This window comes from Cupressus sempervirens, chromosome 8 (assembly GCF_028749045.1).
Source record: "Cupressus sempervirens isolate cs-2001-9-10 chromosome 8, ASM2874904v1, whole genome shotgun sequence".
Lineage (NCBI taxonomy): Eukaryota > Viridiplantae > Streptophyta > Pinopsida > Cupressales > Cupressaceae > Cupressus > Cupressus sempervirens.
In genome coordinates this window covers 124,663,098-124,735,186 of record NC_143125.1, presented here as the reverse complement: position 1 = coordinate 124,735,186, position 72,089 = coordinate 124,663,098, and positions in this window count along the sequence as shown.

Sequence of the window (72,089 nt, the reverse complement as noted above, 5' to 3'; positions counted from 1 at the left end):
ATGTGAGGACTTAGCACCAACACATGGGAAGAAGCCATAGGGCAGTTTGGAGTTTAGGGGGCAGCATTGATGCCACAGTCTACAAGGGCATTGTAAAAAAAATGCAGGAGGTGTTATCCCACATCGATTGGGATTTGATCTTTATAACATTTTAAATGCCCAAACACACAAACATAAATTGTCTTCAAAAGGCACAAATTTTATAAGTCCCAGGCATAAATGGTGGGGTCCAGTGGTTGACCTGAAGTGGATACTAGCTAGGAGATGATGTCATAAATTTTAAACCAAAATGTGAACATGATGAGGTGGCACCTAAACAGATCAAACGCTTGGATAATAACACGTGGATTGATTAGAGGGTTGGTGCATGCTCGCAAGTTGAAGATGTGGGGAAGATAAATAATGCGAGAATGCCCTTGATTGATACATGGTGATGGGTCCCTATCAGAGGAAATAAAGAACAGTTTGATAGGATGCACCAGATTGTGACACGTGTCACGATCCAACAGTGGGGGCATGCCCACAAAACAAAGATGCAAGGAAGTTAGAAAATGTAGGTATGCAGAAATTTGACAAGTGGCAGCAAGCTCAGATCAGGAGATGACATGGTGACGATGAAATGAGTGCGCTGAGGTGGCAAGTTCAAACCAAGTGCTTAAGATGTTGCCACATGGCGAGATCATGTGGTACGGGCATGCCCGCAATAACAAGTCGCTCACCAGTTAAATATTGCGGATATGCGGGATGCTGACATGTGTTAGTGGGTCCCACAGATGATGAGATGGCATACCTATGTGTAGGGGATGATGGAGCAACCATGTCTCCAATCAGGGGCTACCACATGGTGCTTGGTCAAAGGATAGTTGACCTTAGATTGGAAGGATAAGCAAAAATTGAAAGTAATAAAAAAAATAAAAAATTATAATTTTCTCAAAAATCATGTCACATGCATATTTTAAATTTGAAAGCCATTCAATATGAAGTTTGAACTTTAATTTATTTAAAAAATTTCAAATTTCAAATTTTTAAAGGTGTAGACCCTTTTTTTCCTAAATTTAGTTTTCCTATTTTTTAGATGGACTTTCAGGGGGTTTCTGAGAGGCAAAATAGGTGATGTTATATATCGCCAAAATTGGGAGAATCTAAATTTCTTGATTTTGAGGTCAATTGTTGCATAGAACACCACTGGTTCATGCTACAAGAGTTTTTTTTTCAAATTCCTATCTTGCAACCGAATTCAAGCATCAAATTTCAAAACTGATTTATAGTAAAATAATGACTTGAATATGGCCAAAAGGCGATGAAAACACAATTTGGATAAAATTCTAATCAGATTCACTTAGTACAACTCAATTTTACTAGCATTTTCATGAAGTTATCAGATATTTTCATAACTCAAGGGATTTCATCATTCAACAGAAGATATTTTGCAAATCAGTTACAGTGTAATGATGAAACAAAATCAGATCAGATGGGTAGACAGAGAAAATGGGTTTTGTAACTAAACAAGATGGGATTCCAAGTGGACACTTGTCGTCTTTAAAATAGATCCGAGAATTCTTTCTTGTTTATGTCTTTCCATTTTTCATCCATTGAGAGGGTTCCAATCTTTGGAGAAAAACTAGTCACTACTGAGATACCAAGTTTTGGATCTACTTTTGATGTTTTCCCATACTATGAAACCACATTCTTTCAGCACTTTCTCTCTTGTATGAACAACAATAGGAAGGTTAATACATATAGTTTAGATCTATTAGATTTCTTTGTGTTTTCATTTCATGCATATGATTGTATAATTTCAAGGAAATAGTAAAAAATAGTAGCAGATGATTGAGTTTCAGTTGAATCTTGTCTACATTCTCAGTGAGTTGTAATGTTTTATGACCTTTGAACAAAGAGCCGAGGTCATAGTTGTAGTCCCTTAAGGCTATATGTTGTTTCATTGTTGCTGATAATTCAGGAATTGTGTAAATGCTTCATAGAAATCAATAGGGTTACAAATTTATTGAAGAGGATATCAAGTAAGAATGAGATTTAAACTGAATATAGATGTCTATTTAAGAGTTGAATAGATCGATTAGATATCTGAATATACATGTGTCTCAGATATTCATATGTATGTTTGTGATTCATGGATTTTCCCAATGGTTGAGGCACTGATCGATTACTGGATCACCAGGTCTTACTACTGCATATCTAAGGCTTTTTTGAATTCAACATTATTAATTAAACATTCTTTTCCTTTCATGTTGAAGGACCTAAATGTTTAACCCTCACTTAGCTTATGAGATTCATAGATCTAAATTTAGCTACTGTAGATTGATGTTATTTCATGAGTTATTAGGAGATATAAGAGTTTTAATCTACTTAATAGATTTAGGGATATGTTTTTTGCACTGGTACAATATCATTTGAATCTTAGCTCTACCCACCTAGGTTTAGCAGAGGCTGAAGTAGAAGAAGGGTCATGCATTATAGTTGGCTTGTTGTCAGAAATGGCATGTTTAAAATCAGAGTTATCTACCCCTAGATATGTCAGTTTCTCAGTGGGATAATTGAAAACACTCCACGATTTTCAAACACCAATAGAAATAATAAAGAATTGTCTTTTGAATAGGAACAAGAACCACTGATAAAAAGAAACAAAGAGGAAGAATTGGAAAGACAAAGAGAATGAATGAGACTATTATGCTCTAGAAGATAATTTAATTTTGAAGCTAAACCATCTTCCAATGTTGGAGTCATATCATCATCTCATGTTGAAGAAAGGCTAATTTGTACATCCGTTGATGTACACACTCCATCATGTCATGTTGAAGGCACAAAATCCACATATTAAGTAGGTGATATTCCATCTTTTGCATCTTATTGCCAAGGCACATCATCTTCAGTTCAAGGTACACAAAACACTTAACCTTATATTGATGTCCAAAATGTTGAGGGAATGGAAGAGATTATAACACCTTCTAGAATTCATTTTAGAAGACCAAAATATTTGATTTATATTGATATTAACATTTTGAAATCAATGTCTGGCAAGATTAGCAAGCATAGTTTTCAAAGAAAAGTTAATCATATGTGGAGATTGTTATTTGAAAAATTAAATATTATAGATCAATGCCAATTATTTCTTAAAATGATGAGGAATTTTAAATTTAGGCCTATCATGAAGATTCTTGGGCTAATAATGATGGACAATTAAAATGAAAAAATTATTGTAAACAACATAATGAGTGCTTATGGTAAAGTGGGTTCTAAATCATGTACCAAAAATAGTAATATTACAAGATGAGTACTAACATCAACAATAGTAAGAAAAATGAAGAAATTTTGACTAGTGAGAAAGACAAGAAAAATATTGAAAATTGGTAGAGGTACTCTAACGAGAGCCATGCTAAGGCGTGAGAGATTATAAGATCCAACAAAAAATAATTTATGGACATTTAGTGGTAGACTACTGCAAAAGGATAAAGAAATTAGTGAAGATTTGAAATCATTGATCAAATATTTTTGGACAAATAACACATGTCTTTCCCCTAACCAAAGAGATGTTGTAAGGAGAATTGGTAGCAAAAATCGTGACCCACATGTGAAACATTTGTTGGACTCACTAAGACACAACTTTTTGCAAAATTTATTGGTATGTATCCTCAAATTCAAATAAGTCAAGGAATTTTTGAGATGGGTAAAACTTTTTATATGAAGATAAATCACACATGCACAACTTGTTGTTGTAGGACTCATATTAAATTATCTAACCATTTTGATGTTTTTAGGCATATATGTGTGTTTTTCTATTCTAAGTTTGTTTTGCAAGATTGTGACATGAATGAGCCACCTAGATCTTAAAGGAAATTCATATCCAAAATTTTATGTTAAATAGAGGATAGCCAACAATTTTACAAGACATCATGCTTGGATGGTACATGCTTATTTTGTGGTTCTTTGCAACTTTTATCAACTTGTGACCATATGGATATTACACATGCAATTGGAAATGAAATAGTAGATTACCAAAAATATAAGATAGTAACATATGCTCTAAAAGATGGGAAACATGGTAAAAGATGTGATTTAGTCATTGAAAATATTCCAATGTATGAGTTCATGAAGATTTTTCATGAAAAGATTATTTACAAGTATGAAAGGCATACACATATATCAATTGTTGGATTTGTAATTCAAGTTGTGCAAGGATACATTTCCATTGGATACCATTGTTTTGGTTTTAGACTTTGTAGAGAACTACACACTAAAACCAAAAAATGAGGTGTAAGAAAAGTATTATACTTCTCAACAAGTTTCCATATTTGTTCACATAAAATTTATACATTCACCTACAAGTACCAGGAAGATTTTGAGGGAGTACCATTTTTACATCAGCGATGATTGATCACATTCTATGGAGTTTGTACATGGTTATTTTCAACTATTTTATGGAGATTTGGCTAACAAGGGCATACCATATCGTTAGCACATTATTTGGTCAAACAATTGCGCACCTCAATTCAAGAATGCATGGATGTTCTATTGGTTGAGCAAGATGCATAGGTTGTCTAGAATTTGATATATGTAGAATTTCATAGAGGCTGGTCATGGAAAGGGAGAGTATTAATGTTCAAGTGCATACATCAAAAGAGTCTTAGATTTTGAATAACTAAAGTACAAAGATGGAGCAATATTGAAAGATACAAAATCCATCATCTAGTGGTGTAATGCTACAATGGGTCCAAGTAAGGAAGGCTAGTCTATGGTTCTTAGATTTTTTTGGTTAATAGATAATACTAACATTGCACCATATGAGGATTGGTGCACACTAATAGGATCAAGTGAGTTACACTCTTTTAGAAGCTCTGATGCAAGTTCATGGAGTATCCACACATGAAAAATGGCATGTTATTGTCCACCGTGTGTAGAAGAAAATTGGGATGAGTGTGAGTTGATTAAATGGGTGGACAAATGGGATATACAAGTTTTGGACCCAATTGACACCTATCATCTCCCACAAGCACTAGAAATGGTAGAGATGGATTTTTCCCTTGACTTTGACTGCTTGTTTGATCTAGCATAGCCTTGTGTGTGTGTGTATATATATATATATATATATATATATATATATATATATATATATATATATATATATATATATATATATATATATATATATATATATATATATATATATATATATATATATATATATATATAATCTCAATATGTAACTTTATAACTTTTACCTAAGTATTTTTAAATTAATGACCACATTTTGTACATTTATCACTGTAGGCCATGTTTTTATTGTTATTGCACCTAAAGACAATGAAGAAGGGATAGATTATTATTTGTGTCATTATGTCCAAGGCAAACAAAAATTGGATCACTCGGTTATAGATGGTGAAGGTTTAGATTACCATAATGGTGCGGTGGTTGTAACTGACACATGACTTAAATGATATTCTATGAAGAACCCTAACTTGTGGTTATTCAAGGATTGGCAAAAGGAGAGGAAGATTCTTCATTATTCAAACCTTTTTGTCACATTAAATGTCCACTTGATAAAATATGGTGTAAAACCACATAATATGACTCTTTGGAAAGTTTTTGAGTCAGACCACAAGGCAATACTTGAGACATTAATATGTATAGAAGATCTAGTTGGTTCATTAGATTGAATAGGGAGAGGGAGAGAGAGAGAGAGAGAGAGAGAGAGAGAGAGAGAGAGAGAGAGGTGTAGGGGTACCTTGAATCATAGGACCCTCACCTTTTCATTTTTTTTGTGTTATGCTCCAGGTGACCCTTGTAAGTTGAATAAGGTTCATTGGACCTAGGTGTGGTAGCTAGGGTATTGGATGTCATTTAATGTCCTTAGAAGAGTTACTATTTTGGCCTAAAAATCAAGAAATACCTTGCCATAGGGAAATGATTAACGTAAGGGATAATTCTTTAGCTTAGGGAAGGGCCCCTAGCATGGAATTGTTAGGGAATAGCCTAAATAACAAGTTAGAAGTGTTAAGAAGAGCAACCAAGAAAATTGCAAAAGTTGCTATATTGCAATTTTGCAATTTTTATAAAATGTCGATTTTGCAAGAAATTGTGGATTTGTCTTTGAAAACTTGAAGGAGGTAAATGCTGCCCATAAGGATGAAGGGGAAAGACCTAGGAGGAGATATAAAGACTTTCCAAACTCTAAAATGAGAGAAGTTAATATCATTGTGTATAGTCAGCATGCTGTAGCATGATATTTAAAGACAAAATTATTGAGTTTCTGACTTTTAAGGCCAGTTTGACATTTTTTTTGTAGACTATACTAGTTTCCATGGTAGATTTGGTTGTTTAGAACAATTTTGTTTTAGGAAGTTTGGTTTGATTGTCTTTCTTTTCATAGTTTTAAAAATCTCTCTCTTTTCACTAGTTTGTTGTCCTATTTTTAGCACCTTGTATTAATAATGGTGTAACTCACTATCCCACTATGGGATTTTTATAGCCTCTTGCAGATAGTGAGTATACACAATGTAATATATTATGGAAAAATAAGGGCCCTTCAAAACATTGGCAAGAAATTTTAACCTCTTTCCCTAGGCGAGCTAGAACATGTCCAACAAGTGCATCCAATAAAGAAAAGGAACATCATTGAAAGATATATGCATATGTGAACATTAACCAATAAAAAATATAAAGAAATATAAATATTGAATATTTTATATGTACAAAAAAGATTTTTCCAGACCAAAGGCAAAAATTCATTCATAATAGTAAGAGAATTAAGAACTAGATATATATGAACCAGATTATTCTTACATATGTATACAGTATTATTGACCCAATTAGAATTAGCAAAATGATATTGAACATAATCTCCATTACAATAGCATGGAAGCTTTGTGGTTTTAATAGTTATATTCTTTAGTCCCAAAAATGGGCATTATAGATATTGCTCACTAATCCTTTACAATAGAAAATGTTTACAAAAAATGGCATGTACTTGTATGAGGACATTATATATTATAGAAATCCCACACCAAAGCAACTGGCTAGCTGCTCAAAAAATAGTAACTTAATGCAAGTTTGATCATAAAGATACCTTAGTAAACTAATATCCCCTTTACTCAAGCAACATCTTGGTCATTGATCCAGCATTAGGTAGCAAAAGTCTTCAAACAACAAGGAATGGTAGAAGTTCTCAAATTCCCTCAACACCAAAGGTGAAGGGTCCTAGTGCCAAATACCTATCATAGGTATGGAGATAGGCTTATAGGAAGGTTATTACAAAAACCCCACAAAATAAGCTAACCTAATCACTAGGTCTACCAAATTTCTAAGCACCAAACTCTCAAAATGCACTAATGAATTCCCTTAGCCAAAGACGCATCAAACCCCAAAAATTGGATACAAAGACCTAGGGTGGCCTATTATCATTGATATGTCCTATTTAGGTCCTAATAAATATGAATAAATGATTAATTTCATCAAAGACAACTTATAGCATCAAGTTGCTTTGAAAATCAATTAATTGGCTTATAGCCCTCCTAGAATGAGAATGAGGCATAAGTTTGAATTCTTCCAAACAACATGTGACTTGACTAGGGATTTGGATACCCTTTTGGGTTTTATAAAACATGCCAAAGCACCCAAGGATGGAGAGGAATAGAGGTTGCTATTGTTGCAACATTAGATCAGATTCCTAGGCCTAATTAGGGCTCCATTTACTCTACAAGTGTGTTTTCTACAAAGGAGAAACTCAATTCAACTATTAGGATATGTTGCAGCATGTAAAAGAAAAAAAAATCCAAGGTTTTAGCCTCTGATGAATCCAAATCAAACTTGAAGGGATTGTTACAAATCTTGTATGGTGTACTCATGGTGATGTACACTTAGGGTATGCCGAAAAAATCAACTCCTTGCATTGTTACACTTTGCATTCCACCAAAAGGCATCAATTTCCAATGGAAAAATGTGTCAAAATGACCCAACCCTAGCGAAGTGTTGATTTCTAGGATGAATCCTAGTTAACGAAAAAGAAAAATTGATAACTTTCAACCTATGAAGAATTAGATAATGAGACTTGATGCAAAATGAAATAGATAAAACTCTCCAACTTCTAAATCCATTGGCACATTCCCTCTCATCTGTACAATTCTGTACAAGGGTCTAGAACACATGTTTTACAAGGAAAAATTTTGATTTGTATTGATTTCAATGCCAAATTACAATTGTGATTCCTATCATCAGCCTATAAGGCTTTATAGGAGTTCTCTAATAGTTACATGGTTAGTTTGAACTACCTAGCCATTGGAGGAAAGGATTTTTGTAATATTCAAATATGGAAAGAATACTTATGAGAGGGGGGGGGGGAGGGGGGGGGGTTTGAATCAAAAGTATTACACTTTAACCAATAAAACTTTTATCTCAAAGTAAATTGCATGCATGTAAATACATCAAGAAAACACGAAACTAAGACATGCATCAACAACACATAACACTAGAGTTTGGTAAACTAGAAATCCTTCAGAAATAAGAAGGAAAAACTGGGGTGGGGATGATACCCACAAAAATCACTGCAGCAATATTATTCAACCACTTCTGATGGTCTGCCCTGTTAAAGGCTTTACACTATGTCAATAGTGACCTAGTTAAAGGATTTACAAACACGTAACATGAAGTGTCACCCTGTTAAAGGATTTAATCACCTTTTGATAAGGATCTACAAATAGCTATTAAGCCAAACTATCTACATAGGATTTCTTTTCTAATACAATGGTAAGAGAGTATTAGGTATTATAAACCTGATAGTTTGTAATCCTTGATTACTAAATGCAGGCACTTGTTCTGGCTCTTTCTCTGATTTTGATCCTCTAAGATCTGATTTTTGTTTGTCTACTTTGCTTTGTTCTGATCAACTGAATATTGAATTGCTATTCTTACTATCTATGTCTCCTTTCACTGAATTCCATTCTATTTTTCCCTTAACACTGGTCCTTCTTCTGTCATCATCTTGTCAGTGAAAAAATTTTGTCTTCCTTAAAAAGATTTTGAAGACTTAGGGTTTGTTATGGATCTACGATCCTTATTGGAATTCAATTTCTCGCTCAATACTTGCCTTTTGCTAATTGGTTGCATGCCTTTCCAATTTTCCAGTTGGCTGAATGCAGATTGCATAGGAAATGTAAAAGATTCATTCTTATCTCTAAATCTTTTGAGATTTACCTTATGTTGGCTACAAAAATGGTTTACATCATAGTTTGTGCAATTACAAACTTTTATGCTGATATCCTGAGTTACTCGGCTCCTGAAGCATTACTGATGCTCGACACATGTTGTTTCCTGGATAGCTTGGCACCTAAACAAAACTATATCACTCGACACCTTATGTTACTCAGCACTTGATATTACTCGGCACTTGATATTAGTCGGCACTTGATATAACTCAGCACTTGATATAACTCGGCTTCTATTCTTTTCTCAGCATGTATAGTGAAAAATGGTTAAGTGTATTAACACTCAGCTATCAAAATTATTCTTTAAACCAACAATCTCCCCCTTTGACATGTGTGGCAAAAACACTTAACTAAGATCCTGTGATCTTTGACATCATTTCATGAATCTTCTTATTTGCTTCAAAAATATTAGGAACAAATAACAATATACCTTATGACTCCCTGTGAGTTGATTATGCCTTTGTACACTTAGTGACTTCTGTCCTGTTTCTACATTCTGACCAATATTTTATATCAAAATTTGTCAAAAATTCTCTATCTCCCCCTTTAATCATACTTACTATTTCATTCTGTATTTAACTCCCCCATACTTAATCTCTACTTAACACTCACTCCATACTTATTCTCCCACTTTTTGACACTTATGTCAAGGGTTCTATAGGGAAATGCCATACTTGGCCAAAAATGTACTATTTACTTCAAGTAGTACCTTCAGAGCTGCATCCAAATTTGCTAGTGCAACATCCAATGACTTATGTTGGATGGCAATCTCTGCTGCTAGGTGTACAAGTCCATTAGATGTAGAAAGATTGGGGTCTTTCTTGCAGACTTTCTCTGCATTCATCTGCTCCTTGTGAAGTATTTCCAAATGAGGAGTAATAGAGGATTGAATTTGCATCAATTTAGCTTTGGTGGTTGCCTCCTCTATTGCTAAGACAACTAACTCTCTTTGTATGTGAAGCGATTGGGTAAAATGCTTCTCACTCTAAGCTAGATTTGTAGGGGATTGCATGCTATTAATCTTCAAATTTTTCTCCAACCTCAGTATCTTCTGGCTAGTGTCCTGTGTGAATGTGGAAAAATCACACAACTTGTTGTACAGGGAAAATATGTTTCCAAGTACAGTTTTGACTGTTTCAATTTTCTTAGCCAGCTCCACTTGTGATAGTGCTATATCATCGGATATTTTCTTATTTACCTTGCCTTGGAATTTTCTTTCTGACCATTCCAGTAATTTGGCATTTGTTTCCTGGTCTTAAATAGTCACCTGGTCAACTATATCAGATAGTTTCTCTATAATTGGCCTTGACTCATCTAGAGACTGTAAGCAAAAAGCTTCTATGAATATGTCTTTGATTTCATTCAAGGTAAGCTTGTGCTTGTGTTCTCTTTTTAGTGCTTCTTGTCTCCTTCTTCTATCCAATGCACTCTAAATTTCATTGATCTTCTCTTCAGTGAGAGTGCTTGATTCATAGTATGGAATCTTTATTTCTTCATCAAGCTCAGGAACTCCATAGTGAAGTTTCCTAACTACCTTTGATGAGCTCAAGCCTGGTGTCCTGATTTGTAATTGTAACCTATCAGTGCTCGGCTACTAAAGAGTTTGTGTTGGAGTGCTAGATTTTGGTAATGCAACCAATATTTGTATTTTAGAATCCTCCTTCCTTCTTGTCTCATCTTTTTCTTTAGCTTGTATATCCTTTTGATGATCACTAGGTGGGGTTGAACTTGCTAGCTATTTAGATATTTCTTTAACTTCCCCTGTTGTTGTACTCGGCATCTGAAGTGTGTCAATGACTACACTTGGTGGAGGTAGTGGAGGAAGGAATAGAATACTAGTAGGTTGTATGGTCAAAGGTGGTTCTTGTGTTTTCACCTTGACTCCCTTTGTTTTTACTACTGGATTCTGCAATTCATCAACACTGACCAATATAGGATTTGAACATAATTTTGCTACAAGTGTTGATTGGTCAAGGATTTCTAAATCCCCTACAGTTAATGGATTGATGTTTGGACTAAAAGTGTCTATAACATCCTTGATTTTGATAATCTCTACAGGTGTGATGGTGGCATGAGGAGGACTAGGAACGGATACCTATGTGTCTTGCACACTTTGATCTTGTTGCTCAGCTGTATCTTTCCCTTCCTCTTTCTCCTCTTTATGTGCCTTTTCATCTTCCTTTTCTTCTTCAACCTTCTTCTCCCCTTGTTCCTTTTCTTTTTCCTTGATTCCTGACACCTTCATCTCCTTTATCTTGGCACTTGCCTTTTCCTTATATTCTTCATTATACACATCTTGTATTTTCTTGTAAAATATCTTCCACAATCCTGTGGATTTTGTAACTACCTCCTTAATTTTGTTCTATAAAATGCTGAAAGCTCTATGTTTGGGAGTAAATCTATTGTTATGCCTCTTGACTGCATTCGTTATTTGATCCTTAGTTAAATCAAGCAACAATCTAGCTAATGTTGATTCCCTTATCTCCCTTTCCATTTGTAAAAAAAAATGCCATTTATCCTCTACAATTTTGTACAATTCTTAAAGCATTGATTCATCTAATTCTAGAGGTGTGTGCTTATACTCAACCATCATAGCATACACTGATTCCTCTAATTTACTTTTTTCTTCTTTGGTGAGCTTAGAAAAATTTAGATTCTTCAAACCTTTCAATTCATCATTCTTAATCTTTGAACATAATTTATCAATAGTAGTATGAGGTTTGTGCCTTACCACTTGAAATTGGTTGTTGTCCTCTGACTCAGTCTTCTCCTCATCTATTTGAGGTTGGGCAACAAATTTTATTTTCTTCTTTGGCTCGATAGTAGTCTTCTTTGAAGTTTTCTTCTTCTCTTTTTCCTCCTCTTGGGATTTTTGTGCTACAGCCCTTGTAGTAGGTCTCTTTGGTGCAAGAGTAGCTACTTTCCTTCCCTTGAGTTGAGGAGCAAGAGGAGTTGTGGCCTTTCTTTTTGTGACCTTGGTTTCAACTTGTGCTTACTTGACTTCTTCTTCTTTAGCACTTTCTTCTTTATCTTCTCCTAACCCTTGAGTCAAACCTTGTGGTTCATCTCCCTCATCTTCAATGTCTTCTTCTTCCTCTTATGTTGTTCCTTCTCCTTCAACACCAAATTTTGGTTTGATTTGCCTTACCAATTTTTTTTTCTTCTTTACTGCAGAGGTAGTCTTCAAATCTGTTATCACCCTTGATTTTACAACATCATAGGTTCCAAAGGCTTTTGCATTCTTATCAACTTCTTCTGCAAGGAGGGTTTTTATTGCTGCAGAGGCTTGATCAATGTTGAGTTCATAGCCTAGTGGCCTAAGCCATCTTACTCTAGGTATGACTGCTTGTATATAGGTATAATCAATATCTACAAGAAAACAAATGTCTTTTTCATATTTATCAATCAATGAGACTAGAATCCTCATTCTTTGTTTCATGGACTATTTGAAGTCCTCAAAGTAACTAGTCATTTGGGCATCAAAATTATCACCCATCTATTCAATATATCCATTGATTTGTTCAACAATTATTTTTTCTGGACTCCATCTCACCTTACCCATAGAAGGGAATTCTTTCATCAGATAGAAAAACATGCACACTAAAACTGATCCAAATTTGCACTGAGCTCCCTTGCTCTTCCTTATAGCTCCTAGATTCTCATTAATCTGTTGAAACATGAGCTCTGCTAGATCATAGGTACGATCCTTTTTAATAATTTTGTATGCAAGATCAATTGCTATACAAGGCACACTGTTTAACCTGCTTGACTGATAAAATTTGTGTAAAATGATTCTTACAACAAAATCTACTAGGGGTTCTGTGATTGTATCAATAGTCATTTCCCTATTATTCCACTTAGCACCCGTGTTTTTCTCTATTACTTCCTTTTTGTCACTACACAGGGTCTTTGGCTGATCTAGGCTTGGAATACCAGTGACCCTATGAACAATTCTGTTGGTGAATTTTATCGGCCCTGATTCTAGCGAAAAGCCTCCATCATGTATTCTACTCAAAAACTATGCATACCCATTCAACTTTGAAAACAATAAGAAATTCTAGGGTTTTGGTTAATCCTTTTCTCTCAACTATTAAGAACTCATCTTTCATTATTTTTTTCTCACATAGCTTGTCATATGCATTGTAAATTTCTAAATTTCCTATGGCTCCAATTTTGCAATTATAGCATCTACGAACATCTTGGACCATAACAACTTTATCAGGAATAACTGATAATGCACTTGCAGGATCGTTCTTATATGCAACTTCTGGAATAGGCTTGAATTTTGGTTGTTTAACTTCATTACTAACCAACTAAATTTCATGACTCTCTTTACCCTTAGTGGTTCTAGACCTAGATTCCATTGTTTTCCAAACTAGGGTTTATAGTTTAAACAAGATTATAAACACTATGTAGTGTTGAGAAACATGTGTCTCAACCTTGCAATCCTTTCTTGGAAAATTCCAAAATTTGTTTGTGGAAGTTTCCCACTTGTTTATACATTGGAAAATGGTTAGTGAGTTGTTAAAATGAGTCTTGTCCATAGTAGAATATAGGTAGGTCATTTTTAGAGCATTAATAACTCATTTTGTGACTTTTATGGGGGTCTAGACTAAGAGACAAAATTGTGGACGGGATTACTAATTTAACCTAGTTGTTTTTCCATATTGGAAATGTAAATGTCAAAAATGGGTAACATGTGGCATGGTAGTTTTTCCCATGGTTTTGTAAAACCATAAGTGGTTTCCAGGTTGTAAAATCACTATAAAAGGAGGGCTTGGAGAGGTGTTTGTGTAATTGAGTTTAGTTTGCAAGACTGGTGCTAGAAGGAGTCTCTCCAAGTTCGAGTTGTGGTGATGTGCTCCTGTAAGAACTTGCATTGCAAGTGTATTGTAATCATCTTGGTTTATTAAATACATTCTGCAAGATTTGGAGGGTGGGGTTTTTCTCCCGAAAGGGTTTCCCCATGGTAATCACTGTGTTGTGTGTTCTTTATTATTTTGATTATGTTATTATGCATTTCTTGAGATCTTTGCAATAGTTACTTTGATTTGCATAATCATCCTCTCAAAGATTAGCATAGGAAGTGATTTTGCACACCTTTTCTTCCTTACAAGTGGTATCAGAGCCTGGCCAGTTTTGGTTCTATTTGTTGAGGATAGTGTTTTTTGAGCTAATCAAGGTTTGAGTGGGAGCTTGTGCAGAGCATTTCATTTCTGTGTTGCTAGATTGAAAAGATGGCAAGTATGTCAGGTAGAATTGATGTTGAAAAGTTTTCTGGCACAAACTTTGAGATGTGGAAGCTAAAGATGGAAGATCTGTTGTCTGATCAGGATCTATGGGATGCAATTGATGAGAACAAGCTGAGGCCCATGGATCTAACATTAGCCCCACAATATGATGTGACTGATAGATAAGCTAAAGGTCTCATCAGATTGTGTCTTGTAGACTCGATTTTGATTAATGTCCATGAAGAACCTACTGCGAAGAACCTTTGGAAAAAGCTTAGTGAGATCTATCAAGCAAAATCACTTGCGAATAGGATTTTCTTAAGGAAGAAGTTGTATTCCTTGAGAATGGAAGAAGGTGGACAAATTTCTGAGCATTTGGAAAGGTTTAATATGTTGGTGACTCAGTTGACCTTAGTAGGGGTGCCAATGGATGAAGAAGAAAGGTGTCAAATCTTGTTATGTTCATTGCCAGACTCATGGGATAGTCTTGTGATGGCTATAGGGAGCACTTCAGTTGTCTTGAAGATGGAGGACATTGTTGATTCTCTACTTTTTGAGGAGATGAGAAGGAAGGTCTCTCTAAATGCCAAAGAGGTTTTGAGTGTTCATGGAAGACCAAAAGAAAGAGGCAAGAACAAAAAGCAGCATGGCCATTCTAAGTCCAAAAATAAGGGGAGATCAAAATACCCTAGTAAGTCCAAGGCAATCTGCTAGAATTGTGGAAAACCTGGACACTTCCAAAAGGAATGCAAAGAGGAGAAGAAAAAGAAGAAGAAGAAGAAGCAAGATTCTGATTCTGAGTCTAAGAAGGAAGATGAAGATGCTTTCATTGCACCCTTGGCCACTCATGCAGGTGAAAATGCATGGTTAATAGATTCAGGTGCATCTTTCCACATGACTCCTAATAGGAACTAGTTTAGTAAGTATGAAAATTTTGATGGTGGTAAGGTGTATTTGGGTGATAATTTAGTAATTGATATTATTGGTCATGGAAGTATTCATGTGAAATTTTTTGATGGTAGTTTCAGAAGATTTGATGGTGTCTTGCATATCCCATGACTAGCAAGGAATTTTTTATCTGTTAGTAAGCTAATAGATGCGAGTGTGCATGTACAATTTTTTGAAGCAGGTGTAAAAATGGTGAGAGGTGCTATGGTAATAGTAAGAGGAAGTAGATTGGGTACATTGTACCAACTTGATGCATGCACAGTTGAGTGCAATAGTACTTCTGATAAGATTGTGAAAAAGACTACTCAGTCGAAGAAGGAGAGAGTTTCTCTCTGAATAGATGGTCATGGTTTTTGGGTACCCAAGGGTGCTCTATCTACCAAATCAAAGTTTCCTATAGAGAAGACTATGTTATGGCACTAGAGACTTGGCCACATAGGTGAGAAGGGCCTATAGACCTTGAAAAATAAGAACCTTGTTGATGGGTAGAATGACTGCAATCTTGAGTTTGATTTTTGTGAGCATTGTATCTATGGTAAACAAAATTGCATTCAGTTTTACTCGAGTTCTCAGAAGTCTTCATTTATTTTGGATCTAATTCATTTGGATGTATTTGGTCTAGTTGATGTTCCTTCTATTGGTAGATCAGTTTATTATTTTTCTTTCATTGATGATTTTAGTAGAAGAACATGGGTTTATTTCCTTAGGAGTAAAGCTGAAGTTTTTAGTCATTTCAAAGAATTTAAAGCAATGGTTGAATTGCAGACTGGAAAGAAAATAAAATGCTTGAGAACTGATAATGGTGGTGAATTTTGATCCAATATTTTTGACACATTTTGTAAAGATTGTGGTATTAAAAGAGAGAAGACAACTCTGTATTCTCCACAGAAAAATGGAGTTGCAGAAAGAATGAACAAGACCTTGATGGAGAAGGCTAGGAGTATGCTGAGTGGTGCTGGACTAGAACAAAAGTTCTGGACTGAAGCTATAGCCACTGCCTACTACTTGATAAATAGGTCCCCTACATCAGCTCTTGTTGATAAGATGCCAATGGAAGCGTGGTCAGGCCACAAGCCTTCACTTAGACATATGAGGGTGTTTGGTTGTGAGGCATATGCTCATGTGCTAAGGAGAAGCGAACAAAATTGGACAACAAAGTTGTCAAATGTATCTTCATTGGATATAGTTATGGTGTGAAAGGATACAAGCTTTGGGATCCTATTGCACAAAAGGTATTTTATTCCAGAAGTGTTATTTTTAGAGAAACTAAGCCTTCTTCTATTACAGTGCAGCCAAAACAAATTAAAGAAAAGAAAGAAGTGATTCAACTTCCTGCTACACCTGAGAAAGTTGAATCAAGGCCCTTAGAAAGAGGAGATGTTGAAGAGAGCTCTACAAGTTTTAAATCATCAGAGGAAGAGGGAGAACCTAATCATGAACCTGAACCTCCCAAACCTGAACCAGATCTTGTTCAAAGATTTACTAGACAAAGGAAACCACCTGAAAGGTATGGGTATTCTCGTGATGATTGGAGGTGCATATTTGCATTGAATGCTAACATTGATGAACCAAGATCTGTAGAAGAGGCTCTTGGTATGAATGATCCAGAGTCCTGGAAAATAGCCATGGATGAAGAAATGGCAGCTTTTAAGAGGAATCAAACGTGGGACCTTGTACCATTTCCTAAAGGATGGAAGCCTATTGGTTGTAAATGGGTGTTTAAAAGGAAGATGGGTTCAGATGGAAGCATTGAGAAGTATAAAGCACGTTTGGTTGCAAAAGGTTACTCTCAAGTTGAGGGAGTAGATTATGGTGAGATTTTTTCTCCAGTAGCCAAAATGACATCCATTAGATTTTTTCTTTCTATTGCAGTAGCTTATGATCTAGAGATCGAGGAAATGGATGTGAAAACTACTTTCCTTCATGGAGATTTGGAGGAAGAAATTTACATGTTACAGCCAGAGCACTATGTAGTGAAACGTAAAAGTCATTTGGTCTGTAAATTGAAGAAATTCTTGTATGGTTTAAAACAGAGTCCTAGGGTGTGGTACCAGAAGTTTGATACATATGTGTTGAGTTTGGGATTTGTGCAATCTAAATCTGATCACTGTAGATATTTCAAATTTGATGGTGATGGTTTCCTGATTATTGCCTTGTTTGTTGATGACATGTTGTTTATTGGCAAAGGAAAAGGTTTGATTATAGAGTTAAAATCTCAACTCTCATTAAAGTTTGAAATGAAAGATCTCAGTGCAGCTAGGCACATTCTGGGAATGGAGATTAGACAAGATAGACAAAATAGAAATCTTTGCTTAGGCCAAAGTAAGTATGTTGGTACTATTTTGAAAAGATTCAATATGCAGGATGCAAGACCATTGAGTGTTCTTGTTACTATGGGAACAAACCTTTCTAGCTCACAGTGTCGTACATCCCCATTGGAGATGGAAGAGATGAGTCGAGTACCATATCAAAGTGTTGTTGGAAGTTTGATGTATGCTATGGTTTGTACAAGACCAGACATTGCCCAAGCAGTGGGAGTACTTTCCTGTTATATTTCTAATCCAAGAAGAGCACATTGGGATGTAGTAAAAAGAGTTTTCAGATACTAGTGAGGTACCTCAGAGTACTCAATATGTTTTCATGGAATAGGAAGTGAGCATTCCTTGGATATTCGAGGCTATGTGGATTCAGACTGGGCTGGTGATGTTGATAGAAGAAGATCCACCAGTGCATATGTGTTTACATTATTTGGTAGTGCAATCAGTTGGATGAGTAAGCGACAGGCTCTAGTCGCTTTGTCAACTACTAAGGCAGAGTATATGGCAGCTACTCATGCCTGCAAAGAAGCCATCTAGCTAAAGAGATTGTGTTCAGATATAGAGTTCAAATAGGGTGCAATGACAATTTATAGTGGTAGCCAGAGTGCAATCTGCCTAGCGAAGAACCCAACTTTTCATGTGAGGACCAAGCACATTGATGTAGAATATCATTTTGTAAGAGATATGATTGAGGACGACAAGGTGAAGCTAGAAAAGGTAGAGACTTTGGTGAATGTTTTTGATGCATTAACTAACCTCATGAGCATAGAAAAATTTAGATGGTGTTCAGAGTCTATGGGCCTCTCAGCCCCCAGCAATTAAGTCCATGATATTTTGGATCCTCTGACTCTTGGAAGGTGTTTGAAAAGTGGGAGAATGTTGAGAAACATGTGTCTCAACCTTGCATTCCTTTCTTGGAAAATTTGAGAATTTGTTTGTGGAATTTTTCCGCTTGTTTATACATTGGAAAATGGTTAGTGAGTTGTTAAAATGAGTCTTTTCCATAGTAGAATATAGGTAGGTCACTTTTACAGCCTCGATGACTCATTTTGTGACTTTTATGGGGGTCTAGACTAAGAGACAAAATTGTAGACGGGATTACTATCTTAACTTGGTTTTTTTTTTATATTGGAAATGTAAATGTCAAAAATGGGTAACATGTGGCATGGTAGTTTTGCCCATGGTTTTGTAAAACCATAAGTGGTTTCCAGGTTGTAAAATCACTATAAAAGGAGGGCTTGGAGAGGTGTTTGTGTAATTGAGTTTAGTTTGCAAGACTGGTGCTAGAAGGAGTCTCGCTTCTTTGTTCAGCACTCTTTGATGATTCTCCAACTTCAATGCTATTGTATCCAAGTCCTGATGTATCATGGGTTGATCTTGGGGATTTCAGTAATTTGTCAAAATACTTGATGGCTTCATTAGGTTTGTTGAAGCTTTCTGAAATTTCCTTTTGTCTTCTTAAGTCATTCTACAATTGTTCATTTTGCATCTTTAGTTTAGAGATCTCAATGTCTTTCACATTAAGTTCATGATGAAGGTTCATCAGTTGGGCAAGTGTATCCATCTACATGTTTGAGATCCTTGTCAATTCAGTACATTTTTCTTCAAGTCTATTTGCAAGATTTATTTTGTCATTTTCCATCATGACTTTATCTTCAACTATTCTTTTCTTTTGTTTAGTGATTTCACCTAACATTATGGCCTGTGATTCATGTTCCATCCTGAGAGATCTTATCTCATCTTCTTGAACTTTGTTTTTCTCCATCAATTTTGCAATTGCTGCATTAAACACTTTAGTATCTCCATTGGAAAATATATTTGTGTTATCAATCTCCTTGTAGTTTATCTCATTTTCGGCTATGGCTAAATCTTTCCTTCTTTTCAATGAGTTTCTCAACTTATCTCTAGATTCCTCCAAGCTATGCAGAGCAAGTTGCACATCTATCACCTGGTTTTCAATGATCTTTCCTAGTTTGCAAACTTCCATCTTTAGATCCTTTCCTCCAAAATGTTAGGCTTTTTCTTGTGAGAACCTAATCCACTCTGATACCAATTGTTGGAATATTCAAATATGGAAAGAATACTTATGAGAGGTGGGGGGGGTGGGGGGGGGGGGGGGGGGGGGGGTTGAATCAAAAGTATTACACTTTAACCAATAAAACTTTTATCTGAAAGTAAATTGCATGCATGTAAATACATCAAGAAAACATGAAACTAAGACATGCATCAACAACACATAACACTAGAATTTGGTAACCCAGAAATCCTCCAAAAATAAGAAGGCAAAATTGGGGTGGGGATGATACCCACAAAAATCACTACAGCAATATTATTCAACCACTTTTGATGGTCTACCCTGTTAAAGGCTTTCCCTGTTAAGGGCTTTACACTGTGTCAATAGTGACCTGGTTAAAGGATTTACAAACACTTAACATGAAGTGTCACCCTGTTAAAGGATTTAATCACCTTTTCATAAGGATCTACAAGTAGTTGTTAAGCCAACCTATCTACATAGGATTTCCTTTCTAATACAATGGTAAGAAAGTATTAGGTATTATAAACCTGATAGTTTGCAATCCTTGATTGCTGAATGTAGGCACTTGTTCTGGCTCTTTCTATAATTTTGATCCTCTGAGATCTGATTTCTATTTGTCTATTTTACTTTGTTCTGATCAACTGAATATTGAATTGCCGTTCTTACTCTCTATGTCTCCTTTCACTGAATTCCATTTTGTTTTTCCCTTAACACTGTTCCTTCTTGTCTCATCATCCTCTTAGTGAAAAAATTTTGTCTTCCTTAAAAAGACTTCGAAGACTTAGGGTTTGTTATTGATCTATAATCCTCATTGAAATTCAATTTCTTGCTCAATACTTGCCTTTTGCTGATTGGTTGCATGCCTTTCCAATTTTCCAATTAGTTGAATGTAGATTGCATAGGAAATGTAAAAGATTCATTCTTATCTCTAAATCTTTCAAGATTTACCTTATGTCAGCTACAAAAATGGTTTACATGATAGTTTGTGCAATTAAAAACTTTTATGCTGATATCTCAAGTTACTCGGCTCCTAAAGCATTACTGATGCTCGGCACATGTTGTTTCCTAGATAGCTCGACACCTAAACAAAATTGTATCACTCAGCACCTTATGTTACTCGACACTTGATATTACTCGGCACTTGATATCACTCAACACTAGATATCACTTGGCACTTGATATCACTTGGCACTTGATATAACTTGGCACTTGATATAACTTGGCTCCTATTCTTTGCTCGGCATGTATAGTGAAAAATGGTTAAGTGTATTGACACTCAGCTATCAAAATTATTCTTTAAACCAACAAGGATTTGAAAGTATTTGACACTTTTTTTGCAAAGTTGATCAGAAGTTACTAACATGGTCTAGACCTAAAGTAGGTGATCCAACATGAATCTAGTTATTAAAAACAATTAAAAACCTAGAATCCTATTCATTTTTTAGGAGTATTGATCATATTTGGTCTTAGTTACCAAGGGGCTCATATTTATGCCTAATCTTGGAACTAGACCTTACAACTGGATCAATGTGCCAACCTAGTGTAGGATCACCCACTCCACCACCATCAAACAATCAAGGAGTTTTCACTAAGGTCACTAGGACCTCTAACCATGCTTACAAATATTAGATTGGTCATTGGATCACATTGTATGACCATAGTTCCAGGATTGGCAATTTATAAGCCCTTGGCTAGCTATTGGTCATAAATGATCCCATATCTTACGAATAGATATTTGCATGGCTATTTCTCATATCTTTCATGTTTAGACCCATTAGAGATCATAAAATAAAGTCTTGGACCAAGTTTGGTCACTAGGGGCATAATAATGCACAAAAATGCAAAGTTGCTCAAAAAGTTGTTAAACTTTCAAAAACTCTTCCCCAAATGACTAGTTGGTTGAAATCAACCTTTTAACCATTGTGGACAACCTATATTATCCCTTATAGGTGGGAAATAGGTATGATCTACTTATTTTTGCAAGAAATATATAAAATAACCTATTTTTCCTCCAAAATTATGTGTTTCAGAGAATTGTATCGACTGGTATAGATGTTGGGACATGTGCCACTGACCCCAAGAGTTAGAGGGGTGAGTTACCTTTCATTTTCACTTGGTTTCATGTTTTGATCCTTTGTACTTTGGAAGTTATTCAAGTTTTGTTGAAGGTGCCTAGAAATCAGCATTAAACCAATGGTTTAACCTAGGGCCTTGTTGTTTTTGCAGTTTCCACCATGGGAATTTGATGCTCCTTGGTGGAATACAAGCCCTATCATTTTAATTCATGATTTTGTAGGTCTTACAGATGGCCAAGAAAGAAATGAATTTTTCCACCATACCCTAGGTGTATGGCTCCATACATGTAGCATTCAAAATTTCACCACAATCATTATAACTTTTGCTCCAGAGTGATCCAAGGTCTGTAACTTTGGATGTGGACCTTTTTCACATGTGCATAGATGTTGCAATAATTGTTTTGAAGATTGGAATGTGTGAAAGGGTACCTATAGTGTAACTATAGCCTAATTAGCCCTATCAACACTTTCCAAATGTTGTTACAGTAGTGGCTTCTAGTCTCTTCTAGTTTGTGAGGTTTACATATGTTTTATAGGTCCTAAATGGGAGTTTGAAGCTTACTTTAAAATATATCTTCATGTGGGGTTTTTCCATATTATGTTCAATTTATAGTTTGAAGGGCTACTAGCCTTTTCAATGGCAAACTTCTGTAACTGTATATTAGTGTTGTTTGGACACAAGAGAATCACTTTATTTTTTGTATACTAACCTTCATAGGTCTAAGGTGTGTTTGTATTCCATTTCATAGTCCTTGTTCTCTTTTCATTCATGTTTAAGGGTATGTTCCCTTATTAGGTCACTATATTGAAAAGTTAGTTCTTGGCTATGCTACTAATGGGAATCATTTCAATCTTATTTTTAGAATTAGTACCTCATTTTTCTTGAAAGAATAATTTTTTTTTTTTCAATCTCTTTGAAATATCTGTAGTTGGTAGCCAATTTCTTATTCATTTCCTTTCAATATTCATGGGAAACTAAGGTATTTGGTTACCTAATAGGTTATAGGAATCTTAACTAGGGTCCCAGAATAGTCCTAGATGGATCCATTTGACCTAAATATGTAAAGAGCAAAAAAAGCTCAAAAGTTGCAATGTTGCTCAAAAAGTTTCTTGAGCAAGTTTTGCAACTTTTGTAAAAAAGTTGCAAATGGAAGTTTGGGAAGTTGTAACTATCCATGCTCAGTATATGAGCATGGGAAACATATTATTTAAGGTTAGAAGTTTTCCAGTCATATTTTCATTTTAAGCAACTTTTACAACTTTTGCAATTTTGCACAAAAAGTGTAACTTTTGCAAAGTTCACTAAATTTCACTTCTACAACTTGGAAAAGTTCCAAACTATTAAAAACAACTAAAAACACCTAATCCTAGGCTATCTTGATAAAAAACTCCAAAGGACCCAATTTTGCCTAATTAGCAACTTTTGCTCATATCTTGCACAAAGTGGCCTAAGCATACATATCTTGCTCATATCTCTCTCACCATTCACTGTGGGATCAAACTATTTATTCTGTTAGCTCTTGGTGGTTGGGTAAACCCTAGCCCTGAGCTAATCTTATCTCGTTGAGTGCTTGAACATTCGCACGCACACCTAATCGAAATGTCCCTAAGAGTCACTAAATGCCATAGGGCAATTATCTTTAATGGGGCATATCTCAGAGCTCATGTGAGGTATAGATGTGATTCTAGGTGCTATAGGGCCATGTTGTTGAGACCTACAATAACCTCTCTCACTTTTTAGAGATCTTATTCCATTTTGATTTTGTGACCCCATCTTGGGTGATGCTAAAACTTGGAATGTTGGCTAGTACAAAGCTGTCAACTACTAAATCTCCCTCACTATTCATCATGGTATTGAACTATCTATTCTATTAGCTCTAGGTGGCTAGGTAAACCCTATTCCTAGTCTCATCCTATCCCATTGAGCACTCAAATTTTCTCGAGCACGCCGAACCTAAATGTCCCTAAGAGTCACTAAATGCCATAAAGCAATGATCTTTAACAAGGCATATCTCAAAGCTCATGCAAGGAATGAATGTGATTCTAGGTGCTATAGGATCATGTTGTAGAGACCTATAATAACTCTCTCTCTCTCTCTCTCTCTCTCTCTCTCTCTCTCTCTCTCTCTCTCTCTCTCTCTCTCTCTCTCTCCAAAGGTCTTAATCCATTTTGATTTTGTGACCCCATCTTGGGTAATGTTGAAACTTGTAGTGTTGGCTAGTACAAAGTTGCCAACTATCAAATCTCCCTCACCATTCATCATGGGATTGAACTATCTATTTTGTTAGCTCTGGGTGGTTGGGTAAACCCTAGCCCCAAGCTCCTCCCATCTTGTTGAGTACTTGAACGTTCTCAAGAACACCAAACTAAAACATCCCTAAGAATCACTAAGTGCCATAGGGCAATAATCTTTGATGGAACATATCTTAGAGCTCATGCAAGGTATGTATGCAATTATAGGTTCTATAGGACTATGTTGTAGAGAGCTACAATAGTCTCTGTCTCTTTTTGAAAATTTAATTTCATTTTGATTTTATGACCCCATCTTAGGTGATATTTAAATTTGTATTGTTGGCCCTTACAAAGTTGCCAACTATCAAATCTCCCTCACCATTTGTCATGGGATTGAACTATCTATTATATTAGCTCTAAGTGGCTAAGTATGTTAGATTATGGTGACTAATCAAGAAAGTATTGTACATACTTCATAATTAGTGGGAAATTTTTTTGGTACTATTCATAGATTTTCCATTCGTAGATTTTCCATTTGTAGATTTTCCATTAAAGTTATGGCTAATTTATGGCCAACATGTTATAACCCTAAAGTAGTTTAATACTTGTATAAAAGGGCTTAGGGTTAGGGATTGTTTTATAGTGTGATGCGAAATTGGTTCTTGTGGCAGTAATGAGTTGTAAGGGATTACTGATTGTAATCAGGTTGTAATCACTAGATTGTAATAAGATTGGACTTACTGTTTGGTGGATGTAGCTCGAGGATTGGGTGAACCATGTTAAATCTTGGTGTCTTCTATTAATTTCTATGTGATCTATTATCTTCTATTATTGGTTATATTTGCATGTATTTTTTATTTCTATCCATGGTTTTATCCTAATAAGCGGTATCAAAGCCTAGTTTTTATTTAGTTATCCTCTGCAGGAAAGTTTTAGAGTTGAGTGGAAGTCTCACGATTGAGTGGAAGCAATGGAAGATGAGGGTAAGCTGAGGGTTGATAGGTTTAATGGGCAGAACTTCCAATTATGGAAGATGCAAATGGAAGACTATCTGTATTAGAAGGATTTATGGAAGCCATTGGAAGGAAAAGCCAAGAATCAAGGATCTATGTCAGATGCTAAATGGGATCTTTTGGATAGAAAGGCATTTGGAAGCATTTAGTTATGCTTGGCACCATCGGTGGCATTTAATATTACAAAAGCAAAGATGATAGAAGAGTTGATGAAAACCCTAGTGACACTGTATGAAAAGCCCTCTACTTCAAACAAGGTATTTCTCATGAAGCATTTATTTAATTTGAAAATGGCAAAAGGTGGATTTGTTGCAGATCATTTAAATGATTTTAATACTATTAATAGTTATTTATCTTTTGTGGGTATAAATGATGAAGAGATTAGGGCTCTCTTGATTTTGTGTTCTTCGCCTAAAAGTTGGAATGGCTTGGTAATGGTGGTGAGTAATTCTATTCCTGGATCTAGTACCCTAAAATATGATGATGTGATCGTTGTTTTTTTTAGTGAGGAAACTTGTAGGAAATCCTCAAGTGAATCTACATCAGGAAGTTCTTTGAATGCACAAAGCAGGGGAAAAACAAATAAGAGAGGAAATAACTCTGGAAATCATGGGAAATCAAGAGGAAAGTCAAAGCGGAAGAGGTCTAATTCAAGAGGACCAAATGATTGTTGGTATTGTGGGAAACCATGTCATAAAAAGAAAGATTGTTGGAATTGCAAGAAAAATGAAGGAGATAAATTAGATGGAGACAAGGAGGCAAATGTAGTAAGTAACAAATCCAAAGAGGATGCTTTGCTGCTATCTTTAGAAAGTGTTGATGATTCATGGGTTTTAGATTCTGGTGCTTCATTTCATGCTACACCTCATAGAGGTTATTTCATTGATTATGTCCAAGGGGATTTTAGGCTTGTTTATTTGGGGGATAATGAACCCTGTCAAATTGTTGGAAAAGGAAAAATTAAGATTAAGTTGGAGAATGAAAATCGTTGGCTACTACATGAGGTAAGACATGTTCCAAGGCTAAGTAGGAATTTAATTTCAGCAGGGAAACTTGGTGATGAGGGTTGTGTAGTTACTTTTAATAATAAAAATTGGAAGTTTTCAAAAGGTTCCCTCATAGTAGCAAAAGGTGTGAAAGTAGGCACCTTATATCTTTGTACAAGTCATATTTTTCTTTCTACTTTGATTGTTTCAGAGAAAAATGAATGATCAGGAACAATTGATGTAGTTGAGCAAAGAGAACAAATAGCTGCTATAGATTTTGATACATCACTATGGCACAATAGACTTGGGCACATGAGTGAGAAAGGTATGAAATTACTTCATTCAAAGAAAGCTTTACCAAGTCTGAAATGTGTTAATATGGATATCTGTGAAAGTTGTGTATGGAAAACAAAAGAGAGTGAGTTTTGTAAATACTGGAAAGGAAAACAAAAAGGAGAAATTAGAGCTTGTGCATACAGATGTATGGGGACCAGCTCAGGTATCTTCCCTTGGTGGCTCTCATTATTATGTTACATTTATTGATGATGCAACTAGAAAAGTATGAGTTGATTTCCTTAGATAGAAATCTAACGTATTTCAAACTTTTAAGAAATGGAAATGCTTGGTTGAAAATGAGACTAGTAAGAAATTAAAAATGTCTTAGATCTGATAATGGTGGTGAGTATTATAGTCACGAATTTGAATATTATTGCTCCACTAATGGTATTCATAGATAGAAATTGTTCCAAGGACTCCACAGGAAAATGGAGTCATTAAACGTATGAACGGGACTATAATGGAGCACTCAAGGAGCATGAGGTTGAATGGTGGGTTGCCATTACATATGTGGGTAGAGGCTATCAATACTATAGTATATTTGATTAATAGATGTCCCTCTACTCCTTTGGGCTATGGTATTCCAGAGGAGGCATGGACTAGTAAGAAGGTGAGTTATTCTTTTCTCAAGAGCTTCGATTGTGAAACTTTTGCTCATATAGACACTAAAAATAGAATCAAGCTAGAAGATAAATCAAAGAAATGTGTCTTTGTTCGATATGACATTAACACATTTGATTATGGGCTTTGGGATTTTGAAAATCATAAAATTGTAAGAAGTCAGGATGTCATATTCAATGAGAAAGTGTTGTATAAAGATCTGTTGTAGCAACATGAGAAGAAAGAAGATGATTATGTAGTGTTGGATGATACTCCAAAAGCTTATGTTCCAACCATTCCTCATGATGTGCAAAATCTGAAACAACAAATACCACACACAACAATGAATGTTAGATGATCAATGAGGCAAATTAGACCTCCACAAATATTTTCTCCCTCTTTGAATTCTATTTTACTTACTGATCCTTGTGAACCTGAAAGTTATGATGAAGCTGTGCAGGTGGATACCAAGATTTAGTGGGAGTCTGTAATGATAGATGAAATGGACTCTTTTCTAAAGAATACGACATGGGATTTGTGCAAGTTGCCTGCAAGTAAAAAGACTTTATAGAATAAGTGGGTTTACAGGTTGAAAGAAGAGGAAGGAGGTAAGAAAAGATTTAAGGCTAGTTTAGTTGTAAAAGGATTTGCATAGAAAAAGGGAATTGATTTTGATGAGATATTTTTTGTTGTTGTTAAAATAACTTCTATTCGTACTGTTTTAAGTTTTTTGGCTATTAAAGATTTGCATTTAGAGCAACTGGATGTTAAAAAAACCTTCATTCATGGTGATTTGGATGAAGAACTATATATGGCTCAGCCACGGGGATTTGAGGTCAAAGGTAAGGAGAACTTAGTATGCTAATTGAAGAAAAGTTTATATGGGTTGAAGCAAGCACCTCGGCAATGGTATCTAAAATTTAACAAGTTTATGCATGAACATGGCTATAATAGGTGTCATTCAGATTATTGTGTTTATTTTAAGAGGTTGGATGATGATAGCTACATTATTTTATGTTTATATGTTGATGATATGCTTGTAGCTGGATCTAACACGAATCATATTAAGGGGCTAAAATGCTAGTTAGTACATGCATTTTCTATGAAGGATTTGGGGGCAGCAAAACATATCCTTGGTATGAAGATTTGCAGAGATAGGAGGAATAGAACATTGATGCTATCTTAGGTTGATTATGTGGAGAAGGTGTTGCAACGTTTCTCCATAGAGAATGCTAAAGGTTTCAGCACACCTTTACTTGGTCATTTGAAATTGACTAAGGAGATGTGTCCTAAGATATAGGAAGAGGAGGATAAGATGTCCAAGGTACCCTATACTTCAGCTGTATAAAGCTTGATGTATGCTATGGTATGCACTATGCTAGATATTGCCCATGCAGTGGGAGTCATTAGCAGGTATATGAGTGATCCAAGATTTGAGCATTGGAATGCTATCAAGTGGATTCTTAGATATTTGAGAGGAACATCCAATAAATGTTTACACTTTAGGGGCTCTACTACTAATTTACAGGGCTATTTTGACTCAGATTTGGTAGGAGATATCAATACTAGGTAGAGTACTACAGGTTATGTCTTTACTGTTGGTGGGGCAGCCATGAGCTGGGTTTGTAGGTTACAGAAGATTAATGTTCTATTCACTATAGAGGTAGAGTATTTTGCTTCTATAAAGGTAGCAAAGGAGATGATATGGCTTTATTTCTTCTTGGAAGAATTGGGACATCCTTAGAAGGATAATTATTTGTTCATAGATAGTCAAAGTGCCATTCATCTTGCAAAGAATTTAGCTCTGCATTCTAAGATCAAACACATACAGTTGTGGTACCATTTCATTCAGTCAATTTTGGAGGATGGACAATTAAAGCTAGAGAAGGTACATACCAATGACAATCCAACAGATATGTTGACAAAGGTTGTAACAAGGGAGAAGCTGAACTCCTCTTCAGCTTCAGTTGGTCTTTTAGATTGAACATGAATAAAAGAATAGCATAGTCTAGGTTGGTTTGATCTAGTGGGAGCCCCATGTGGTAGTGGTATTGCTATAGGATCAATCTCCAAGTGGGAAATATATTTTTGCTTAGTGTGGAGCCTGATCAGTCCCCAAGTGGGAGATTGTTAGGTTATGGTGACTGATCAGGAAAGTACTGTACATACTGCATAATTAGTGGGAAATTTTTTTTGTACTATTTGTAGATTCACCATTTGTAGATTTGTCACTAAAGTTGTGGCTAATTTATGGCCAACATGTTATAAACCTAAAGTAGTTTAATACTTGTATAAAAAGGCTTAGGGTTAGGGATTATTTTACAGCGTGATGTAAAATTGGTTCTTGTGGTAGTATTGAGCTATAAGGGATTACAAATTGTAATCAAGTTGTAACTACTAGATTTTAATAAGATTGGACTTTCTGTTTGGTGGACGTAGCCCAGGGATTGGGTGAACCACGTTAAATCTTGGTGTCTAGTGTTCATTTTTGTGTGATCTATTATTTTTTGTTATTGGTTATATTTGCATGTAGTTTTTATTTCTGTCTGTGGTTTTATCCTAACAAAGTAAACCCTATCCACAGACTTGACTAATCCTATTGAGCACCTGAACATTCTCAGGCATGGCGAACCAAATCATTCCTAAGAATCACTATATGTCATAGGGAAGCAATTTTTGATAGGGCATACCTTGGAGCTTATGTAAGTTATGGATGTGATTCTAGGTGCTATAGGACTATATTGTAGAGACCTATAATAACCTCTCTCACTTTTTAGAAATCTTATTTAATTTTGATTTTGTGACCCAATATTAGGTGATGTTGAAATTTGTAGTGTTGGCTAGTACAAAGTTGCCAACTCCCAAATCTCCCTCACCGTTTATCATGGGATCAAACTATCTATTCTATTAGCTCTGGGTGACTAGGTAAACCCTATCCCCAAGCTCCTTACATCCTATTGAGAACTCAAACATTATCTGGCATGCAAAACTGAAACATCCCTCAGAATCACTAAGTGCCATAGGGCAGTGATCTTTGACAGGGCATTTCTCAAAGCTCATGTGAGGTATGGACATGATTCTAGGTGCTATAGGACTATGTTATGGATACCTAAAATAACCTCTCTCTCTTTTTGGAGATCTTATTATATTTTTATTTTGCAACCCCATCTCGGGTGATGTTGAAACTTGTAGTGTTGGCTAGTACAAAGTTACCAACTGTCAAATCTCCCTTGTCATTTGTCATAGGATCAAACTGTTTATTATGTTACCTCCGGGTGGCAAGGTAAACACTAGCCCCCAGCTCCTACCATCCTATTGAGCACATGAACATTCTTGGGCACAGTAAACTGAAATGTCCCTAAGAGTCACTAAATGCCATAGGGCAACAATTTTTGACATGACATATTTGAAAGCTTGTGTGAGGTATGGATGCAATTCTAGGTGCTATAGGACCTTGTTGTGGAGACCTACAATAACCTATCTCTCTTTTTTGAGATCTTATTCTATTTTGATTTTGTGACCTCATCTTGAGTGATACTAAAACTTGTAGTGTTAACCAGTACAAAGTTTCCAACTACCAAATCTCTCTCACCTTTCATCATGGGATCAAACTATCTATTTGGTTAGCTCTAGGCCACTAGGTAAACACCAGCCCCAAGCTCCTCCCATCTCATTAAGTGCTCAAAAATTCTCAAGCATGCTGAATCGAATCATCCCTAAGAGTCACTAAATGTTATAGGGCAAAGATCTTTGATGTGGCATATCTCAGAGCTCGTATGAGGTATAGATGAGATTCTAGGTGCTATAGGACCATGATGCAAAGAACCATAATAACCTCTCTCTCTCTTTTTGGAGATCTTATTCCATTTTAATTTTGTTACCCCATCTCAGATGATGTTGAAACTTGTAGTGTTGGCCAATACAAAGTTTCCAACTGTTGAATCTCTCTCATCATTCATCATGAGATTGAACTATCTATTCTATTAGCTTTAGGTGACTGGGTAAAACCTAGCCCCAAGCTCCTCCTATCTTGTTGAGTGCTCAAACATTCTTAGGCACACTAAACCAAATCATCCCTAAGAGTCACTAAATGCCATTAGGCAGCAATCTTTGACTATGGCAACTAGATATGTCATCTCATTTAATGATGGAGACTCATGATAGAAGGTAAAGGGATAATCGTACACCTCATTTTGAACATGTTATTTTTTTATGGTAATAAGGTAATCCTTGTTTGTAAGGTCAAGGAAGTTGAGGTCACATATAAACCCAAGTTGCCTTAGTCCTAATGATTTTTCTTTTTGTTATTTTTATTGTCAATAAGTTGACTCAATAAGTGTTTTGAGAGTCATTAGAACTTATATAGATCCTATATGTTACCAAAAACTACTTGGTTAAGTTTTAGGAAGAGTTAATGCAAAAATTACATTTTGCAATCAAAGTTGCTAACAACTTTTTGGCAATTTTAGCAATATTTTGGAAAACTGTGAAATTAACCTTGTAACCTATCAAACCAACTGGTACTTAGTTGGAATGGATGTCAAATTATGAAAATACCCTCTATAAATTTAGAGGAGGCATAAGGCATTGGTGATTATTAAGTTTTTTTTATATGGCAAGGAATCACTATTGATGCTAAACTTGTATATAGGATCATTGAGTTATTATCAAATATTTCTACTTCCTGTTTGGAACAACAAAATTATACTTTGTCAAAATTAAAAACCACTTTAGCTACACATTATCACTAAATGGAGTTAGTGGAAGATGTTAAGGATCTTATTTCTTTTCTTAATATCCATTTCATGGGTTTGAAACATAATTAGTTCCCTTTGTGAAGAGTTGTCCAAAAATCAACAAATTACATGTTGTTGCAAAGAAAATATAGTCACAGGATGTTGAAGAATCTCTTGGAAGGATGGAATATATGACAGACTGAAGTTTTTGAGATAATCATTAGGTGTTCCTTGAAGTGTCAAAGATGTTAGTTTGAAGTAAGAAGTTGATTATCATCCATTTCTCAAATTTTCTCATTTTTCCCTTATTGCTTTCCAAGTCTTGAATAGGGAAAGTGATCAAGTAGTTTTGTGAAGTTGGGTAAAAGTTTATTCAATTTTGTAATCAAGTTGAAAAGAGTCTTTGAAGCCACTTAGGAAGGTGGGAATGGTAGTCTGCGTTAAAAGTGTTATTGTTGGAAATTCACTAGATTTTAGTATGAACACTCTGAATCATTTTGGATGCAATTTACATTATAATGAAATACATGAAATGTCCTTAAAATGTAAACAAGGAAAACAAGACATATATTATGATAACTAATAATTCCATACATGAACAAACATATCATATATTAACCAATAATGTCATAAGTCGAATAATGTCATACATCAAATATATGTCATACATCAAATATAAAATGTCATATATACATCAAATATATATTAAATATGTCCACTGACATAAAATCCAACATATATGTCCACTAATGCCTAAACATGTGTGTCTATCAAATTTATCTTCTCCTTCCCACTAGGGGAAGGAAACAAATCCCTAAAGGTCTTTGATCATCATGTTGAGGGAGATAATGGGGTTGATGAGGTCTTCCTCACATGCTCACCCATCCTCTTGTTTAAGCTCTTCTTTAACTCGTGTTGATATAAACAAACTAGATATGAATCAATAATTATTATACATTGAAATCAAATATATGTAGACACAAAATTAATTATTTTCTTATTTCCATCAAATAGACACTCTATACATCCACCTCAAAGGTTCATGGATGATCGGGTGTAAAAAGACCCTACAACAATTCAATCAATATAATCACTTATAAATAACATTTTAAATTTCGATACTAACTATTATAAACAACAACTAAAATCAAGAAAAATCTTTTGTACCTTAGTCAATGGCTCTGAACTAGCCATCATTGTAGCAATTCCATGATCGATGGATTGGAAAAGATAAGGAGGATTATCAAACATCAATGGTTGTATGTCATATAATACAATTTAAAGGTAACATGAAACAAAAAAACAAATATAATCAATTGAATTAAATTAACATGAAACAAATGCACCTCTATGAAGCTCATATAATGCCTAGGCTCAAAGTCCTTTGTGAATGTTGATAGTCCAATAGAGAGTTGATGCACATGCATAAATTTTTTTTGTCAATCCTTCATATGATTACTTAATAAATATATGTATTAATTTAAATGATTAAATTGATACTTACCTCTCAACTCATTGAAAGGATGAAAAATGGGGTTGGGGAATCTATACGAGGACCAACAACACTCTTACCCTAAATTTTAAACAATGTCAATACATGTTAATTAATTAGTCACCGACTATACATATAAAATGTGATCAATTTTGTTTATTATAATTATAATTTACTTATGTGTCAATGCCAAATGTGTCACTTAGGAACTCATCAGTGACTAGCCCATCATTCATACTATCTTTAGCATGACTGCCAAATGTGCATAAGGATCCACATGATGTGTACATGTGATTGTGATGCATAAAAGGCTCCTCCTCAACTAATGGACTAGTGCAATGAATGGCAGTCTGTGTCAAAGCATTGATAGTTCCTAGAGTGCTAGTCTCTACATGTCCCTTCACACTTGAAGGAATAATCACATGCTCACCATGTGACTTGAAAATAGGTTCTCTAACTACATTAGGGTGATGACATGCCCTTGACCCCTCAAATGATGACCCCCCACCTCTACCCTAACATTCTAATATATCAAAATAATTGAGGATCTCCCCAACGACAAATTCGCAATACAATTTCTTTAAGAAATACTTTGGAACCTCTTGATTATTGTAGGGAAGGGTATCAAAGATCATCCACAATCTATCCCAAAATTTATTTCTAATACCATCATGTATCCACCAATAGAGGGGGACCATTTAGTTGTATGTTTAACAATATCTTGTTCTCTAGGATTTTTAAACAATGGACAAATATTACCTTTTGCTATTTCCATTTTTTTACATCTTGATATGATAATTTGTTTGCATAATATCTTCTTTGTTTATCCCTCTTAACAGGCCAAATATCCAACTGACCACTAACAAAAGCTACATGGTTCATATTAGACTCAAGAGAGGTTGCCAATTATGCTCTCATTAGATTGGTTTATCCAAAAGATTTCAACCTACCAATTAGTGCTTTGAATTCATTTTCCCCTTTTTCCATTTCATTCATTTTGTTTTCTTGGGTGCCAGGAGGAGATCTTCCAATCAGTGGAGGTTGCAGAATTTCTTGCTCTTCTTATCGAGGGTTTTGATTTAGATCTTGTGGAGGGTTTTCATTTTGATTTTGTTGATTTGGCTAGGGATTTGGTGGCTCATTCTTCACATTTTCTTATAAACCACCAATTGCAATCTAAATAAATAAACAAATTTAAAGTAAAACTAAAAAAACTTTCAAACAATGTAAAAACTTACAAAGCAATGGAAAAAAAGAGTAGAAAATATACAACATGATTTCAGTCTTGATCTTTGATGATGAGGAGGCATTTTGAGGTTGCAAGGTGATAAAATTCTTCAACATTTCCAATCTGTGTGCACATTGCTAAGGAGAAGCAATGCAAAACCCAAAAACGATAAAATGGGCTATGGGTTTGTAGCCCATATACAATTTTTTTTAGTTTTCTAAAGCACATATGTGTTATAATGTGCATATGCTTTGGAAAATTTAGAAAAAAAAAATGTTATGTGTCATGTTTTTGGCACCACAACTTGATGCGCATACCCTTATATATGGTCTTCTACTTTTCCATTTGGAAATATCTATTAAATGCATGTTTTATACTAGTTTATATCCAATTATTAAAAAATAAAATTATTTCAGAAAAGTGCCATTTCAATAACTCTTACTAATTTTTAAGATATTTTTTTAACAACATATAAACACCATTTTATAGATCTTAGAGTCAAGAATATTCTAATGTAGAGTTTATAGTGTTTTAATTAGCTATAGTATATTGTAATTTAAAAATTTCACAAGCACTTATTTTAACACTCAAAAAAATGTTGAGTTTGAGAAAGAAAAAATATTAAATCATACCAAAAAATATAAAAAATTATATGATGTTCTCTAGAGGAGAGCGTCCTCTTCTAGAATGTATAATTTTTCTCCAAGTTGGAATAGATTTGTTTTGAAAAATGTGGTGGGAGATGAAAACTATTGATTTTAGTTGAGTTAAACTTTGAATCATTATAAAAGAGAAAATATAGGTCTAAAGATGATTTTTTTTTTTATTGTTCTTGCTATATATGCTATTTATAACATAGTTTGAGATCAAATGGATATAAAATTTATTTCCATATAGTTTCAAGGTGGGAACTAGACCCCTAATTTTCATCATTTTTCAATAGCTAAAAAATGGTCTATAAAAATTAGGAACATATATCAATTCTTATTATAAATAATAATTAAAAATTATAATCCTAAACTTCATCCATTTCTATAGATTTCTTTAGTTTATCTCATTTTGAAATTTAAAATAGTAATACCAATTTTATGTCATTGAAGGTGAATAGTTATATTTTTGTTAGCCTTTTCCTTTACAAAAGGGTGACACAATTTGTCCTTTTACCCAACTATGGCCTTTAGTGGTCATGAAAAACTAGCAAATTAAGGTTATGTTAACGTGACGCATAATTTTAAAGTAGTTATGGGCTTTATATCAAAAAGTTGTTAGAAAAAAAAATGTAGGAAATTGAATGTAATTTATAAACTACTAGGCATTATCTAGAGAAAAGATTATTTGATTTGTCAAAATTCTAGATTTTAATGTAGAACTACAAAAATTTCAAGGCGAACATAAAAAGTAAGCATACGTCTAACCACCTTAATCGCAACCAAATGAAAATATTATTAAATATAATTATAGATAACAAAATGTAGACTCATGCCTAGATGTGATGGATATTTTTGGGTATTTTGATTCTAAATAAATAATTAAATATGTATTTTCTACTATAACTTTTTCTAGAATAAAAAAGAATTCATGTCTGACCACCTTAACTAATTGAAAACTTTACAAACATAAATTATTGTTTTTTCTTATGCTATGAAAAACGTAGAATGTGATGCAACTTTTCGATTTCAAAAATGTTAAACTATATGAAAGTTATAGCTATTTTTCAATTAATATGTCAATTTGTAGTTTATAGACATCTTCATCTAAAATTAACTAGTAAATACTTATTGAACTCAGAATTTGATAGCAATTATATCGATGGAATGTTGAGAGTGTTATGAAAAAACCCTTTTTGTTTCATTGAATTTTGATGAAAAAAATATTGTTAGATGGCTACTTGAAGTTAGAATGTCACTAAAACCTGTCTCAAACACATTTTTTGAGTTGACCAAATAGGTTTGGTAAATACCAAGCCTAATTAGGTACCCGATACTAGATTGAGTACCCGATGTGAAATCAAGTACCCAAAAAGTGTTGGCCAAATTTTTTTTGAAAAATTCATAGCCCAAATTTTGGAGGGAAACCAAAATTTGGGAAGTGTGCACATAGCCCAAATTTTGCGAGGAAACCAAAATTTGAGAAATGTGGACATCATCATTATTATTGACTATTAATATTATATATTATTATTACTATAAAATATAATATAGTAATATTTTTGATAATAATAATTATTAATATATATAATAATATTGTAATATTATTATTATTATAGTAATATATATGATTAATATTATTATTATATTAAAATATATAGTATTATATTATTACTATTAAATATAATATTATCATAAAATGTGTTGAAAGGGGTCATAGGTTATCCTATGACCACTTTTAACCCATTCGATCAAATGAAATAGGTCCCTAGGGATCCTATGTTCTCATGAAGTGCACTGAAAAGGGCCATAGGTTATCCTATAACCCCTTTTGACCAATTCAATCAAATCAAATATGCTCCTAAGGATCATAAAACCCCTATGGACATATAATACCATGGAATGCATCGAAAGGCATCATACGTTATCCTATGACCCCTTTCAACCCATTTGATAAAATGAAGTAGGTCCATAGGGCTCCTATGACCCTTGGGACATATGTTGTCATAAAATGCATCAATAGCGGTCATAGCTTGTCCTATGACCCCTTTTGACCTATTCAATCAAACAAAATAGGTTCCTAGGAGACCTAGGACCCCTAGCGATAAATGTTGTCATGAAATGCATCGAAAGGGGTCATAGGTTATCTTATGACCCCTTTCAACCAATTCAATAAATAAAAAATGTCCCTAGGAGTCCCAAGACACCTTAATAGATATGTTGTCATGCAATGCATCAAAAAGGGTCATAGGTTATCCTATGATCGCTTTTGACCCATTCGAAAAAACCAAATAGGTCCTTGAGGGTCCTAATACCCCTAGCGACATATGTTGTCATGAAATGCATTGAAAGGGGTCATAGGTTATCATATGACCCCTTTCAACCCATTTGATCAAACAAAATAAGTTCATAGGGGCTATAGAAACCCTAGGGACATATGTTGTGATGAAATGTTTCAAAAGTTCATAGGTTGTTCTATGACCCTTTTTGACCTATTCAATCAAATAAAATAGGTCCCTATGGGTCCTAGGACCACTAGGGACATATGTTACCATGGCATATGTCGAAAGGGGTCATAGGTTGTCCTATGACCCCTTTCGACCCATTCGATCAAATGAAATAGGTCCCTAGGGGTCATAGGATCCCTAGGTACATATGTTGTAATAAAATGCATCTAAAGGGGTCATATGTTCTCCTATGACCCCTTTGAACCCATTCAATCAAACAAAATAGGTTCCTTAGGGTCCTAGGACTGCTAGGGACATATGTTATCATGAAATGCATTTAAAGGCATCATAGGTTGTCCTATGAACCCTTTCGACCTATTCATCAAATGAAATAGGTCCCTAAGGGTCTTAAGACCCCTAGGGACATACTATGCCTTGAAATGCATCAAAATCCTATGAACCCTTTCGACCCATTTGATCAAATAAAATAGGTCCTTAGAAGTCCTAGAACCGCTAGGGACATATGTTATTATGAAATATGTTCAAAGTCTTTCGACCCATTCGATCAAATGTAATAGGTCCCTAGGGGTCCTAGGACTACTAGGGATGTATGATGTCACAAAATGCACCAAAGGGTGTCATAGGTTACCCTATGACCCCTTTTGACCCATTCAAACAAACAAAATAGGTCGCTAGGGGTCTTAGGACCCCTAGGGACATATGTTTCAGGAAATGTGTGGAAAGAGGTTGTAGGTTCTAGGCCCCCTAGGTAAATATGTTATCATGAAATGCATCAAAATGGGTCATAGGTTATCCTATGAACCCTTTTGACCCATTCAATTAAACAAAATAAGTCCAAGTAGGGGTCCTAGGATTCCTAGGGACATATGTTGTCATGAAATGTGTTGAAAGGGGTCATAGGTTATCCTATGACCCCTTTCGATACATTCAATCAACCAAAATAGGTTCCTAGGGGTCATAGGACCCCTAGTTATATATGTTATCATGAAATGCATTGAAAAGGGTCATAGTTTGTCCAACAACCCCTTTTGATGCATTCTATCAAATGAAATAGGTCCATAAAGGTCGTAGGACTGTTAGGGACATATGCTATCATAAAATGCATCAAAAGGGGTCATAAATTATCCTATGACCCCTTTCGACACATTTAATTAAATGAAATAGTTCCCTAGGGGCCTTAGGACTGCTAGGGACATATATTATCATGAAATGCATCTAAAGTTGCCATAGTTGTCCTATGACCCCTTTCAACCCATTTGATCAAACACAATATGTCGCTAGGATTCCTAGGATTGCTAGACACAAATGTTGTCATGAAATGCATCGAAAGGGGTCATAGGTTGCCCTATTATCGCTTTTGACCCATTTGATAAAAATTAAAAAAAAGGTGCCTAGGGCTCCTATGACCCCTAGGGACATATTATGTCATGAAATGCATTTAAAGGGGTTATAGGATGTCCTTTGACCCCTTTCAACCCATTCAATCAATTGAAATAGATCACTAGAGGTCCGAGGACCCCTAGGGACATATGTTTCCATGAAATTCATTGAAAGGGGTCATAGGTTGTTTTATGACACCTTTCAACCTATTTGATCAAACAAAATAGGTCCCTAGGGGTCCCAGGAGCACTAGGAACATATGTTGTCATGAAATTTGTTGAAAGGGGTCATTTTTTGTGCTATGACACCTTTCAAACTATTTGATCAAACAAAATAGGTTTGTAGGGGTCCTAAGACCACTAAGGACATATGTTATCATGGAATGCATTGAAAGGGGTCATAGGTTGTTCGATCACCCATTTTGATGCATTTGATAAAGAAAAATAGGTTTGTAGTGGTCCTAGGACCCTTACAGACATTTGCTGTCATGAAATGCATCAAAAGGGGTCACTATGACTACTTTTGACCTATTTGATCAAATGAAATAGGTCCCTAGGGGTCCTAGAATACCTAGGGACATATGTTGTCTTGAAATGAGTTGAAAGGGGTCATACATTGTCTTGTAACCCCTTTCAACCCATTTGATCAAATGAAATAGGTCCCTAGGGGTCATTATGAAATGCATCAAAAAGGGTTATAGATTGTCCTATGACCCCTTTCTACCCATTTCATCAAATGAAATAGGACCCTTAGGTTCCTATGACAGATAGGGACATATGTTGTGATGAAATACTTCAAAAGTGGTCATAGGTTGTCCTATGACCCCTTTCGACACATTCAATCAAATGAAATAGGTCCCTAAGATTACGAGGACCACTAGAGACATATGTTGTCATGAAATGCATCGAAAGATGTTATAGGTTGTCTTGTGACCCCTATCAACCCCTTAAATGAAATGAAATAGGTCCTTATGGGTTATAGGACTGTTAGGGACATATGTTGTCATGAAATGTGTCAAAAGGGGTCAAAAGATGTCTTATGACCCCTTTCGACCCATTTGAACAAAGGAAACTAGTTCCTAGGGGTCCTAAGACCCTAAGGCACATATACAGTCATGAAATACATCGAAAGGGGTCATAGGTTGTCTTATTACCCCTTTCGAACCATTTGACTAAATAAAATGGAGGACACCTAAGGACATATGTTGTCATGAAATGCATTGAAATGGATCATACGTTGTCTTATGATACCCTTTGACCAATTCAATCAAATGAAATAGGTTTGTAGGGGTCTTAGGACCCCTAGGGAATTATGTTGTCATGAAATGCATCAAAAGTGGGCATAGGTTGTCCTATGACCCATTTCAACCCATTTGACAAAAAGAAAGAGGTCCCTATGTGTCATAGGACCCTTAGGGGCATATGTTGTCATTAAATGCATCAAAATGGTCATATGTTGTCGTATGACCCCTTTCAACCAATTTGATCAAATGAAATAGATTTGTAGGTGTCCTAGGACCCCTAGGGACAATTGCTATCATGAAATGTGTCAAAATGGGTCATAGAGTGTCCTATGACCACTTTTGACCCATTGGTTCAAACAAAATAGTTCCTTATGGGTCCTAGGATTCCTAGTGACATACTCTATTTTGAAATATATCGAAAAGGGTCATAGGTTGTCCTATGACCCATTTTGACTCATTCGATCAAATGAAATAGTTTCGTTGGTGTCATAGAACCCCAAGGACATATGTTCTAATGAAATGTGTTAATAGGGGTCATACATTGTCCTATGAGCCCTTTCAATACATTCAAACAAAAAAAATAGGTAAAGTTATCATGAAATGCATTGAAAGGGGTAATAGGTTTTCCTATAACCCCTTTTGACCCATTCGATCAAATGGGATAGGTCCTTGGGGTCCTAGACCCCTAGGGACATATGTTGTCATGAAATGGATCAAAATTTTTCATAGGTTATCCTATGACCCCTTTCAACCCATTCGATCAAATGAAATAGGTCCCTCAATATCCCAGTGCTGCTAGGGACATATGTTGTCATTAAATCCATTAAAAAAGGGTCATAGGTTATCGTAGAACACCTTTTGATACATTTGATCAAATAAAATAGCTCCCTAATGGTCCTAGGACCCCTAGGGACATATGTTCTCATGAAATTTGTCGAAACTGGTTATAGGTTTTCCTATGACCTCTTTTGAGCCATTTGATCAAACAAAATAGGTCTATAGGGGTCCTAGGACCCTTAGTGAAATTTTTTGTTATGAAATGTGTTAAAAGGGGTCAAACAGTGTCTTACAACCCCTTTTGACACATTAGCTAAAAAAAAAATAGGTCCCCAAGGTTCCTAAGATCCCTAGTGACATATTTTGTCTTGAAATTCATCACAAGGGGTCATAGGCTATCCTATGATCCCTTTTGACTATTTTGATAAAAATAAATAGGTCCCTTGGTGTCCTAGGACCCTTAGGACATATGTTCTCATGAAATGTGTCGAAAGGGGTCATACATAGTCCTATGACAACTTTCGATACATTTGAACAAATGAAATAGGTCCGTAGGAGTCCTATGACCCCTAGGGACAAATGTTGTCATGAAATACATTGAAAGGGGTAATAAGTTGTCCTATGACTGCTTTCAACCTATTCAATTAAATGAAATTGGTATCTAGGGGTCCTAGGACCCCTGGGGATATATGTTGTCATGAAATGCATCAAAAAAATTCAGAAGTTGTCCTATGACCCCTTTCGATCCATTTGAACAAATAAAATGGGTCCCTAGGGAACCTAGGACCCCTAAGGATATATGTTATAATTAAATGCATCGAAAGGGGTGATAGGTTGTCCTATGACACCTTTTGATCCATTTGAACAAAAAAAACAATTCCCTTGGGGTCCTAGGACCCCTAAGGACTTATGTTGTCATTAAATGCATCAAAATGGGTCATAGGTTGTACTATGACCCCTTTCTATTAGAAATGCTTTAGAATAACTAAGAGGGGGGGTGAATCAATTATTCAAGATCCAAGTGACCAAATAAAACCTTTTCACTAATCATAGTGAGCCCATTTAACTAATCATGCATCCAAGCTAAACATTCTACTTAGCAAGTTACTAAAAATCAACATGCAAGAATAAAACATGAAAGATCAACACATAACACAGTGATTTATGTGGAAACCCTATTTGGGAAAAACCACCAGTAACATGTTACTCAATTCTCACTCTTCTAAAGTGATGCCCTATGGAAGGCTTGCCCTGTTAAAGGCAACAACACATTGTTAAATGTGACCTAGTTAAATGATTTCAACCACCCTGTTAGAAGTGGGCCTAGTTAAAGGACTTTAGAACATTCACTTGGAATGCCACCTTGTTAAAGGATTTACAAATGGCTGTTAAACCAACCTAAGTCCATAGGATTTTACCTTAAATGATACAATTGTTAGAGAGTAACAACAAGGGCTTTCAATATGATACAACTCAAAACATAACTTGCATATTTTAGATCTCAATTCAGCTCACAAATTTGTCTAGCTTTTAGTCTCTATAGCTCTGACAGCTTGTTCTCCTTTCAAGCTTTGTGTCATTGAGTCTCCATGTTCGATGTACTAGTGCATTCACCTCTATAGTCACCTATTGAAGTAGAGTCTCTATACTCTTTTCCTCCATTTCAATGCCTCCACCTTGACATCCAACCAACCACTCAACTCAAAAACTCTTGCTTCTTGACCTATAACTCCTTAAATAGAAGTCTAGAATACTTTCCCCTCTTTAATATTCTTGCTTTTAGCTTTAGCTTGAATGGATTAGGTAAGATTCAATGAATCTACCCTTAATCTCATTTCTTCTAGAAACATCATCTAGAATCCTCCTGAATTTGCCCAAAAAGGTAATTATGTGCTATCAAGTCATCATCCTTATCCTCCATATAGTTCACAAAATTCAAGGTAGCACACTTGTCAACTTAGATCTGGCAAATCTTTGAACTTTCAAATAATGTAGCAGCTCAACACTATTGAAATTCTAATGCTTGACACATACTATGTTACTTGGCACCTACTTTGTTTTATTGATGTTCGACACCTATTGTGGATTCACTCGGCATCAACTAACTTTTTACTAATGCTTGGCATTTGAACTTGATCAACTTCTTCTATTTCACTCAGCACACACTAGATTTTGCATTTGCTTGGCTCTTACTGATAATTTGCTTGGCATGAACTAGCTTGCTTGCCACCCACTGATGAACTTAGTCAAGCTTTGCAAAAAACTTTGTTACAACTTATTCTTCTAAGTGTAGCCAACCCTTGTGTCTTCAAGTATATTATCAGTACATCACTTTGCCATTGTTTTAATTGATCTTTGGTCTTCATTACAAAACCATAACTCTACCTTTCTGTCAGGCTTTTGTTACATCTTATTGATTAAATCCTCTTCATCAATCAACTAAGTGATAGTAATTGAATCTTATAAGAAATTGTCATTCTAGTAAATAGCCGGTTTGACATTAGTTACAAAACAATGATTGAAAACATTCTTTATCAACAATCTCCCTTCTTCTCAACAATCTCCATATTTGATAGTGATCTTTTCAATCAGATTTCAACAATCCCCCTCTTTGGCTTTGATGGAAAACCAAACTAATCAACCAAGTTATCAAAAGTGCTAACTAGGATATAAGAGTAAGTCAAATGCCAAAAAGAAAGCTTTCTCCAAAACTATTCATTCTATTAGCAATTTTTAATTTCTTATGACTCCCTCTAAATTTTGTAAGTAACCTTATGACTCCCTCTGAATTTTGTAAGTAACTCCCTCTCTGATTTGTTATCCTGACTAATTATTTTGCTTCTACTTCACCCTCTTAATTGTTGTTTCCTTTCTCTTTCCTTCTTGCTATTTTTCTACTATTTCTCCCTCTACATGTCTGATCAATTTCTGTATGACTCCCTCTTTTCTATAGCTTACCACTTTGATCAGTTTTTCTCTACCTCTTAGCTATTATTTCTCCCTTTACACACTTGATTTTTTAGATTTGATCAATTTCTTCTATTTCTCCCTCTTTGACAACAATGTCAAAGACATATTATTTTACTATCTTGTCATGCAAGTGTAGCATTTGTAGGAACTCCAATTTCTCTCTCTGTCACCTTGCTTGTGACTTGTTTGGAATTTTAGTACTTTAATTACTTCAGGAAAGACCTGAAGTAAGTATCGTTTGCATCAATTTATGACATTTCAGCAATCAACTCATTTGATGTAGGTCAATATGACTACTACTTAGACAACCTTGGATAGAGGTATCACCCCTAACTTACCTCTAAGATATTGAAATGCATCTTTAGGTAATGGTTTTGTGAACATGTTAGCAATTTGTTCCTTTGAATTGACATATTCCATCCTCACTTGCTTCTCTTCCACCAATTCTCTTACATAGTGATACATAATTGCAAATTGCTTTGTTTTTGCATGCATCACAAAATTCTTTGATATGTTGATGGTACTTGTGTTATCACAATAGAGTATCATAGGTTTAGTCATCTCTTCCTTCATACCTTGCAACAGATGTTTGATCCATATAATATTAGTGCAGTTGATAGAAACAAAAACATACTCAACTTCTACTATGGACTATGAGGTACAACTTTTCTTTTTGCTAGTCCAAGTGACTAATCTTTTACCTCTAAAGAGTGTTCCTCCACTGGTACTTTTTCTATCATCAATATTACCTCCACAATCTACATCAGTGTATGCTTTCAACTCAAAATTTTCACTCCTCTTGTAGTATAAGCCAAATTCATCTATTCCTTTTAGGTACCTTATTATTCTTTTTACTACCATAAGATGGTTTTCTCTTGGATTTGTAAAACTCTTGCCACTATTCCAACAGATAATCCAATATTTGGTCTACTATGCACAACATACTACAACTTTCCAATCATTGATTTGTATATTGTTTGATTTGCTTCAGCTGACTCATCATTCTTGGATAACTTATGTCCTATTACCATTAGTGTACTGAATGGTTTTGAATCCTCTAAGCCAAATGTTTTGAGTGTCTCCTTGATATATTTTGATTGGATCACAAATATACTATGTTTTACTTGATGTACTTGTAATCCAACAAATAATATGATTTCTCCAAACATTGACATCTCAAACTCATTTTTCATCTAGTCAACAAAATCTTTGCATACGGCATCTTTTCCTCCAAATATTATATCATCAACAAAAAATTCAAATATCAAAATGTATTTACCTTTTTATGCCTTGATATATAGGTTGTTATTGTCATCTGTTCACTCAAATCCTAACAAATCCCTCTAGTGGTTCTATGTAGACTGCCTCTTCCAGCATAACATTCATAAAAGAAGACTTTAAATCCATTTGGTAGACTTTAAAACTTTTATTAGCAACATAGGAAAGTCATGTTCTTACTCCTTCCATCCTTGCAATAGGGGGAAATGTTTCCCCATAGTCTAGTCATTCTTCTTGTGCATAACCTTTGTAGACTAGTCTAGCCTTATTTCTTGTGATCTCACCATTTTCATCTAGCTTGTTCTAAAATAACCACTTGGTACCAATCAAATTCTTATCAGCTAGCCTTGAAACTAAATTCTAAGTTTTGTTCTTCTCTATCTACTTAATATCTTATTCCATAGCTTTATACCAATTATCATCTTGTAGTGCATCTTTCACTATTTTGGGTTCAATCTTTCTTAGCAAACATGATTCATTCCTTAGTCTATTTCTAGTCATTGGTCTGGCTTCCTTTTCACCAATAATTTTTTTAGTAGGATGATGCCTCTTCACATACTTGGATAGCCTTTGTTCTTTCCTTGTTTCCATGTTAGGTATTTCAGCTTTAGATTCACTATGCACATATCTTTCAAGTAATTCAGCATCACTTTCATGTGTACTAATTTTAGAATCAAAATGTGCATTATCTTCATTCTACAACTTAGTTTCTAAATGCAACTCTGCATTCACTAGTTGTGACTCAGCTAATACTGAAACTTGTTGTAGATTCCCAACTTGATTGGCAGCTTCATCTTCGTCATGCATTCCTTCATAGAAGTACACAAAGAATCTGTACTCTTGTGGTTTCTTGTTTTCATCAACTTGAGCTTCTATATGCTCATCAAAATTTACATATGCACTCTCCACAATTTTTTTAGTGTTAGTATTCAAATAATTATATGCTTTACTTTTACTGGAGTATCCAAGGAATATGCATTCATCATTGTTTGATCAAACTTACCATTTCTAGAATCTTTAAGAATGTAACATTTACAACCAAATACTTTGAAATGTTTTACATTAGGTGAGTGACCATACCATAATTCAAAAGGTGTTGTATTTGTTCCTTTCTTGAGTTGTACTTGATTCAAGGTGTAGACAGTTGTACTTATAGCTTCTCTCTAGTAATTTAGAGAAACATTCTTTTCAATCTTTAATATTCTTGCATAGTCTATCATTGATCTATTCCTTCTCTCTACAATGACATTCTATGGAGGAGTTCTAGGTCTTGATGTTTGTCATTTGATTCCTTTGTCATTGCAAAATGTTTCAAATTCTTTTTATGTGAATTCTCATCCTTTATTGAATCTCTGGCACTTTAGACTTATTCCTATTTCTTTCTCAACCCTAGCCAAATACCACTTAAACATTTGAGATGCATTATATTTTTTCTTTAAGAACATGATAGTCATCATCTTGGAGTAGTCATCCAAAAACAAGATTATATATATTTCTCCTTTGTAGCTTTACACATCTATTGGGCCACATAAATCTATATGGACTAACTCTAATACTTATTTGGAAGTGTGGGTTTTTCTTTTGAAACTTGATTTGGTCATCTTTCCTAGCTAATATTGTTTGCACATTGTGTTGTCAAGCTTCTTCAGTTTAGTAAAACCTTTGACTTTCTTCATTTTGCTATTGCTAATCAGGTTATCAAAGCTAACATGACACAAATTTTTATGGCATAACCACACATCTTCAAGTCTTGCAATAAGGTAGGTTACATCTTTCATATCTAGGTAAAATTGATTACTCCTAGTTTGTTCTTCTTTTCTTATCAGATTTCTATCAGTGTCATAGATTTTTGCAGATTTTTTTCCAAATTCTACATCACATCCTACATTGCCTAACTGTGACACACTCAACAGGTTGTAGTTCAATCCTTCAACATAGTATGCATTATCACATAAAATTTTCTCTATAAACTTAATAGAACCTTTTCCTTTTAATTAGACATGAAGCATCATTTCCAAATCTAACACTATTTCTATCATATTGAGTTAAGGTTGTAAACTTACATTTGTCTCCTATCATCTGATGTGAGCATCCACTATCTATGATCCACCTATCATTCTTGTTCATATAGGTTACTAGTGTTGTTGTCTCATCTTCATTTGACTCATCCTTCATGGCTACATAGACCACCTCATCATCATTTTCATCTTAATCTTCTTCTTCAACAATGTAGCCTTTTTTTGCATTTGTCTCTATAGTCTCTGCTACCATCCTCTCTCATGTTGTTGTTCTTATTGTCTCCTCTTAAATTCTTTTTCTATGTGTATCTTGCAGCAATATGCCCTACTTCATTGCAATTGAAACAAATGATACGGAGCTTACCTTTGAATTTACCTTTGCCTCTATGAAATCTTCTTGCCAGTAATGCTTCTAATTGTTCCACATCTTCTTCATCTATGCTACTATCACTAGATTCTTATTTTATCTTTCTTTTCTTCTTCTTTGGCTTCACCTCCTTAGTGTCTTTCAACGATAGCTTGGCCTTGAAAGAAGATTCAAGATTCTTAGGTTTATGGTTATCAAAGTTGGATAACACAAATGCAGTATGCCTTCCCACTATATCTTCAAGAGTTAGTTTGTTTCCTTGTACACATCTTAACTCTTGGAAGGCTGAAACTCTAATAGCATAGATGGGGAGCAAGGCTCTTAAGAATATTCCATTAATAGTTTCATCATCTAGATGACCACCAAAACTTCTTATTGCACTTACTAATACCTTCTTTTTCTTCATCTTTTTTTGTAATAGGGATAGTTGGATCAACATGTTCCACTTCAATTAAGGTTTGTGCATGATCACTTATTGATCCAAGCTACAATTTCATTAAACTTTGTCATACAATGAAGTTATCTCTATTGAGCTTGGGAACTTCTCTCTTGGAGATCTTGATCTTCCTACTTCTTGTACCTTGAAACTAAATTAGTTATTGGCTCTAATACCAATTAGTAGAAATTCTTTAGAATAACTAAGAGGGCAGGTGAATCAGCTATTCAACATCCAAATGTCATGATAAAACTTTTTCACTAATTATAATGAGCCCATTTAACTAATCATGTATCCAAGCTAAACATTCTCCTTAGCAAGTTACTGAAAATCAACATGGATGAATAAAACATGAAAGATCAACACATAACGGAGTGATTTACTTGGAAACCCAATTTGGGAAAAACCACCAGTAACTTGCTACTCAATGCTCATTCTTCTAAAGTGATGCTTTATGAAAGGCATGCCCTATTAAAGGCTACAACACACTATTAAATGTGACCTAGTTAAAGGATTTAAAACACCCTATTAGAAGTGGACTTGGTTAAAGGACTTTAGAACATTCACTTGGAATTCCACCTTATTAAAGGATTCACAAATGGTTGTTAAACCAACCTAAGTCCATAGGATTTTTCCCTAACTAATATAATTGTTAGAGAGTAACACAAGGGCTTTCAATCTAATACAACTACCAACATAACTTGCAAATTTTAGATCTTGATTTAGCTCACAAATTTTTGTAGCTTTTAGACTCTGTAGCTCTGATCTCTTTCCCTCCTTTCAATCTTCATCTCCTTCAGTTTCCATGCTTGGTGTACTAGTGTAATCATCTCTATGGTCACCTATTGAAGTAGAGTCTCTGTACTCTATTCCTCCCTCTTGATGCCTTTACCTTGACATCCAACCAACCACTCAACTTGGAAAATCTTTCTTCTTTACATGTAACTCCTTAAATAAAAGTCTGGAATACTTTACTGACTTTAATCTTCCCACTTTTAACTTTAGTTTGAATGGATTAGATAAAATTTTATGAATCTACCCTTAATATTTTGTCTTCTAGAAACATCATGTAGAATACTCCTAAATTCACCCAAAAATGATTTACCTAAAATTCTATGCCACTAGCTAATCATCCTTATCCTCCATCTGGTTCATAAAATTGAAGGTAACACAGTTGTCAACTCAAATCTAACAAATCTTTAACTTTTCAAATAATGCAGCAACTTGGCACTATTGAAATTTGGATGCTTAGCACATACTATGTTAATCAGCAGCTATTGTGTTTTACTGATGCTCGACACCTCCTATGGATTCAATCGACATCAACTAAGTTTTTATTGATGCTCATCTCCTATTACTTTCTTGGCACCTAAACTTGTTCAGCTTCTTCTATTTCACTTGAGACACACTAGATTTTTCATTTTCTCAACTCTAATCGATAATCTGCTCGGCATGAACTAGCTTGCTCAGCACCCACTGATGAACTGAGTCAAGCTTTGTAGATAGCTTTGCTACAACTTATTCTTGTAAGTGTAGGAAACCTCTATATCTTCAAGTATATTATCAATACATCATTTTACCATTTTCTTAGTTGGTTATTGTACTTTATTACAAAACCATAACTCATCCCTGCCCTTAGGTGCTTTTGTAACATCTTATTGATTAAATCCTCTTCATCAATGAACTAAGAAATAGTACTTTGATCTTATAAGCAATTTTTATTCTAGAAAATAGAAGGTTTGACATCAGTAACAAAAAAATGTTTGAAAACATTATTTATCAATAACCTACCTTCTTCTCAACAATCTCCCTCTTTGATAGTGATCTTTTGAATTATATTTCAACACTTTCAACCCATTCGATCAAAGGAAATGGTCCCCTAGGGGTCCTAGGGACATATGTTTTCATTAAATGCTTTGAAAAGGATCATGGGTTTTCCTATGATCACTTTGGACCCATTTGATCAAAAAAAATAGGTCCCTAGGGGTCCTAGGTCCGCTAGGGACATATGTTGTCATGAAATTTATTGAAAACTGTCATAGGTTGTCCTATGACCCCTTTTAACCTATTTGATCAAACAATATAGGTCCCTAGGGTTCTTAAGACCGCTAGTGACATATGTTAAAATGAAATGCTTTGAAAGGGGTCATAGGTTATCCTATGACCTCTTTCAACCTATTTGATCAAATAAAATAGGTCCATAGGGGTCCTAGGACTACTAAGGACATATGTTGTCATCACGAAATGTATCAAAAGGTGCCATAGGTTGTCCTACGAACCCTTTTGACCAATTCGATCAAATGAAATAGGTCCCTAGGATTCCTAGGATAGCTAGGCACATATGTTCTTATGAAATGCATTGAAAGTGGTCATAGGTTGTTCGATGACCTCTTTTGATTGATTTGATCAAATAAAATAGGTCCCTACAAGTCCTAGGATCCCTATAAAAATATGTTATAGTGAAATCCACTGAAAGGGGTCATAGGTTGTCCTATGAATTGTTTCAACCCATTCGATCAAACAAAATAGGTTTCTAAGGGTCCTAGAACACCTAGGGACATTTTTTGTCATGAAATGCATTGAAAAGGGAAGTAGGTTTTCCTATGACCCCTTTTGACCTATTTGATAAAATAAAAATGGTCCCTAGGGATCATAGGACCCCTATAGACATATGTTGTCACTAAATGCACTAAAATGGGTCATAGGTTGTCCTACATCCCCTTTTCACCCATTTCATCAAATGAAATATATCTTGAGGGGTCCTAGGATCCCTAATGACATATTTTGTCTTGAAATGTGTCGAAAGGGGTTATAGGTTGTTGTATGACCCTTTCGACCAATTTGATCAAATGAAATAAAACCCTTGGTGTCATAGGACCTCTAGGACATATGTTCTCATCAAATGCATTGAAAGGTGTCATAAGTTGTCTTATGAGCCCTTTCAATAGATTCAGACAAGCAAAATAGGTCCCTAGATTCCTATGACACCTAGGGCATATGTTGTTGAAAAATGCATGAAAAGGTTTAATAGGTTGACCTATAACCCCTTTAAACCCATTTGATCAAATGAAATAGGTCCATAGGGGTCTTAGGACCCCAAGGGACATATGTTGTCATGAAATATGTCAAAATTTGTCATAGGTTCACCTGTGACCCCTTTCAACCTATCCGATCAAATGAAATAGGTCTTGTGGTATCCTAGGACCCCTAGTGACATATGTTGTCATGAAATGCATCAAAAAGGGTCATATGTTGTCCTATAACACCTTTTGGCCCATTCCACAAAACGAAATAGGTCCCTAGGGGTCCTAGGACTACTACGAACAAATGTTTTCATGAAATGTGTAGAAAGGACCTATGACCCCTTTTGACTTATTCGACAAAAAAAAAAAGGTCCCCAGGGATAGCTAGGGACATATGTTGTCACGAAATGCATTGAAAGGGGTCATAAGATTTTCTATGACCCCTTTAGTCTCATTCAATCAAATGATATAGGTCCCTAAGAGTCTTAGGATGGCTAGGCACATATTTTATCATGAAATGCTTCGAAAGGGGTCATACATTTTCCTATGACCCCTTTTGACTAATTCGATCAAATGAAATAGGTCCCTATAGGTCCTAGGACCCCTAGGGACATATGTTATCATGAAATGTGTTGAAAGGGGTCATAGGTTGTCCTATGACTCCTTTCAACCATTTTTTTTTTTTAAAAAGTTTTTAGGGGCCCTAAGACCCACAAGGACATACATTGTTATTAAATGTGTTGAAGGGTGGCAGAGGTTGTCCTATGACCCCTTTTGGCTCATTTGATAAAATAAAAGAGCTCCCTAGGTGATGCAATAGGTAAGGGTGATGGACAAGATTTCAGTAAATGAATGATTCAACTTCAAAGTTTCTACACTTCAACTACGCTTCAAGAGATTCAATTCATGAATACATCCTTCCCAAAGGAAAAAAATGGTAAAATATATCTATTAACACTGGACTACAAATTATTCAAATGGATATTAGGTTTACAATAGCACCAACTACTCCAATCTTGAGCAATCTTCCTAAAACTCTTACTCTTTACTTAGGACAACCATAAGTACTTGTCATCCCAATCAAATTATCAAGAAACAACCTTTTTAAGACCCAATCATATCAACCTACAATGTTTCATATCCTTTTCATTCATTAATTCAATCTCAGAAAATAAATAAGCCAAAATACACCACCTTGTTGTCCTCTAGATAGACCTGTGGATAGTTGCAATAACTTTGAAACCAAACCAAATTTCTTCAATCCCTCTATTTATTTTTGGTGTAATTAGATAATCTTTATTTTGTTCAAAGCACATTAAAATCCAATAATTCAATTCAAAGATATTTCCCCAACATCAAACAACATTTTTTGCAACCTTTATTTTTGAACTTTTACACTATCTCCAAATAATGATCAATCTTTCTTATTGTTTTTGCACATCTCTTGTTAAATATATATATATATATATATATATATATATATATATATATATATATATATATATATATAATACAATGTTAGATATCAACATCCCATGACTATTAGGCCTTTATATTCATGGAATGCACATCATTTTATTGAATCCCTACTGTACAGTAATTTAGAACCAAAAAGTGCAACAACAAACTCAAAATTAACATGATAGCAATTCAGTATAAACACAAACTCATTCAAAAATGATCTCCAACTTGTTGGAACAAGAATTTCAATGTATTATATGGTCCTTTCAATAAAATAAAATAAAGCCTTCAACAACAACGTAGAAACATATATTATTGCAGAGAATAAAGAATTTTTTATTGCTCTTTCTTTTTTCCTTATTATCCTCTGTACATCTCTAGGGATTTTACTACCATGACTTCCTCATACATTTTATAACTCCCTTATAACTTCCATAACCTATTTTATCAGTTAATGGATTAGTTTAAGGTTTCTAGATATTAAAACTCAAATTCCCTCCATTGTTAACTAACCATTGGATTTTGAAAATTCAAAATTCCAACTTACAATTTATTGAATTTGTTTAAACCAAAGACCACTAAACTCACTAATTTTCATCTGTTATTATTACTAACCTTTCCTACACCTTTACTAGACTCTAAACACTCCAGGTTAACCCAAGTACTCTATTGGTCCTCCATAAAAATATTTTTTTTTATCTATTTAGGACTTTTAACCATTTCTAAAATTTCTATAATCGAAAGCCATTATAAGCTTCAGTACTTTCCAATTGATTTGAAAACTTTATTTATGTCTTCCATCCCTTTGATTTTCTTTGAGGGTCTTTGTGGTCTTCATAATCTTCAAGTTTGGCTTGAGTATTTGAGGTGCTCCTACACCACTATGGGTCATAGGACCCCTATTGACATATGTTGTCATTAAATGCATTGAAATGGGTCATAGGTTTTTGGATGACCCCTTTCAAACCATTCGATCAAACGAAATATATTCGTAGGGGTCCCAGGACCCCTAGGGAAAATTGTTGTCATTAAATGTATCAAAAGGGGTAATAGGGTGTCTTATGACCATTTTCAACCCATTCATTTAAACAAAATAGGTCCCTAAGGGTCCTAGGATCCCTAACGACATATTTTGTCTTGAAATGCATCCAAAGGGGTCATAGGTTGTCTTATGACCTCTTCTGACCCATTCAATCAAACGAAATAGGTCCCTAGTGGTCCTATGACCCTTAGGGCATATTTTTTTGTGTAATGCATTGAAAGGGGTAATAGGTTGTCCTATAACACCTTTCAACCCATTTGATCAAATGAACTAGGTCCCTAGGAGTTATAGGGTCCCTAGGGACATATGTTGTCATTTAATGCATCAAAATTTCTCACAGGTTGTCCTATGACCCCTTTCGATTGATTTGATCAAACAAAATAGGTCCTTTGGTATTCTAGGACCCATATGGACATATGTTGTAATTAAATAGGTCAAAAAGGGTCATAGGATTTCCTATGACACCTTTCTACCCACTCGATCAAACAAAATAGGTCCCTAGGGGTCATACGACCCTTAGGCATTTATGTTGTCATGAAATGAGTTAAAAGTTGTCAAAGGTTGTCCTATGACCCCTTTCTAGCCATTCAATCAAATGATATGGGTTCGTAGGGGTCCTAGGACATTTAGGGACAAATTTTGTCATGAAATATGTTGAAAGGGGTCACAAAGTGTCTTATGACTCATTTCAACCCATTGGATCAAATGATATAGGTACCTAGGGTTCCTAAGATCCTTAGTGACATATTTTGTCTTGAAATCCATTGAAATGGTTCATAGGTTGTCCTATGATCCCTTTAGACCCATTTGATCAAATGAAATAGGTCTCTTGGTGTCTTAGGACCCTTAGGACATATGTTCCCATGAAATGTATTTTGACAGATTAGATTAAACAAAATTGGTCCCTAGGGGATATATGTTGTCATGAAATGTGTCAAAATTTGTCAAAGGTTGTCTTATGACCCCTTTTGACCCATTCAAACAAATGAAATGGGTCCACATGGGACTTAGGAATCCTAAGGACATATGTTGTCATGAAATGCATTGAAAGGGGTAATAGGTTGTCCTATGACCCCTTTCGATCCATTCGAACAAACAACATAGGTCACTAGGTGTCCTAGGACCCATAGGGACATATGTTGTCATTAAATGCATCAAAATGGGTCATAGGTTGTCATATGACCCCTTTCGATGCTTTTGATCAAATAAGAAAGGTTCTTAGGGGTCTTAGGATCTCTAGGCACATATGTTGTCATCAAATGCATCGAAAGGGGCCATAGATTGTCTTATTTCCCATTTCAACCCATTTGATCAAATGAAGTAGCTCCCAAGGGGTCATAGGATCCCTGAGAACATATTATGTCATGCAATTCATCGAAAGGGGTTATAGGACATCCTATAACCCCCTTTTAACCCTTTTGATCAAACAAAATAGGTCCCTAATGGTCCTAGGATCACTAGGAACATGTGTTGTCATAAAATTTGTCAAAAATGGCCATTGGTTGTCTTATGACCCCATTCAACCTATTCAATCAAATGAAATAAGTCCTTAGAGGTCCTAGGACCACTAGGGACATGTTGTCCTGAAATGCATCAAAAGGGAACATTGGTTGTTTGATGATGCCTTTTGACCTATTCAATGAAATGAAATATGTCCATAGAGGTCTTAGGACCCCTAGTAACATATGTTTTCATGAAATGTGTCAAAAGGGGTCACTATGAAACCTTTTGACTTGTTCAATCAAATGATATAGGTCCCTAGGGGTCTTAGGATGCTTGGGGACATATGTTGTCTTGAAATACATCAAAAAGGGTAATAGCTTGTCCTATGACCCCTTTTGATCCATTTGATCAAACGAAATAGGTCCCTTGGTTTCCTAGGACCCATAGGGACATCTTGTGATTTAATGCATCAAAATTTGTCAAAGGTTTTCCTATGACTCCTTTCGACCCATTCAATCAAACAAAATAGGTTTCTTGGTATCTTAGCACCGCTATGGACATATGTTGTAGTGAATTAGGTCAAAAAGGGTCATAGGTTGTCCTATGACACCTTTCGACCCATTTGAATAAATGAAATAGTTCCCTAGGGGTCCTAGTGATATATTTTGTCATGAAATGTGTCGAAAGTGGGGCACGAGATGTGGTCAGTTCTTGGGACAGGTCAGGCCTCACTCTTGGGGTTCGTTTGGTCGCGGGCATAGGAATGGAGAATAGGCATGTAATATTGGGAATAGGAATGGCTATTCCAATAACAGGTATTTTTTGGAATGGGCATAAGCTCATTTTAGAGGCAAAATGGGAATACATATTTCTATTCCCTATTCCTAGTGACTAACCAAATAGAAAATGGAAAACGTATTCCAACTTTTCTATTCCTATTCCAGCAACCAAACGGGCCCTTGTAGAATGGCTTGTGGTTGGTATGGGGAATAAATGTTGCCACATTGGTTGTCCTATGACCCCTTTTGATCCATTCAATCAAATGATATAGGTCTATACGGGTACTAGGACCCTTAGGGACAAATATTGTCATGAAATGCGGTGAAAGGGGTCAAAGATTGTCTTATGACCCCTTTCGGCTCATTTGATCAAACAAAATAGATCCCTAGGGTTTCTAAGATCCCTAGTGACATATTTTGTCTTGAAATTCATCAAATGGAGTCATAGGTTGTCCTATGACCCCTTTTGACCCATTTAATCAAACAAAATAGGTCTCTTGGTGTCTTAGGACCTATAGGGATTTATGTTGTCAATAAATGAATTGAAATGGGGCATAGGTTTTCCTATGACACCTTTCAACCAATTTGAGCCAATAAAATAGGTCCCTAGTGGTCCTAGGACCATTAGGCACATATGTTGTCTTATGACCCCTTTCAAGCTATTCAATCAAATGAAATAGGTCCTTAGGTGTCCTAGGACCACTAGGGACATATGTTGTCATGAAATGCATCAAAAGGGGTTATTAGTTTTTTGATGATTCCTTCTGACCCATGCGATGAAACAAAATATGTTTGTAGGGGTCCTAGCACCCCTAGCAACATATGTTGTCATGAAATGTGTCAAAAGGGATCACTATGACACCTTTTGACTTGTTTGATGAAATTTACTCCCTAGGGGTCCTAGAATCCCTAGGGATATATGTTGTCTTGAAATGCATTGAAAGGGGTCATAGGTTGTCCTGTGACCCCTTTCGATCCATTTGATCAAATGAAATAGGTCCCTAGGGTTCCTAGGACCCCTAGGGACATATGTTGTCATTTACTGCACCATAATTTGTCATAGGTTGTCCTATTACCCCTTTTGATAAAAAAAAATAGTCCCTTGGTATTCTAGGACACCTATGGACATATGTGTAATGAAATAGGTCAAAAAGGGCCATAGGTTGTCCTATGACACCTTTTGACCCATTCAATCAAACGAAATAGGTCCCTAGGCATCGTAGGACCCCTAGAAATAGATGTTGTCATGAAATGTGTTGAACATGGTCATAAGTTATCCAATGACCCCTTTCGAGCAATTTGACCAAACGATATAGGTCCGTAGCGGTGCCAGGGCAGTTAGTGACAAATGTTTTCATGAAATGTGGCAAAAGGTGTAAGAGTGGGTCTAATCACCTCTTTCGACCCATTGAATCAAATAAAATAGGTGCCTAGGGTTCCTAAGATCCATATTGACATATTTGGTCTTGAAATTTGTCAAACCTATGACCTCTTTTAACCCATTTGATCAAACGAAATAGGTTACTTGGTGCCCTAGGACCCTTAGGACATATGTTCTCCTAAAATGCATCGAAAGGGGTTATAGGTTGTCCTATGACCCCATTCGACCCATTTGATTAAACAAAATTGGTCCTTAGGGGTCCTAAGATCCCTAGGGATATATGTTGTCATGAAATGCATCAAAATTTGTCATAGGTTGTCCTATGACCCCTTTCCACCTATTCAAACAAATGAAATGGATCCATAGGGGCCCTTGGACCCCTAGGGACATATGTTGCCATTAAATACATTGAAAAGAGTCACAGGTTATCCTATGACCCCTTTCAATCCATTCAAACAAATGAAATAGTTCTATAGGGGTCCTAGGACCCCTAGCGACTTATGTTATCATTAAATGCATTGAAATGGAGCATAGGTTGTCCTATGACCCCTTTCAACCCATTCGATCAAATAAAATAGGGCCTTAGGGGTCCTAGGACTTCTAGGCACATATGTTGTCATCAAATGCATCGAAAGGGGTTATAGGCTGTCCTATTTCCCCTTCTGACAAATTAGATCAAATTAAATATGTCCCTAGTGGTCCTAAGAGCCCTAGGAACATATTATGACATGCAATGCATCGAAAGGGGCCATATGATATCCTATGAGCCCCTTTTGACCCATTCAATAAAACAAAATACATCCCTAGTGGTCCTAGGACCACTAAGAACATATGTTGTGATAAAATTTGTCAAAAGGGGTCATTTATTGTCTTGTGACACATTTCAACCTATTCAATCAAATGAAATAGGTCCCTAGGAGTCCTAGGACCACTAGGGACATATGTTGTCATGAAATGCATCAAAAGGGTTCATACACTGTCCTATGACACCTTTTGATCCATTCGATGAAACAAAATAAGTCCATAGAGATCCTAGGACCCCTAGCAAAATATGTTGTCATGAAATGTGTCAAAAAACATCATTATGACACCGTTTGAGCTATTTAACCAAATAAAATAGGTGCCTATGGGTCTTCATGAAATGTGTCAAAAAGGGTTATAGATTGTCCTATGAGTCCTTTCCACTCAATTGTTCAAAAGAAACAGGTCCCTTAGGGTCCTAGGACCGCTAGGGACATATGTTGTGATGAAATGCTATGAAAGGGGTCATAGTTTTTCCTATGACCCCTTTCGACTCATTCAATCAAATGAAATAGGTCCCTAGGGGTTTGAGGACTACTAGGGACATATGTTGTCATGAAATACATCAAAAGGGGTCATATGTTGTCTTGTGATGCCTTTTGACTGATTAAAAAAAATGAAATGGGTCCCTTGGGAAGCTAGGACCCCTAAGGACATATGTTGTCATTAACTGCATCAAAAGGGGTCATGGGTTTTCCTATGACCTCTTTTGATCTATTTGAATAAACAAAATAGGTCCCTAGGGGTCATAGGATCCCTAGGGACTTATGTTGTCATTAAATGCAATGAAATGGGTTATAGGGTTTTCTATGACCCCTTTCAACCCAATCAATCAAATCAAATAGGTCCCTAGGGGTCCTAGGACTACTAGGGACATATGTTATCATTAAATCTGTCGAAAGGGGTCATAGGTTGTCCTATGACCTCTTTTGACCAATTCGATTAAAAGAAATAGAAACTTTGGTATCGTAGGACCCTTAGGACATATGTTCTCATGAAATACATTGAAAGGGGTCATAGGTTGTCCTATGAGCCTTTTTGACACATTTGAAAAAACTAAATAGGTCCATATGTTGTCGACAAATATGTCGAAATGTGTCACAAGTTGTCTTGTGACCCCTTTCGACCAATTTGATCAAGTGAAATACATCCCCTAGTATCTTAGCCCTAGGAACATATGTTGTCATGAAATGCATCAAAAATAGTCATAGGTTGCTTTTAACACATTTGATCAAACAAAATAGGTCACTAGTGGTCCTAGGACCCCCAAGAACATATGTTGTCATAAAATTCATTGAAAGTGGTCATAGGTTGTACTATAACCCCTTTTGACCAATTTGGTCAAACGAAATAGGTCTGTAGGGGTCCTAGGGCCCTTAGGGACAAATGTTGTCATGAAATGTATTGGAAGGGGTCAAAGAGTGTCTTATGATCAGTTTGGTCACATTGGATCAAATGAAATAGGTCCCTTGGTGTCCTAGTACCATTAGGACATATGTTCTCATGAAATGCATTGAAAGGGGTCATAGGTTGTCTTATGATCACTTTTGACACATTTCAAAAAACAAAATAGGTCCGTAGGGGTCCTATGACCCCTACGAACATATGTTGTCATGAAATGCATCGAAAGGGGTAATACGTTGTCCCATGGTGCCTTTTGACCCATTTGACCCATGACCTATTTTGACCCATTTGAACAAATGAAATGAGTCTCTAGGGAACTTAGGATGCCTAATGACATATGTTGTCATTAAATGCATCAAAAGGGATGATATGTTGTCTTATATCTTGTTTTGATCCAATCAAACAAACAAAATAGGTCCCTAGGGACTTCTTGTAATGCCCTGCCAAGGGATCCAAAGAATTAACCTAGAATTTCACTAAGTTTGGTAGCATTTTTTTTTTTCTAACATGAAAGTAAATACCACTTATAACTTATCCACAACAATAGAAGCAATAGCAATGTCCATCTAAAAGTAAACATAACATACATAACATATTACATTCTTTAAGGATCCCTTAACGTTGAATTACATCTAAATCAACTAACATTATTGAATCCATCTAATACAACAACCACATGAAATAATAATGATAAGTCCAATGTTTATACATTACATTTCTAAATTCTCAATCATCCACTGTAAATGTCACAGGGTATGAAAAGCTTAAAAGAATATACATATGTGAAATAAAGTACATCATCCTAGTCTAATCCATGATACAACAAAGTAAAGATAATCACATGTCATACATGTACATCATCTGAGAAGATATAGACATCCATCATAAAAGATCAAACATAATAAATTGAGTGCATGGTTCCTCCCAACTGTTAATAGCATCATTAGACCATCATGGGCCCTAGCCATCCCTCTATGCGTAACATTCCAAATCACCGAGGAGATCATCGGTATTAACATAGTAGGAATGTCACTCCTAACATATAATATATCATATGTAGAAACTAATCTAACATGCAAATATAAGCATAAGATAACACCATCTAACATATGCTAATCATCGGTGAAAGGATACATATCCACCATCACGAAGGATGCATCAGCCACGATGTCTCAATGGATCTCAAATGATAAGAGTGGAAAAAAACTACCACCTAACCGCGTGGTAGCTAAGTGGTCCACTCCCACTGTGCTGAGGAGATAATCTCAAGTCCCAAACAGGTATCAAAATCACATAGCATAAGACTACTCTCTAAGTCTCAGAATCCTAGAAGTATACTAACTCAAAGGTTCCAACACATAAATTGACATCTAATTTCCAAAGGCACACAAAGACATGTAGGAAACCTACTATGCAAGCGAGAAAGTATCATTGCATATATCATGCAGAAGTTACCCTAGCAATTAGCTAAACTCTACGGGTCCCTAATGATCCTCATTCGGCCACTAGTATCCTCTCATACTAACAAGGCATACTATGGAATGTAAGGTCATAACCATGCATTCTCTCTACTCCCATCCTAGTCTATACAAGCACTCGAGGCATGGGCGAGAACAAAACAATTATCTTTTGAGGTTCATTTAGTTAGTATTAGGTGTGAATGTTTCACTTATTAAACAACTTACAATGAGTTACCCTGGCAGCTCCTTAGGGCCCCAACACCCATTGCAAGCCACTTTCCGACACTACAAGCAGATTACCTACACTAAGCTCATGGAACCATAAATCTCAAAATCACAAAATATAATCCATAATAAGAACATCAAATATGCACAATAAAAGCATCAAATCTCCATGAGCAAGCATCCATAGAAAATCATGACTATAATAGTTCTCTATTGGCAACTGAAGCATCACTGATAATCAAAACTATCCATTAGTTCTCAATAACCAAAATATATCTCAAATCATACTGATCGAAGACTCCAAAATGGTTGAGTTAAAACATGTCACAACATGACATCATAAATCAACATTTCAGTCTTATCATGGCGACTAGAAAATAAACCAAGGATAACTGATCGATGACTAAAAAATGGTTAAGTCAAGTGTCTCATACATATGAATCCCAGCTATAACAATCAGTAATTATAAACATTACATAGAGCATTCCATCACATAACCATGGTTCGGTTTATAAAGATAAAAAATAAGACATCATCATGACATCACAATCATAACCCCCAAGCCTCTGGTAGATGTCCTATAACTGGACAACACTAGTCAACCCAAAACCCAAAACAAATAGCATATAGAAAACAAAATGCAAGCACATGTTTTGGTTTTTCTAAAATTACATCTTTGAATAGAGTGTGGAGGTCACAGTTTTCATTTCCAATTTTGGGTAATGAATGGAGGAACATTTTGCACATTTTTTCCCAACCCATGTATTTGTTTGATTCATTAAATCAATATTCCAAAATGTTTCTAAGAGTATATAATATTTGTAAAAGACCCCCATCGTGTTCCATTAAAACATGATGAAAACAAATGCAATTCATCCACATTTATCTATTCTTCGTTAACCAAACGATTAATTAGATTTTATATTATTAAATAAAGAGATTAATTATTAAAAAGGATAGTCTATTAAAATATTAATTTAATATTTTATAATACACAATAAAAGATTTAATTATTAAATAAACAATCTATTAATAAAATTTAATTTATAATATTAAATAAATTAATATTATATAATAATAAATATTTTATAATATATAATAATTAATGTTTAAAATATTATTAACATTTAATAATTTAATAACAATGCAATGTAATCAAAAATCACAATGCAAAGATTTTTTTTTAAGTCGAATTCATACACAAAGTATAAATTTTAATTTACCCCCACCGTGGTACATAGTACCTATGGCCATAGACACTGCATCGACAGTGGGTACATCGTACCCCTATCGTCACAGTCCTATGACGGCAGGCCTCTGCCTCCACAGGGGTGTGGGTACGATACGTGCCCCAATGCAAAATTTGTTATGTTTTTTTTTTAATAATGTTTTAAAAAAAAAATTGTTTTCCAAATCGTGCTTTCCAAATTGATTCCATTTAAGCATGTTCTCTGCGATTTAGCAAGCATCAATTGCTATACGTATGTATATATATATGTGTGTGTGTGTGTGTGTGTGTGTGTGTGTGTGTGTGTGTGTGTCTGTATATATATATATACATATATATATATATATGTATATATATATATATACAGATATATATATATGTATATGTATATATATATATACAGATATATATATATGTATATATATATATATATGTATATCTATATATATATACATATATATATATATGTATATATATATATATATGTATATACATATATATATATATATATCTATATATATATATATTTATATCTATATATATGTATATGTATATGTATATATATATATACATGTATATCTATATATATATACATATATATATATATATATATGTATATCTATATATATATACATATATATATATATATACATATATATATATATATATATATATATATATATATATGTATATATATATATATATATATGTATATATATATATATATATATATATAGATTGTCAAACATCATTTAAATATATTTATATATCAGAAAATATGCAAATTTGTAACATATAAGCATATATAAATTTAAAACAAAAAGGGCTCAAAAATTTCTCTTTAAAAATAATTTCTCTCTAAATTTATCCATTACTCCTCTAATAGATTTGACTGTAAATTTTAACCCTAGCCCCGTAAAATTCTTAGATCTACGCATATAAGATTTTCCCAAATAAATTTTAACTACCCATATTGAAAATGTAGATAACCAAAAATAGGAAAATCTTCAGAAAACATATGGAAGACACAAAGAAGACAGGAAGTGCAAGATGCGGAAATAGCATAAGCAAAATCACAAGAGTCTACCTGGATTCTGATGCTAATTTGCTTTTCCTCAAAAAACCCGCAGAGCAAGCTCCTCACTTCTCCAAAGTTCCCAGGTCCTCCAATGCTCCAAAATGCTCTCCCAGGCTATGTCTAAGCTTCTAGGAATGCTTGAATATAAAGGACTCTCAGGAAGCACCTAGAATGTCTCTAGAAACAACTAGAAGGTGTAGACGACTAAGCATGAGTCTATTCCAACGTTATAGATGAGTCATAAGGTTGTAGACACCATGTGCTTAATTGACACACTAACCCCCATGTTGTTGACATATTAGAAATGAAAAGGTGTGTTAACTCCTAGGCAAGCTTATAACTCTTATTTTATTTTTTATAACTTTCATTTTAATTTTTATACCTCTTATTATTATTATTTATTTATTATTTTATTATTATTTTATATTTATTATTAATTTTAATTTCTAATTTTTTTTTATTTAATTCTTTTTTCTCAATTAATTCTCATTTAATTAACTATAGTCAAAATATCAAAGATCATGATATTATATTAATTTTCTCCAAATAATTAATTTATTAATTAAATCTATTTATTAAGACTTAATTAATAGAAAATTCACCATGGACCTCCAAGGTAAAATATAGAAACCCATCATAGAACAATTCACACAAAATCAGTATAAAGAGTTAAAAATCATGAAATATGTCATCTGACACATTCGGTGGGTAAAATATCCAGATACTTGTCCTACCTAACTAGGACAAATGGTTTAAGGGTTTGGGATTTGGACTTGAGAATTTATCTCCCTTCTCTTATCATTGAGATAGTGTAATAGGGTACGCTCATCTTGGCAATTCAGAGAAGTCAATACTCGGTACCTGCAACCTGCATAAAAAACCATGCATGTACATACAATATATATATAATACTAAGCTAAACAGACAATGGAAGGAAGTGGTGCATCGTGTAGATCCTGACTAGTAGGTGACTACGATTCCCTTCCTTAACCATATCAAAAATGCCATACAATAAGAACAAACACGCACACCATACACATGCAAGTATGGGGTAAGTATCCATAATAAAACACATGAGATAATGAACCATCTAACTTATCATCATCAATAACTAAAAGAAATATAATGATCGTCATGCATACATGAAATGTAAAGTCTAAATGATCTCATCATATATCAATTGAATCCATAGCATAATGTCTGATAGTCTCAAAACAATACCACTAATCCATCAACATAAAACTAGTCTAACATAGTCCGATAATAATAACAACAATATGTCCAAAAAAATGTGAACAAGGGCAGGCACTACACTTATGCTATCATCAAATGCATTGAAATGGGTCATAGGTTGTCCTATGACCCCTTTTGCCCCAATCGATCAAATGAAATAGGTCCCTAGGGGTCCAAGGGTTGCTAGGGACATATGTTGTCATTAAATGCATTGAAAGGGGTCATTGGTTGACCACATTTGACCCATTCAATCAAACAAAATAGGTCCCTTAGCATCCTAGGTCCACTAGGGACATATGTTGTCATGATTTTTTTGGAAAAGGGTAATAGTTTGTCCTGTGACCCCTTTCGACCCATCTAATCGAACGAAATAGGTCACTAGGGGTCTTAGGACCACTAGCAACATATGTTGTCATGAAATGAATCGAAAAGGGTTATAGTTTATCCTATGACCCCTTTCAACCTATTTGATCGAATTAGATAGGTCCCTAGGGGTCCTAGGACTGCTAGGGACATATGTTGTCATCAAATGCATCAAAAAGGGTCATAGGTTGTCCTATGAACCCTTTCGACCCATTCAATCAAAAAAGAAATGTTCCTAGGAGTTCTAAGACCGCTAGGCACATACATTATCATTAAATGCATTGAAAGGGCTCATATGTTGTTCTATGACCCCTTTCGACCAATTCAATCAAATGAAACTGGTCACTATGGGCCTAGGACTCTTAGGGACATATGTTGTCATGAAATGAGTGAAAAGGAGTCATAGGTTGTCCTATGAACTCTTTCAACCCATTCAATCAAACAAAATAGCTTTCTATGGCTCCTACGACCCCTAGCGATATATGTTGTCATGAAATGTGTCAAAAGGGGTCATAGGTTATCCTTTGATCACTTTTGACTTATTTGATAAAATGAAAGAGGTTCCTAGGGGTCATAGGACCCCTATGGACATATGTTGTCATTAAATGCATTACAATGGGTTATAGGCTGTCCTATGTCCCCTTTTGAACCATTCAATCAAATGAAATAGATTCGTTGGGGTCTAAGGGCCCATAGGGACAATTTTTCTCATCAAACATGTTAAAAGGAGCAATAGAGTGTCTTATGACCCCTTTTGACCCATTAGTTCAAATAAAATAGGGTCCTAAGGGTTCTAGGATCCCTAGTAACATTTTTTTTTTGAAATGCATCGAAAGGGGTCATAGGTTGTCCTATGACCTCTTTCAAACCACTTGATAAAATGAAATAGGACCCTTGGTGTTGTAGGACCCATATGACATATGTTCTCATGAAATGCATCAAAAGGGGTCATAGGTTGTCCTATAGGCCCTTTCAACACATTCAAACAAATGAATTAGGTCCTTAGGCATCCTACAATCCCTATGGCATATGTTGTCATGAAATGTGTCAAAAGGGGTAATAGGTTGTCTTATAACAACTTTCAACCCATTTGATCAAACAAAATAGGTCCTTAGGGGTCTTCTGACCCCTACGAACATATGTTGTCATTTAATGAATCAAAATTTGTCATAGGTTGTCCCATGACCCCTTTCGACCCATTCAATCAAATGAAATAGGTCCCTTGGTATCCTATGACACCTCCTTACATATGTTGTAATAAAATAGGTCAACAAGGGCCATTGGTTGTCCTATGACACCTTTCAACCCATTCAATCAAATGAAATAGGTCCCTAGGGGTCATAAGATCCCCAGGGATATATGTTGTCAAGAAATGTGTTGAGAGGGGTAATAATTTTTCGTATGACTACTTTTAACCCATTCAATTAAATAAAATTGGTCCCTAGCTATCCGAGGACCCCTAGAGATATGCGTTGTCATTAAATGCATCAAAATTTGTTGCAGGTTGTCCTATGACACCTTTCAACCCATTCAAATGAACAAAATAGGTCCCTAGGGGTCCTAGGTCCACTAGGAACATATTTTGTCATCAAATTTGTTGAAAAGGATCATAGGTTGTCCTATGACCCCTTTCAAGCCATCCAATAAAACAAAATAGGTCTGTAGGTGTCTGAGGAACCTTAGGGACATATGTTGTCATGAAATGCATTAGAAGGGATCACTATGACCCCTTTCGACCCGTTTGATCAAACACCCTAGGGGTCCTAGGATCTCTAGGGACATATGTTGTCTTGAAATGCATTGAAAGGGATCATAGTTTTTCCTATGACCCCTTTCGTTCAATTCGATCAAATGGAATATGAACCTTAGCATTGTAGGACCCCTCGGACATATGTTCTCATGAAATGCATCGAAAGGGGTCATAGGTTCTCCTATGAGCCTTTTCAATACATTCAAACAAACAAAATAGGTCTCTAGGGGTCCTATGACCCCTAAGGCATATGTTGTCATGAAACAAGTCAAAAGGGGTAATAGGTTCTCCTATTACCCCTTTGAACCCATTCAATCAAATGAGATAGGTCCATCTGGGTCCTAGGCCCCCTAGGGATATATGTTGTCATGAAATGTGTTGCAATTTGTCATAATTTGTCCTATGACTCCTTTTGACCCATTTATCAAACAAAATATGTCCCTTGGTATCTTAGGACCCCTAGGGACATATGTTGTCATGAAATGTGTCAAAAAAGGTCATAGGTTGTGTTACGACACCTTTTGAAGCATTCAATCAAACAAAATAGGTCCCCTGTGGTCCTAGGACCCTTAGGTACATATGTCATTATGAAATTTGCCGAAAGTGGTCATAGGTTATCCTATGACCCCTTTTGAGCCATTTGATCAAACACAATAGGTCCGTAGGGGTAATAGGACCCTTAGGGACGAATGTAATCATGAAATGCATTGAAGGTGGTCAGAGAAAGTCTTATGACCCCTTTTGATCCACTGGATCAAACGAAATAAGGCCCTAGGGTTCCTAAGATCCCTAGTGACATATTTTGTCTTGAAATCCATTGAAAGGGGTCACAGGTTGTCCTGTGACCCCATTTCGACCCATTTGATCAAACAAAATAGGTCCCCTAGGGTCATAGGACCCTTAGGACATATGTTCTCATGAAATCCATCAAAAAGCATCATAGGTTATCCTATGACCACTTTCGACACATTGGAATAAACAAAATATTTCCTTAGGATTCCTATGACCCCTAGGGACATATTTTGTTGTGAAATGTGTCAAAAGGAGTAATACATTGTCCTATGACCCCTTTTAACCCATTCAATTAAATGAAATTTGTTTGTAAGGGTCCTAGGACTGCTAAGGATATACATTATCATCAAATGCATCAAAATTTGTCACAGGTTGTCCTAGGAAACCTTTCAAGCCATTCGAACAAACAAAATAGGTCCCTAGGGGTCCTAGTTTCGCTAGGGACATATGTTGTCATGAAATTCATTGAAAAGGGTCATAGATTGTCCTCTGACCCCTTTGGAGCCATCTGATCAAACAAAATACATCCCTAGGGGTCTTTGGATTGCTAGCTACATATGTTGTTATGAAATGCATTGAAAGGGGTCATAGGATACCTATGACCCCTTTCAACCAGTTTAATCAAATGAAATAGGTCCTTAGAGTTCCTAGGACCGATAGGGATATATGTTGTCATGAAATGTGTCAAAAGGGGTCATAGGTTGTCCTATGACCTCTTTTGACCCACTTGATCAATTCAAATCCATCCCTAGGGGTCTTGGGTCTGCTACAGACATATGTTTTCATGAAATTCATTGAAAATGGTCATAGGTTGTTGTATGACACCTTTCAAGCCATCCAATCAAATGAAATAGGTTCCTAGGGGTCTTAAGACTGCTAGTGACATATGTTGTCATGAAATGCATCGAAAATCATCATAGGTTATCCTATTACTACCTTCAACCTATTTGATCAAAAAAATAGCTCCCTAGGGGTCCTAGGACTGATAGGGACATATGTTTTCATGAAATGCATCAAAAGGGGTGCTAGGTTTTCTTATGAACCCTTTTGATGCATTCCATCAAATGAAATAGGTCCCTAGGAGTCCTAAGACCACTAGGTAGATATGTTCACTTTTGATTGATTCAATCAAACGAAATAGGTCCCTAAGGATCCCTAATGTCATATTTTATCTTGAAATGCATTGAAAGTTGTGATAGTATGTCCTATGACCTATTTGACTGATTCAACCAAACAAAATAGCACCCTTGGTGTCGTAGGACCCGTACGACATATGTTGTCATTAAATGCATCAAAAGGGGTCATAGGTTGTACTATAAGCCATTTTGACACATTCAAACAAATGAAATAGGTCCCTAGGGGTCCTATGACACCTATGGAGTATGTTGTCATAAAATGAATTGAAAGGGGTAATAGGTTGTCCTATAACCCCTTTTGATCAATTCAATCAAACAAAATAGGTCTCTAGGGTTCCTAAGACCCCTAGGTACATATGTTGTCATGAAATGCATCAAAAAATTTCATAGGTTCTCCTATGACCCCTTTCAACTCATTTAATCAAACTAAATAGGTCCCTTGGTATCCTAGGACTCTTAGGGACATATGTTGTCATGAAATGTATAAAAAAGAGTTGTAGTTTTTCCTATGACACCTTTTGACCCATTCGATCAAACGAAATAAGTTCCTAATGGTTCTAGGACCCCTTGGGACATATGTTTTCATGAAATGCATCGAAAGTGGTCATAGGTTGTCCTATGACCCCTTTCAAGCCTTTCGATCAAACAAAATAGGTCAGTAGGAATCCTAAGACCGTTAGGGAGAAATGTTGTAATAAAATGTTTCAATAGGGGTCAGAGATTGTCTTATGATCCCTTTCAACCCATTGGATCAAATAAAATAGATCCCTAGGGTTGCAAAGATCCCTAGTGACATATTTTGTCTTGAAATGCATCTAAAGTTGTCACAAGTTGTCCTATGATCCCTTTCGGCCCATTTGATCAAACTAAATAGGTCCCTTGGTGTCCTAGGACCCTTAGGACATATGCTCTCATGAAATGCTATGAAAGGGGTCAAATTTTCTCCTATGACTCCTTTCGACACATTCAAACAAATCAGATAGGTCCATAGGGGTGCTATGACCCATAGGGACAAAATTTGTCCCAAAATGCATCAAAAGGGGTAATAGGTTTTCCTATCACCCCTTTTGACCCATTCGATTTCACAAAATTAGTTCCTAGGGTTCCTAGGACCCCTAGCGATATATGTTGTCATGAAATGCATCATAATTTGTCACAAGTTATTATATGACCCTTTCAACCCATTCAAATAAACAAAATGGGTCTCTAAAGGACCTAGGACTGCTAGGGACATATGTTGTCATGAAATGGATTGAAAGGGGTCATAGGTTATCGTATGACCTCTTTCAATCCATTCGAACAAACAAAATAGGTCCCTAGGGGTCATAGGACCCCTAGGTACTTATATTGTCATTAAATGCATTGAAATGTTTCATAGGTTGTCTTATGACCCCTTTTGACTCATTCAATCAAACGAAATAGGTCATGAGGGCTCCTTGGACCACAAGGGACATATGTTGTCATTAAATGCATTGAAAGGGGTCATAGGTTGTCCTATGAACTATTCAATCAAACAAAATAGGTTCCTAGGGGTTCTAGGACTGTTAGGGACATATGTTGTAATGAAATTCATCGAAAAAGGTCATAGGTTGTCCTATGATCCTTTTCATCCCATCTGAACAAACGAAATATGTCTCTAGGGGTCTTAGGATGGCTAGGGACATATGTTGTCATGAAATGCATCGAAAGGGATCATAGGTTTTTCTATGACTCCTCTTGTCCTATTTGATCAGACAAAATAGGTCCCTAGAGGTCATTGGACTGCTAGGGACATATGTTGTCATGAAATGTGTCAAAAGGGGTCATAGGTTTTCCTATGACCCCTTTTCGACCCATTCGATCAAATAAAATAGGTCCCTAGGAGTCATAGGACCGCTAGGCACATATATTGTCATGAAATGCGTTGAAGGGTGTCATAGGTTGTCCTATCAACCCTTTTGATTGATTCAATCAAACAAAATAGGTCGCTAAGTGACCTAGGAACCCTAGGGACATGTGTTATCATGAAATGTGTCGAAAGGGTTCATAGGTTGTCAAATGACCCCTTTCAACCCATTCAATCAAACAAAATAGGTTTCTAGTGGTCCTAGGACCCCTAGGGACATGTGTTGTCATGACCCCTTTTGACCCATTTGATAATATGAAAGAAGTCCTTAAGGGTCATAGGACTCAGAGGGACATATGTTGTCATTAAATGCTTTGGAATGGGCATAGGTTGTCCTATGACCCCTTTCAACCTATTCAATCAAACAAAATAGATCCATAGGGGTCGTAGGACCCCTAAGGACAATTTTTGTCATGAAATGTGTTGAAAGGCTAATAGAACATCCTATGACCCCTTTAGACCCATTGGTTTGAAGAAAATAGGTCCCTCAGGATCTTAGGATCCCTACTGACATATTTTATCTCAAAATGCATCGGAAGGGATCATAGGTTATCCTATGACCCCTTTCAACCCATTTGATCAACCAAAATAGGTCCCTTCGTGTCCTAGGACCCTTAGGACATATGTTCTCTTGAAATGTGTTAAAAGGGGACCTAGGTTGTCCTATGACCCAATTCGATAGATTTGAAGAAATTAAATAGGTCCCTTGGGGTTCTATGACCCCTAGGGACATATGTTGTCATGAAATGCATCAAAAAGGGGTCATAGGTTATCATATGACCCATTTTGACTTATTTGATCAAACAAAATGGTTCTGTAGGGATTCTAGGACACCTAGGGACATATGTTGTCATGAAATGCATTGAAAGGGGTCATAAGTTATCCTATGGCCTCTTTTGACCCATTCAATCTAATGAAATAGGTCCTTAGGGATTTTAGGACCCCTAGGTACATATGTTGTCAAGAAATGCATCGAAAGGGGTCATACGTTGTCCTATGATCACTTTCGACTCATTCGATCAAATGAAATAGGTCCCTAGGGCTCCTTGGATAGCTACGGACATATGATATTATGAAATGCATCAAAAGGTGTCATAAATTCTCCTATGACCCCTCTCAACCCATTTGATCATACAAAATAGTTATCTAAGGGCCCTAGGACTAGAAGGGACATATGTTGTCATGAAATGGATCGAAAAGGGTCATAGGATGTCCTATGACACTTTCTGACACATTCAATCAAACAAAATAGGTCCCTAGGAGTTCTAGGACTGCTACAGACATATGTTGTCATGAAATGTGTCGAAAGGGGTCATAGGTTGTCCTATGACCCCATTCGACCCATTTGATCAAATGAAATATATCTATATGGGTCCTAGTAACCCTAGGGACATATTATGTCATGCAATGCATCGAAAGGGGTCATACCATGTCATATGACCCCTTTCAACCCATTCTATCAAACAAAATAGGTCCCTAGGGGTCTGAGGACTGCTAGGGACATATGTTGTCATAAAATGCATTGAAAGGGGTCATAGGTTGTCATATGAGTCCTTTCGACCTATTTGATAAAACA